At 42.3% G+C, this 71,886-nt stretch overlaps 3 protein-coding genes across 3 annotated transcripts in view; 2 read left to right on the plus strand and 1 right to left on the minus strand.

The window, feature by feature from the left end:
* Window positions 1–19,002: 19,002 nt before the first annotated feature.
* On the plus strand, window positions 19,003–40,282 carry LOC149305720 (alanine aminotransferase 2-like). Its single transcript, XM_089477027.1, has 11 exons — window positions 19,003–19,567; window positions 28,705–28,794; window positions 30,438–30,546; window positions 32,268–32,401; window positions 34,610–34,853; window positions 35,228–35,307; window positions 35,422–35,558; window positions 37,289–37,463; window positions 39,046–39,201; window positions 39,953–40,065; window positions 40,191–40,282. The coding sequence occupies exons 1-11, from the start codon at window positions 19,322–19,324 to the stop codon at window positions 40,279–40,281; spliced, it is 1,575 nt and encodes a 524-aa protein (XP_089333153.1). The 5' UTR covers window positions 19,003–19,321; the 3' UTR covers window position 40,282.
* Window positions 40,283–43,371: 3,089 nt separating this feature from the next.
* On the plus strand, window positions 43,372–51,989 carry LOC149305721 (borealin-2-like). The gene is made up of 11 exons (XM_089477028.1): window positions 43,372–43,458; window positions 44,975–45,116; window positions 45,719–45,847; window positions 46,404–46,453; window positions 47,214–47,274; window positions 47,899–47,975; window positions 48,540–48,607; window positions 48,840–48,947; window positions 49,945–50,074; window positions 50,664–50,750; window positions 51,547–51,989. The coding sequence occupies exons 2-11, from the start codon at window positions 44,981–44,983 to the stop codon at window positions 51,592–51,594; spliced, it is 894 nt and encodes a 297-aa protein (XP_089333154.1). The 5' UTR covers window positions 43,372–43,458; window positions 44,975–44,980; the 3' UTR covers window positions 51,595–51,989.
* Window positions 51,990–54,759: 2,770 nt separating this feature from the next.
* The window catches only part of DNAJA2 (DnaJ heat shock protein family (Hsp40) member A2), a 21,573-nt gene continuing 4,446 nt past the window's right edge, over window positions 54,760–71,886 (minus strand). Inside the window, exons 2-9 of the mRNA XM_089476804.1 lie at window positions 70,840–70,899; window positions 69,766–69,989; window positions 63,225–63,305; window positions 62,647–62,780; window positions 61,457–61,653; window positions 57,518–57,662; window positions 57,225–57,352; window positions 54,760–55,591 (exon numbers count right to left, since the gene is read on the minus strand). Coding sequence (XP_089332930.1) covers window positions 55,403–55,591; window positions 57,225–57,352; window positions 57,518–57,662; window positions 61,457–61,653; window positions 62,647–62,780; window positions 63,225–63,305; window positions 69,766–69,989; window positions 70,840–70,899 — 1,158 coding nt within the window. The 3' untranslated portion in view covers window positions 54,760–55,402. The remainder of the gene's footprint in view (window positions 55,592–57,224; window positions 57,353–57,517; window positions 57,663–61,456; window positions 61,654–62,646; window positions 62,781–63,224; window positions 63,306–69,765; window positions 69,990–70,839; window positions 70,900–71,886) is intronic.

Genomic DNA, 71,886 nt, shown 5'->3' on the forward strand with positions numbered 1-71,886 from the left:
GCTACAACATTTACGTTATTTGCAATTTTTATTTCATTTGATTGACATAATTGGTCATTGCAATATTCATTTGGGTTATTATTGGTTTCTTTGGTGGGTGCAACTTGTCTTTGTTATTTACATGGTTGTGGGACATTATTTTCATTTCTTAGTTACTAGTCGTTGGCTAGAACATTTACGTTATTTGCTTTTTTTACAAATTAATAAATAAAGTGCAATGAATTATGAATTATAATAAATTAAAATATTAATTGGACGGATGAAACACCAACGCGTTTCTGGGGCCACTTTGTCGAAGGCGTCGTCATAGGACCCAGCAACTGAATAACTCAAAAAATAAAGGTTGGCCCTCCAACTAATTGAATCCCTTTCTTTCATTCTTCAAAGGATTGCTGCCATATTTGTTGCATGGTTTACTTCGTGCTGGTTTCCATTTTTATTTTGTCATTTCCATACTTGGCACGACTGCCTTTTTTACTTATCATTTCTATATTTGCTGGGTGCAAATTGACTTAGAAGGCAGGAACAAGACTTTTGCTCTGACTTTGGTTGGAATTATTGGTTATTGGGTTGGGGGATACAACGTTTACCTTATTATTTCCTCGGTTGGATGGTGCAATATACATCTATTTTGTACCCCCCAACTAAGGAAATAATGCATTAAGAAGCTCTTCCATCAATTAACTACATAATAAAGAACATAAATGTGGAATCCACCAACAAAGTGAATAATAAATGAAATAAACCTTCGCCCAGCAACTAAATAATAAAATGAACATTGCAAGCACCAACACAGTAAATACCAAAAGAAATACTACATCTACTTAAGAAATAAAGAAAATAGATGTTACACCCACCAACTAAGGAAATAATGAGAAGAATCAGAATAAGAATCATTTAATTCAATGATAAATGAAATAAACATTTCTCTATTTGTTGCCTGCCCCAACAAACAAAATCATACATTACAAGAAACATTTCACCTGTAAATGACTTCCCTAGAGCAGCCTAGAATTGGAGGGACCCCAGAAATCCCATTGAGTCCAAAGCATTTCGGCCATCGCTTGCAGATGAATGAAAGACACAGAACGACAATAAAAACAAAGCAATTCATTTCACATCCACTGTGCTTTATTTCTTCCAAAGGTGTTGGGGTAAGTAACCATCATGTATGGAGATATACACACACATAAAGTGCAAAACTGGTCCAGAAGACTCCTATGATCATGCACAGTAAACATCCCATACATTGAAATTTCAACAGAGAAGGGAAGGAGACCCTTTTCTCCCAGGCAGCCATACAAAATGAAGGCACTCCATAAGACACAGTCACTATCTCATGTCCCTTTTAAAAAGTGTACAATAGATGCTACATGTTCTCTTTTAATTGTTAGTTCAGGCTGTTTTTCCACAGGAACCTAAGTTCAAAACACATTTCCTAATAGGGATACATTGGGGAACACATGCCAATAGGGAATCATAGGGAGACACCTGCCCATAGGGAAACACAGGGGAACATTGGCCCATAGGGAAACACAGGGTAACATTTGCCCATGAGGAAACATTGGGTCACACCTGCCCATACGGAAAGATGGGTGTACATTTGCCCATAAGGAAACATTGGGGAACGCCTGCGCATAAAGAAACATTGGAGAGTGCCTGCCCAAAGGGAAACATTGGGGAATGCCTGCCCCTAGGGAAAGATAGGGGAACACCTGCCCATAGGGAAAGATAGGGGAACACCTGCCCATAGGGAAAGATAGGGGAACAGCTGCCCATAATGAAAGATTGGTGAACATTTGCCCATAAGGAAACATTGGGGAACACCTGCCCATAGGGAAAGATAGGGGAACACCTGCCCATAAGGAAAGATTGGTGAACATTTGCCCATAAGGAAACATTGGGGAACACCTGCCCATAGGGAAAGATAGGGGAACACCTGCCCATAGGGAAAGATAGGGGAACACCTGCCCATAAGGAAACATTGGGGAATGCCTGCCCATAGGGAAAGATAGGGGAACACCTGCCCATAAGGAAAAATTGGTGAACACCTGCCCATAGGGAAACATTGGGGAACGCCTGCCCATAGGGAAAGATAGGGGAACATTTGCCCATAAGGAAACATTGGTGAACATCTGCCCATAGGGAAACATTGAGGAACGTTTCCCCATAAGGAAACACTGGTGAACATTTGCCCATAAGGAAACACTGGTGAACATTTGCCCATAATGAAACATTGGTGAACATTTGCCCATAGGGAAACATTGAGGAACGTTTGCCCATAGGGAAACATTGGGGAACATTTGCCCATACGGAAACATTGGGGACAACAATTGCCCATAGGGAAACATTGTGGAGGGCTTGACCATAGGGAAGCACACTGAAAGCTTTCAGCATTAGTTTGTGCCTTGACAAATATTGAAGTATTATTCATTTAGCATCCTTGCCCTTCAGCCAAAAAAGTCCTAAAGTTGGGGTTCCCTGCCCTTTGGCTTACAATCTATTGGGGGTGGGGGGGGGCCATGTCCAGCGGAGACCGTCTCTTCCTTCCTTCCTCCGTAGGGGATGTAGCCAGGGCCGCCTCTTCCTCCCTCCCTCTGGGCTGGACACTCCCTTCCTCGCCTGCTGCTGCTGCTGCTTCTCGGCCTGGATTCGCCTGACTCTCCCTCTGGACCTCCGAAGGGGCAGCCTTGGCACCTGGGACCTCGGTGGCGTTGGAAGAAAGAGAGGAATCAGAGGCGGCACAAGTGGCCCACCTCCAAACCCAGGGTCCAGGGTCCCAGGAGTGTCCGTGGGGCAGGCAGTGCTGGCTTTTGGAGGGGCTGCCGCTCTCCTCCTGGGCCTCAGCCGCCGTTCAGGGCTCTCTTTGGGAAAGAAAGGATAGGGCAGGGAGGTCCAGAGGGGGCCCAGGGGCAGCTGCAGGGGACAAGTGCTGGTGCTCTCTCATTTCAACCAAAACCCTGACAAAAACTACCATCAAAGACCACTGAGAAGAAGAATGAACCACACAAGATCGCTTTTTAGCTGCGGCGCTAAAGTGCCACGCTAAAAGGCCAACCCAACCACCGCTACGCAACAAGACTTCCCTAAACCACACTTCGAAAACCTTGCTATGCAACAACTTCATCTGCTCAGAGAGAGACAAAAGACAGGACGCAGCCTTTGTGTTAATGGTGGGGTTCCTTTTAGTGTTTCTGTTACTGTTAGTAGGGATGAGTGTTAGTATCTCAGCAGCAGACCAATTGAGACCAGCACCACCACTTGTCCCCTGCCCTTCCCAGCTGGGACCCAAAAGGAAAGCCTAAAGGATGGCTGGGAAGTCAGGCCCTCGAACGGCAGCCAGGAGGCAGCTGGGCGGTGGCTCCGGAGGAAGAGGGGCCACCAAAGTCAGCCAGCAAGGCCTCTGAGGAAAAAAACCTACCTGGAAGACGTCTTCGAAATCAGCGAGGCCCTACCTGCTTAAAGTCTGCTCTGAACCCAGATCCCTACCGGAAAGGAAGCGCCTTCAGAGGGATCCTCTGCAACTGGGAAACCTGACTAAAAACAAAGATGGACAACGAACGGTCAGTGAACCAAAGCAAAGCTCCTCTGAAGAAATCCTGCCAAGAAAACCCAAGTCCTTTCTGACTTACGGAGGGCCCAAGGCAAACCTATCGGCGGGTTTCCTAAGCCGCTTTCTTCAGAGGGAGGGCTGCCATTGCGATCCACTGAGGCTGAGACAGTGTCGCCTGCCCAGGATCAGCCCACAGCTTTCATGGCTGAGCCGGCATTTGAACCCTGGTCTCCATAGCCATACTCCAGCGTCCAAACCACAACTCCACACTGGCTTTTTAAGGTGAACTGCCATAAATTGAATGAGAGATACTCCAGCTATCCTGCTCCTCTGGACAATCATAACACCAGGCTCTCCCCAAACTATACATCCCAGCTTTCCACAGAAGGAACCATGGCAGTGAAAGTGAAATCAATAAGCTGACATATGTCTGTGCGTGTGCGCGCACACACATGCAGATGCGCTAGGCTTAGGGGCAAAAGACCCCCGTGAATATGGAAAACCCGCAAAAAATAAAAACGCCATGTTTTTACCTGAGAAGACGCCTCTCTAGAAATCTCTACGTCTTCCGGTGCAAATCTGCGCTCACCGTCCAACAGACATTGACCACAGAACTGCGCTGGAGGAGCTACAAAGGCCTAGCAGAGTGTCCTCTCTAGGAACCTATAGGTCCTCCAGGGCAACTCTGGGGTCAACGTCCAACAGACACTGACCACAGAACGGCACAGAAGAAGTTACAAAGGCCTACTAGAGTGTTCTATTAATCTCTACGTCCTCCAGTGCAACTCTATGGTCAACGTCCGACAGACACAGACCATAGAACTGCGCTGGAGGAGCTGCAAAGGCCTAGGAGAGTGTTCTCTCTAGGAACCTATACATTCTCCGTGGCAACTCTCAGGTCAACATCCGACAGACACTGACCATAGAACTGCGCTAGAGGACCTACAAAGGCCTAGTAGAGTGTCCTCTCTAGGAATCTCAAGCCCATCCAGGGCCACTCTGTGGCCAATGTCCGACAGACACTGACCATGGAACTACGCTGGAGGAGCTACAAAGGCGTAATAGAGTGTCCTCTCTAGGAATCTCTAGCCCCTCCAGGGCAACTGTGGCCAATGTCCGACAGACACTGACCATGGAACTACGCTGGAAGAGCTACAAAGGCCTAGTACAGTCTCCTCTCTAAGAATCTCTAGCCCCTCCAGGGCAACTCTGGGGTCAACATCCGGCAGACACTGACCATAGAACTGCCCTGGAGGAGCTACAAAGGCCTAGCAGTGTTCTCTCTAGAAATTTCTAGGTCCTCCAGCGCAACACTGGGTTCAGCGTCCAACAGACACTGACCATAGAACTGCGCTGGAGGAGCTACAAAGGCCTAGTAGAGTTCTCTCCAGGAACCTATAGGTTCTCCGTGGCAACTCTGTGGCCAACGTCCGACAGACACTGACCACAGAACTTCGCTGGAGGAGCTACAAAGGCCTAGTAGAGTATCCTCTCTATGAACCTATACGTTCCCCATGGCAGCTCTGTGGCCAACGTCCGACAGACACGGACCATAGAACTGCGCGGGAGGAGCTACAAAGGCCTAGTAGTGTTCTCTCTAGGAATCTCTAGGTCCTCCAGCGCAACTCTGGGGTCAACGTCCAACAGACACTGACCATAGAACTACGCTGGAGGAGCTACAGTGGCCTAGTAGAGTGTTCTCCCTAGAAACCTATAGGTTCTCCATGGCATCTCTGGGGTCAACGTCCGACAGACACTGACCATAGAACTGCGCTGGAGGAGCTACAAAGGCCTAGTACAGTGTCCTCTCTAGAAACCTCTAGGTCCTGCAGTGCGACTCTAGGTAAAGTTGACCACACAGTGGCACTGAGGAAAGCAGATATCCCTAGAGAACACATTAATCAAACCTATAAATGATCAAAGCTGCAAGTATGGACGGATGAGTGTACACACACACACACACGTACTTGCAATTGAGTAAAGGATCGAGTCCAGTGGAGACTGTCTCTTCCATCATCCATGGCTGGTTCTGATTGGTCGGGGTCGTCCTCCTACTCGGCTGGACCCTTCCTTGCCTTCTTCTCCGCCTGGATGGCGTGCAGCTCTCTCACGAGGCATAGGGACAAAGACAAGTGGAGAAAAACAAAGGTTCAGCGTACAGCTGTGGGGTGACACAGGGGTGCCCTGGCTGCATCTCCTGAGCCCCTAGCCTTAACTTTTATATTTGAATTTTCCTTTTCTATTGTACTGTTTTTAAATTTTGTAAGCCACCCTGATCATATCTATGGAAGGGCGGGGTAGAAATAAATGTATTATTATTATTATTATTATTAACATCTTGCTCGGTGGGTTCCTCCCGTTTCTACCAAGGCCCCTTGGGTGCCACTCTCACGGCCTCAGACATTACCCTGTCCTTACCTGCCTCCTCCTCCCATTAACTTTTGCCTGCTCTACAGAAGAACGCATTGCATTTAGCTCAGCCTCTATAAGCCAGCCCCCCCCCCCCCAGCTAAACCATGGCCCTCCCGACTGGCTTTTAAAACGAGGGAGGGCCATCCTCCTTCCTGAACGGCAGAGAAAGAACCCAGGCGGTGTTAAGCACCACGTTCAGAGAAGCCCGGTTCGGACTACTCCACAGAAACCCTTTCCTCACTGACCTCCTAACCTTCATCCCCAGCCAGTGCTCTTGGCCTAATTCTAACGACGATGGGACCCTGTCTACACTATGCGACGCACCAGGAAACCCGGAATCCCTCCCCGTATTTCTGCCCATGGATTCCGATTAGAGAACGCACCCCAGTCCAGCTGTTTCCCTTTCCCATCTCCGTTCTTCCCACTGTCTCTCTTCCAAAAGGTCCAGTTGCAGCTTGGAGAACGAATGGCCAGGGAGGGCAAAAGGCTCCGCTACCAGTTTGGGGGCGCTGGGGTCAGAGGGGAGCCCCAGAGGAAATCCTCCCCAACCCCTCCTGCTGCCATGCAGGTCCAGTCAGCAAAAACGCTCCTGGAAGGCTGGATTTTAAAGGGACTTCCTTCAAAGGAGGAGTCTGCAGTCCGGCTTCTGCCTCTTTCTCCTTCTGCCCAGAGAAAGCTTTGCCCGATGCGGACCACAGAGAGCCATTCCTGGCGGAGGATGCCAAGAGCCACGCTGGAGGGGAGCGAGGAAAGGCGCCCCTGCCGTCGCGGGGGACGCCACGGAGGCCGGCCGTCTTGGTCGCCAGAGGGGCCGGCCAGGGCTTACGGGATTAGAAGGGAGAGGGGTCTGGGAGGACCTTGGAGGCTGACTGCAAGACGCATCTTCCAGTTAATCCCAAAGGTGCCATCCTGGTTTCAAGGGGCTTGTCAGGTTTAAGCAGGGAAGCTATTTATCTGCGTGGGTTTTTTTAAAACAAACAAATTAAATACTAATAAATAAGAAAATAATAAACTAAAATAAAAAAATACACGGTGGCCCTGAAAACTATTTAATTCTGTTGTTTCATCTGGGGATTTTATTTTATTTTAGGGTTTTTAACATAAAAGTCTGGGAGCAAGATGGCGGGTCCCCACGGCGTCCCCCACGGCGCCAGGGGCGCGTCCCCCCGCTCTCCCTCCGGTGGGGCCCGAAGCATGCTCTGCCAGGGATGCCGCTCTGCCTTGGGCAAACGGTCAGAAAGGCTCTGCCCAGAAGGCCAAAGGGACTGAAGCCGCTGCAGCGCCCCAAAACGGAGGCGGAGAGTTTCGCCCCCCCGGGAGATTAGCCCTCCAAGCTGCAAGGGGACGTTTCGGAAGAGAAACAACGGGACGGCCGATTGGACAAAGAAACGGCTGAATTGAGCCACGCCCTCAGAATCTAAATCCATGGACAGACCTATGGGCAGAGACAACGGTTTCTCGGGGCGCCGCGTCTGCTCACAAAGGTCCCATGGCAGTTAGAAGTCAGGGTTTCTGGGCCATTGCTCTTCCCCTGCCCCGCCCTCTTCTCCGCTCGCGAATCCCATTGGCTCCGGCGGCTGCGCGTCACGCGGTAACAGCCACTCGGGAAGAAGCGCGGGAAAGCACAGCTGCCTTATCTCCAAGGCCCTACTCTCTGCCTTCCCTCACGACTGCACCTGCGCCATTCCCCCCCCCCCCTGACGAAGGAGCCCGCCTTTTTCTTCTTCTGCCCCGCAACAAGCTTCTCATTGGCCGCCCTTCCTGCCTGTCAAGAGCTTCTCAAGAGCTCGTCAATAGCGCCTGCCAATTTCCCCTCACAAAATGGCTGCCTTTGGGCTACCTGGGGCCTTCCGACAGGGCTGCAGCCATGGCACCCCTGCAAATGGCTTTCCTGCATTCCTTCTTGGGAGCTATAGTTCTAACAAAGCAGCAGGATCAAATGTACTCCTTGCACCATTGCAGCCATTGCTGGGCCACGTTCCACTAAGGGCCACAAGAATAAGGCCAAGGCCCTCTGGAGATGCCCATGACTGCTAGGCCTCCTGACCGCATTTCCCACCAGTTAAGAAACAGTTTGCCAAAAAGCATTTCAATCACATTCTCATTCCTATTCATCCCGTTCTTGGCTATGCTGGGAGCTGGTGGGAGTTGTAGTCCAAAATTAGGCAGGAATACATAGAATCCTGGACTAGGAAGGCAAGCCTCAAATGCGCTTCTGCCATACTGGGATACATAGCACCCTAGAACAAGGAGGGACCGCTCGGTCCTTCTAGTCCAAACTCTTTCTGCCAGGCTGGGATATATAGCACACTGAAATAGGAAATCACCCCTCAAAGGCCATCTAGTATGAACTCCTTCTGATATGCTGGGATACGTAGCACCCTGGGATTTTAAATGAACCCACAAAGGCCATCTAATAACAATAATAATATTTATTTGTTATCCACTTTTTCAAAAAAGAATCAAAGCACATTTCAACAGCATAAATAAAACGTCAAACAATTAAAAATCACAATTCAAAAACCCCAAAACCTCAACTCTCCACTCAATCATAAAAATAGTGGTCAACCCATAAAAAGAGATTCAACATTAAAAAAAAATAAAACTGTCCAATAGGAATACACTATTGTGTAAATTTTATATTTTATTTTATATTTTATATATCATATTTTATATTGTTTTAGTCTAAATTTTATTTTATAGTTTATATTTTATGTATTATATATTATATTGTTTTATTCTACATTTTATTGTATAGTTATATTTTATATATGATATTTTACATTGTTTTATTCTTAATTTTATTTTACAGTTAATATTTTATATATTATATTTTACATTCTTTTATTCTAAATTTTATTGTATAGTTTATATTTTATATATGATATTTTATATTGTTTTCTTCTACATTTTATTTTACAGTTAATATTTTATATATGATATTTTATATTATTTTATTCTAAATTTTATTTTATACTTAATATTTTATTTTATGTTTTATACATTAGATTTTATATTGTTTTATTTTAACATTAATTTTATTTGTAACTTTATTATTATTTATTACTTTATATTATATTATATATTTTATATTACTTTATTTTAAATTTTTCTTTATTTCTAACTTTATTTCTTATTAAACATTTGTTTAAAAAATTATACAAACAACAGAACAATGAAAGATGCTAAAACCCCACAAGAATCTGACAATTATGAATTTTATTGTAACTTTATTTTATTGATTATTATTTTTATTTTACATTTTATTCTATTTATTCTAGTTATTTTATATTTTATTTTCATTATATTTAATCTGATATTTATCTTTTATTTTCCTTCATGGCGTCATTCCTCACAGGAGACACAGGAGGGCGCAAGGTAGCTCCTCGGTCTCAAAGGGCCGGCCCTCTGAGGCGAATAGCTACAGCGTCTCCACGGATCTAGGACTTCCATTTCAGAAGGCCTACAACAGAGTCGCACACGGCTAGAGCGTCTCCATGGCGACGATCTAGCAGTTCACCTCAGAGGGCCTACCACAGAGTGTCGGACGCCTAGACAGTCTCCCTGGCGACGATCTAGGAGTTCGTCTCAGAGGGCCTACCACAGAGGCGCGGAGTGCTAGAGCGTTTCCATGGCGACGATCTAGGAGTTCATCTCAGAGGGCCTACCACAGAATGTCGGACGCCTAGAGCGTCTCCGTGGCGACGATCTAGGCGTTCGTCTCAGAAGGCCTACCACAGAGTCGCGCACGGCTAGACCGTTTCCATGGCGACGATCTAGGAGTTCGTCTCAGAGGGCCTATCATAGAGTCGGGCACGGCTAGAGCGTCTACATGTCGACGATCTAGGAGGTCATCTCAGATGGTCTACCACACAGGCGCGAAGGGGTAGAGCGTCTCCATGGTGACGATCTAGGAATTCATCTCAGAGGGCCTACCACAGAGTCAGGCAGGGCTAGAGCGTCTCCATGGCGATGATCTAGGAGTTCGTCTCAGAGGGCCTACCACAGAGTCAGGCAGGGCTAGAGCGTCTCCATTGCGACAATCTAGGAGTTCCTCCCAGAGGGCTTATCATAGAGTCACGTACACCTAGAGCGGACACCACGTCCTTGCCGCAGGCGCACTCCCGTATCTGGACGGTCTAGCCATCGGCGCTCGGAGGACCGCCCTCTAAGATCAGTTTCCTAGAGAGGCTCCATGGCGACGCTCTAGCCTTTCCCCACTCTTTGGCTGGCTCTCTAATTTATTCACTCCTAGAATGTCTCCGTAAGGGCTCTCTAGGCCTCTGCACTCGCAGGGCCGGCCTTTCCGGACTGCCGCTGCAGCCATTGCATTTAAAGGGCCAAGGGGCTCCCGACCGCCCTCCTGTGTCTCCACGGAGGCATGACACCCTGAAGCGAAATGACAGGCACCTTTTTCAAGGCCAGGGAAATTTCATGCTTATCTTCAAAGCGAACTTACTTAATGTGTATTTTATTTTGTATATAACATAATATGAAATATAAAATAAATGTTTGAAAATTAAAAGAAATTTTTAAAAAGGAAAAATCCACGAAGGAAAGACAAATACAATTTAAAAATACAAGATGATGTAAGTAAAATTGTTAAACTATAACATGCATTTGAATTTAATATGAAATCACAAATAACATAAAATGAAAGATAAAATTATTCACAGACAAGGTCCAGGTTACGATTTTAATTTCATATTTTAATTTATTAGGATTTTAATTTATGCGTTATTTTTTTCATTTTTTTCCCATTTAATTTTACAATTATAATTTAAAGGCTGATCCTCTGAGAAGGATTCCTCTTTAATCTCCAGCCCTGCTCCGTTTGCAGATGGTCAAAAATGAACAAATAAAATAAAATTAGAATTGAAAATAAAAATTAAATAATAATTAACAATAAAAACAATAAAAGATGTTTTTATCAGACCCATTAATGACAGAGGCCTGCAAGGGACCAATATGATAAAACAAATGTGGCACCCATGGAGTAACTGAATAAGGAAACAAACGTTGCACCCAACAACTAAGTGAATATAAATTAAATACATGTTCTGCCCACCATCAAAGTAACTAATAATAAAAAATTGCACTCACCGACTAAGTAAATAATAAATAAAATAAATGTGGCCTCTAGCAACCGAAGAGTAAATAAAATAAATGTTACACCCATCAAGTAAGTTATAAATACAATAAATAAATTACACCCACAAACTATGTAGATAAGTAAAATAAACATGGCACCTACTAACTAGGTAAATAATAGAGATTACAACCACCAACTAAGTAAATAACTTTTATTTTACTATTAACTCCCTGAGTGTCTAGCATTTATTTTATTGCTTAGTTACTGGGTGGATGCAACATTTATTTTATTTATTCTTTACTTAGTTGGTGGGCCAAGCTTTATTTTATTCTTTACTTAAATTGTTGGTGTCACATTTATTTTAATATTGACTTAGTGGTGGGTTTAATTTCTATTTAATTTATTGCTCCCATAGTTGGAGGACGTGCCTGTTTTACTTATTATTTCTATAGTCGGTGGGGGCAATATTTATTTCATGTATTATTTACTTAGATGCCATGACCAACATTTAGATTATTATTTACTAAGTTTTGGAGTGCAACATTTATTTCAGTTATTATTTTTATTTTATTTTGCATTTTGTTTAATTTTTTATTTTGATTCATGTATTTGCTTTCATACATTATTTAATTTCTACTTATTTATTGAATATTTTATATTATTATTATTATTATTATTATTTCATATCCTTTTATTTCGAGGTGTCATTCCTCTGTACGGACACCGAGGGGCGCCGGGGAGCTCCTAGGCCCTCTGCGAAGCCCTTTTACTTCCATTGGCTGCCGCCCCTTCCCTTAATCCTCCCGGTTCCTCCATTCGACAGAGTGATTTCCCTTCGGGGTGCAATGCCTCAGTGCGGACACAGGAGGGCGATAGATAGCAAGAAACGATGCGCTGCTTCCCAGTGACGTAACAAACATCAGAGAATTCAAATAGACCGTGAGAAGGGCCCCGCCCCTTCACCGACAGTGGCGCATGAAGCTAAAGCTCCGCCTTTGAAGCCTTAGGAAACCAGTTCGATCCCGGTGTGGGCTTTTACAAAAAGAAACCTGCTTAGAACATAGGAACTTTAATTGTTTAAAAATACTTTTTTTCATTTTATTTTTTAAATTATTTTATTTTATTTTTATTTTTTACATTTATTATATTTTTGTATCTTTTAATTTATTGAATGTTTAAATTTTTGTTTAATTTTAATTTAATTTTATTTAAATTTCACCTGTTAATTTTTTTAATTAAATATATTTTTATCCTTTATTTAAGTTTTTTAAAAGTGCATAATAAACCATAATAATAAACTAAATAATAATAACATAAAAATAAAAAAAAATCTGAACTAAAAGAAAATAAAACATGCATGATAATACTTCTTTTCAAATTAAACCTTTTTTCATCATTTATTTCATTTAGATTTTAAATCAACTTTCTGTATTCTAGCCTTACATTACATTTAATATCCCTGACCCCTGACCCTCAGAAATTTAATTTATATTTTATGTTATGTCATTAGATATTAAATTTAAAAAAAAATTCAATAATGTTACTTGCATTGTTTTATATATTTTTAAATTTTCTCTTCTATTTTGCTGTATTTCTTCCCTTTATAAAACAAATTTTAATTTTTAGATATTTATATTTTATATTTTATATCAGCCTTATAATTATACGATAAAATGAAATAAAAATGAAAAAAATATTTTAAAAGGGGGAAAAATTAAATGACACAACAATAGAAATATAAATATACATGTATATATATTATATAATATTTATATATTTGTATCATTGATAATATATTATCAAATATTTATATTTTATGTATTATATATATAATATATATATATAATATATAATATATATAATAAATGTAATATTTATATATAATATTTATATATTATGTATATATACACACACACACAAACACTCCAAGGAAAAGCGGTATAAAAATAAAGATTTATTATTATTATTATTATTATTATTATTATTCACATTCAATATAAATTATATTGTAATTTAGACAATTAAGTAACTCGGGCCCAAGCCAAGTAACTCGGGCCCAAGCCATGTAGGGCTATTTGGCAGCAAGTGAGGTCTTCTAATACTGGGGTTATATGATCTGCTCTTGCGGTCCCAGTGACTAATCTGGCTGCAGCATTTGGAACTAATCGAAGCTTCTGAACCTGCTACAAAGGTGGCCCCATGTAGAGCGCATTGCAGAAATCCAAGGGAGAGGTTACCAGTGCATGTGCTACTGTTTCAAGGTCCTTTCGGTCCAGGGAAGGACGCCGCTGGCGTATCAGCCGAAGCTGGTACCAAGCACTCCAGGCCATCACATCCACTTGAGATGATAACTGTAGGGATGAATCCAGGAGTACTCCCAAACTGCGGACTTTGTCCTTTAGTTCCCTAGGGAAAGTGTGACCCCGTCCAGGACTGGATGGCAAGTTTCCCTGCCTGGCCTTGGGGCACCTGTCACGAGTACCTCTGTTTTCTCTGGATTCACCTTGAGTATGTTTTCCCTCACCCAGCCCATTACTGACTCCAGACAGGCATCCAGAGGAGAGATGCCATCCTTGGTCACTGCATCAGTGGCTCTGGCTCTGTCTGGCTGGCTGTATCTGACTCTATCTGGTTCTGGCTCTGGCTCTGGCTCTGTGTGACTCTGCCTCTATCTGGGTCTTTCTTTCTCTGGCTATATCCGGCCCTATTTGGCTCTGCCTTTGTCTGGCTCTGGCTCTGTCTACCTCTGCTGGGTTAGGTTTAGGGTTACAGTTTAGGGCTCAGGGTCGGGCTTAGGGGTTAGGGTCAGAGTCAGGGGTTAGGTTTAGGGGTTAGGGTTAGGGTTAGGGGTTAAAGGTACGGGTAGGGGTGAGAGTGAGGATTAGAGTTACGGACCCCCTCCTTTCTTTCCCACAGGTGCCGGGGGACAGTGGGAAAATAGCGGGAGGAGGGGCCGGACAGAGCCAGATAGAGCCAGACAGAGCCAGAGAAAGATAGAGCCAGACAGAGCCAGATAGAGCCAGACAGAGCCAGATAGAGCCAGAGAAAGACAGAGCCAGACAGAGCCAGATAGAGCCAGAGAAAGACAGAGCCAGACAGAGCCAGATAGAGCCAGACAGAGCCAGATAGAGCCAGAGAAAGACAGAGCCAGATAGAGCCAGATAGAGCCAGACAGAGCCAGATAGAGCCAGAGAAAGACAGAGCCAGATAGAGCCAGACAGAGCCAGATAGAGCCAGAGAAAGATAGAGCCAGACAGAGCCAGATAGAGCCAGATAGAGCCAGAGAAAGATAGAGCCAGACAGAGCCAGATAGAGCCAGATACAGCCAGAGAAAGATAGAGCCAGACAGAGCCAGATAGAGCCAGATAGAGCCAGACAGAGCCAGATAGAGCCAGAGAAAGACAGAGCCAGACAGAGCCAGATAGAGCCAGAGAAAGACAGAGCCAGACAGAGCCAGATAGAGCCAGACAGAGCCAGATAGAGCCAGAGAAAGACAGAGCCAGATAGAGCCAGAGAAAGACAGAGCCAGACAGAGCCAGATAGAGCCAGAGAAAGACAGAGCCAGACAGAGCCAGATAGAGCCAGACAGAGCCAGATAGAGCCAGAGAAAGACAGAGCCAGATAGAGCCAGATAGAGCCAGACAGAGCCAGATAGAGCCAGAGAAAGACAGAGCCAGACAGAGCCAGATAGAGCCAGACAGAGCCAGATAGAGCCAGAGAAAGACAGAGCCAGATAGAGCCAGACAGAGCCAGATAGAGCCAGAGAAAGATAGAGCCAGAGAAAGATAGAGCCAGACAGAGCCAGACAGAGCCAGATAGAGCCAGATAGAGCCAGACAGAGCCAGATAGAGCCAGAGCCAGACAGAGCCAGAGAAAGATAGAGCCAGACAGAGCCAGACAGAGCCAGATAGAGCCAGAGAAAGATAGAGCCAGACAGAGCCAGACAGAGCCAGATAGAGCCAGACAGAGCCAGATAGAGCCAGAGAAAGACAGAGCCAGACAGACAGAGCCAGACAGAGCCAGATAGATTGGTCTGGAGCATTGGTGTGGAGAGAAGATCTTTAAACCCCTTTGAGACTAACTTAAAGAAAGAAGCTGGCAGCCTCAGGGGAAGGTAGTGAGCCAAAGGACAAACCAAGGGAAGAAGGCCTGCCATCCCCGGCTCATTCACTCTGGTCGGCAGCAGAGGCTGGGTCCAAGAGGACGAGGGAACAGGGAGCAGGGGCTGCTGTCCAGGCTGCTTTTGTCCTTGTCCTTGTTTGTCTTGCTGAGAAGGCAAGCAAACATACAAAGGATAAAGCAGGAGCAGTGAGTCTGGGATTAATGGCTGCCTGAAAACACCAACCGTGTTTTGGAAGCTGGAAAGCATAGCTAGGGATAGCTGTGTAAGTTAGCCAGACAGCAAAGGATAATAGCATACCAAATCCACAAAACCTCAGTCCAGTCAGTCCTCCATATCCACAGCTTCTTTATCCACAAATTCAAGCATCCGTGGCTTGAAATGATTAAAAAAGAAGATATATATTCCCCAAAGCCTTGATTTTATTATATAAGAGACACCATTTTACTCTGCCATTGTACTGTATGGGACTTGAGCATCCACAGATTTTGGTATCCCTGGGCCTGGGGAGGTCCTGGAGCCAAACCCTAGACTGGACACCCAAGGCCTGACTGGACCTTTCTGGACCTGGATCTCCAAGGGAAGCGGCCTCTTTTTGTATGACTGATGTTACTTTCTGGGCTTCAAGACTCTTAGCATTAAGATGCTTTGCATGGCTATCCTCCCATACCATCTTAACTGAGAACAACATCATTTTGACAAAATGCAGGCCTGTGACTTACGTTGTTGTATATTTTTCTCCCTGAATTCTTTTTAACATCTTTGCCTGATGCTATGAAGAACCCAGTGGAGCTTTGAAAGCTTGCAACATGGGTTTGGTGCATTTTGGTTGTCCCCTGAAGGTATCGCTGTTTTGTAGATTTTGGAAGTTATATAAAGCCACCTAGTCAGTTCATAACTGAGGTGACATGTAGTCTGCTTACTACAAAAAGGTGTTGCAACTCATATCTTTTAAAACACAGGCTATAATTATATACCCAGTTACTGACACAATTCATCTCCCTCTCCTTTTCCCTCGCCCCATTTCCCATTAGGTAAAATTAAATCATATCTCCAGGATAAATGACTCTCCCTTTAGACAGACTGGATGCAAGCCGTAGCATGCTATTTAAACATCCTTTCTGCTTGTCGTATGTATAAGAAATAACATCTTTGTTCTATACCAGCAGTGTAGCCAAAAAGGTTTCATCCAAACTCTGCACACATGAAAAGCATTGGTTCTTTAATAAAAATAGGATCCAGTGAGGAAGAACCCCTGGGGCTCTAGTTGCAAAAACACTGGAATGTTGCTTTTAAAAGAAGAAGTACATTTCTCACTGTCTACACCTTCCTTAAGTATTACTTTACCCTATTAAATGTATCCTAATTAAGAATGCTGCAATTCATATGTTGTCATCCTCCTCTAGGGAAACATACACAAATCAGAATTGAACATGCAAGCCAGCCTTGCACAACGCAATATATGTGTGTCAGAATGCCTTTACATCAGTAAAGTAAATACATCAGTAAATACAACCAGTCATTAAAGATACAGGAGCCCTATCCAGTTTTCACACTAGCAACCGGTGACATATCAATATGTGTCCCTGGAACAAATATAGAGGCAATGGGTGCATCTACGTACTGCAGAAATAATGCAGTTTCACACCACTTTAACTCCCATGGACCATTGCTATGGACTCCTGGGATTTGTTTTGTGAGATACAGTATTTAGCCTTCTCTGTCACAGAGCTCCAGTGCCACAACAAACTATAAACCACACAGTTCTACAGCATTGAGCCGTGGCGGTTGAAGCAGTGCCAAACTGCGTTATTTCTGCCGTGCGGATGCAGCCAATATCTCCCAACAGCAATGCGATTCTCTTTTTATGCTTTACACTTATTGTACTCCTTCTTTTGTGTCTTCGAATATATTATGGTCTATTCCTGCACATCACTCTCACTATTCTCTTTTTCGGAACAGATACACAGTGGAGTACACTGTGTGTTACCAAAACAACTTTTTAATGACACAAAAATTAAAGTGTTAAATATAAAGTGTCTCTTTAAATATTGAATAGTCTCTCTCTCTCTCTCTCTGTGTGTGTGTGTGTGTGTGTGTATATATATATATATATGCACTTGTTTGGATTGAACACTTTAAAGAGACACTCTGTATTCAACACTTTACTTTGTCTCAGTCATTAAAAGACATCTGCTTAAGCTTGGTAATAATAATAAGAATAATCATAATAATTTAATATAATTTAATAATAATGTGATTAAGTAATAATGCGTTTTCTCACATGGGAATTGGGATTTTGGAGGGGCGATGCTTATTAACAGTGCCCTGGCACATGAAAAGCATGTGCAAGCTTTCTTTTCCCAATGCTTTCCACTCGCTGTGGATCAGCTCATACAACGGTCATTCACATCAACCAAATAACAGCATCACTGTTTTGTTTTTGGGTTTCTTTGTTTTTTGCTTGTTTGACCTCACAACATACACATTTCCGCAGGTCGCTCAAACGTCTGCATTCGTTGAACAGACAGACAGTTATTTTCCACGTCCAAAAGAATAATGATCAAGATCAGTGGAAAAACACTGATGTTGAATAGGCCCAGTTCACTGCGTAAACGCTGCTGTTTTCTTATCGATGGGGTTAGCCCGCATTGAGTCATAAATGCTTCTTTCTTGTACAATTGAAGTGGTTGCTGCATTTCTTTGGCAACCTTAAATCTAGATTTTAAATGCAGTTCCTCAATGGAAAATCTCTCTGAAGTGAAGCATGATGGTCGAACCTTGGGTTCTCTGGCTATTGTTATTGTGCAGCTTCATGTTGACTCCAACATATGGCAACTCAATCCGAAGATGTTCCGAGCATGGTTTATTCAGAGGAGGTTTGCCGCCTTCCTCTTTGGCTGAGAGTGTGTGACTTGCCACAAAGGATCCAGTGTGTTTCTGTGGCTGAGCAGGGATTTGAATCCTGATCTCCCAGATTTCTAGCCATCCAAAATATCTAGAGAGCTCACCAATGCCTATCCTGAATCTTAAAGGCTGCTGCCACGCTGCAGAATTAATGCACTTTGACACCACCTTTAACTGTCACGGCTCAGTGCTAGGGAATCCTGGGATGTGTAGTTGTTTCACCAGGGCTTTCTGACAGAGAAGGCTAAGCATCTCCTCAAACTACAAATCCCAGTATTTGATAGCATTGAGCCATGGCACTTAAAGCGGTGTCAAACTTGCATTAATTCTGCAGTGCAGATGCAACCTAATTCACGGTTGCTTGGAAATGAGGCCCACTGTCTTCAGTCCCAGGAAAGGATTCCTTGCCATCTTGGTAGGATCCAAGCCTTCAGATGCTGTGCATCTTTACAGTCAAGGTTTTGCAAGGCAGCCAAAGGCATCTGCAGTACGTTTGTGTCTCGGGTTCTTGTTCTTTGTGCCTTCAAGTTGCCTGCCCACTTAGAGCAACCCCATTCACTTGAGACGGTTTAGGCAAAGCCTCCTCAGGGATGGTTTGGCCAGTTCTTTCCTCTGCAGTAGACTTTCCAAGACCAGACAGGACCTGGGGCCTTAGCTTCTTTCCCAGGTGCCTGGGGGGCCCTTGGGGTCTTTGCCAACTCCATGCCCCTTGCTGCTGCTGCTGCTGCTGCCATCCCACTTTTGCAAAACCCAAGGAAGGCCCATGAGGAGAGCCTCGCAGGCTCCAGCTGCGGAGAGAGAGGGAGGAGGGGATGCTGGGCGTGGCAATCCTCCCTGGCTCCCCTGGGGAGGGACTACAAGCCCCGGCAGGCACTGCGGCTGGCTCCTTTTGGCTGGTGCAATACCCGACGGCGCCTTCATTCATAAAGGAGAGCGGAGGAGGCAGAGAGACAGAGCCTCGCACCATCATCATCATCATCATCCCCATCCAGGAGCATTGAGGGCTACTGCAATGGGTCAGTGAGGGGGGCGGCTGCTGCTGCTGCTGCTGCTTGGGTCGCCCTGGATCTCCTCCTCCTCCTCCTCCTCCTCCTCCCTGCAAGATCTGGAGCAGCATCAGCCAGCCAAGAGGGGCTGGGCTCCATGAGGGCCCCTGGGCAGCGCAGTCTTTGGAGACCCTGAGCCCCAGAGAGACCCTCCTGGATTTGGAGCCCTTCGGAGGAGGAGGCAGAGCAGCATGCACCGCTGCTTCCCGGGGCTGGCCAGGGAGGCCTGGGTCCGGAGGGGGGCCACCTTGGCCCCGGGCCCCAAGGCCTCCTCGCTGGCCCCGAAGGAGAAGCAGCAGCAGCAGCAGCAGCCGAGGGGCCGCGGGGAGAGGATCCTCACCTTGGAGTCCATGAACCCGCAGGTCAAGGCGGTGGAGTACGCGGTCAGGGGCCCCATCGTCCTCAAAGCCGGAGAGATCGAGAAGGAGCTCCGCAAGGTAAGGCCAGCCTCATCCCCATCATCCCCATCCCCATCATCCCCATCCCCTGGGTGGGCCAGATCATAAGCCTGAGGGCAGGGAACCCTCTTATTCAAGAGATTGTATGGACAGCTTAAGAATAATAATAATAATAATAATCAGGAGAGAAGGGGGAGGATGGGAGCTGCACTCTCGGAGATCTGCCTGCCCTGAGTCTCCAATAGCTTCCTAGAGGCATCAATGATACCCAGACTCTGGTCTTCCAGACCTTTTGGACTCCAATGCCCAGAATCCCAGGCTATTTAAGTGGAGGCTTCTGGGAACTGAAGTCCAAAACACCTGGAGGACCAGAGTTTGGGAATCACTGGAGAGGTTTGAACCCATGGGAACCTGGGATGTGCAGTTTTCCAAGGTCTGGAGCCCTCTCTGCCAAAGAGCGATGCCTCCCACAGCTACAGATCCCAGGAAGGTGTAGGATGTGGTCAAGGTGCATCATTGCTTCGATGGAGATAGATGCCCCTTCGGACTCTGGAAAGCCCCTTTGGAAGAAAAACGCCCAGAGAAAGCCAGCAAAGCACATGGATGTCCAATGCATCATGGCCTCATCCCAGGTTGAAACGAAAGTGGTTCTTTCTCTCGAAGGTGCTGCAAGGCTCCCTGGATTTCCTTGGAAACAAACCCCACTCTTTTCAATAGGGCTACTCCCTCAGTGGCCAATAAGTCCCAGATCCAACAACCTTAGTAGCATCCAAGGCTCCGGGTGCCATGGTTTTGGCAGTCCATCTTCTGCACATACTGAATAAATGGCCTTTAGTGCAACTCTTTTCTTATCATTCCATGTTTAAAATGGTCACTTTTGTCAGTTTTTAGTTGCACCGTACTTTTAGACTGAGTCCCAATTCTGGAGGGAAAAGCGCAATGCAAATGAATGTGGTTTGTTGCTCTGTGGCTACAAGTTGTTTCCAACTTATGGCTACGTGAAGGCAAGCCTCTCGTAGGGTTTTCTTAGCAAGTGTCTTTAGACAGGGTCATCCTTTGAGGCTGAGAGAGTGTGACTTGGCCAGGATCACCCAGTGGGCTTCCATGGCTAAATCAGGATACAAATCCTGGTCTTGAGAGTCCTAGTCCAATGCTGGCTCTCTATGCCAATAAATATAATAGCAATAACAACACTTCTCTGAAGATGCCCATAGCCACAAATGCTGGCGAAACGGCAGGAATAAACTCATCTAGAACAAGGCCCCAGAGCCCGAAAAACCCACACAAGACTATGGATGCCGGCCATGAAAGCCTTTGACTTCACAATAACAACACTCATATTTATGCCTTATGGAGGGATGTAAGTGAGCTCCAAGACCAAGGGGAAAAGGCGTGAACCACGTCTACAAGTGAATGAAACAAGTTGTGACACAGGAATGGAACACAAGACAACCCCAAACCCTTTGCCCCAGTATGTTGCTGCTGATGGGGACCCAGAAGGCGCTCCAGAAAGGCTGCACTGGAGCCTTAATGGGGAGCAGCCAGGGCAAAGGGCTGGCACTATATAGCCTCCTTCTTTCCTCCATCCTCTGCCTCCTGGCTGCCAATGGTTGCCAGGGCCACTCCTCCGGGCCACTCCTCTGCCTCTGTGGCTCGGGATTGGGGCAGGCGAGGGGCCCGACGCAGGAGGCCAGCATGCAACCAAGGCTGGCTGCTTGCACCCACCATCCCCAGCAGAATGGGGCCCTTATCACACAAGCAGAATTTGAAGTTATCCCAGGGGTTTTGTATGCTCAAGCGGAGGATCGAGCCATGGTCTCTCGAGTCGTAGTCCAACGTTCAAACCACACTGGCTCTCTTTGTTTTCTTACCACACTGAAAACGTCAGTTGCCCCTTTGAAATAGGCTTGGAGGAGACATGGCAGGAACTTTTATATTGCACTCAAGAAAGCATAAGGAACAGTCTCTGTAGGTTTTTAAAAACTGGGAAGTTAGTAGGGTAATCCTCAGACATCATGATATAACCTTTTGCATTTTCCTCCACTGCAATACTGTTGCTTGACAACTGTCACGGTCTCTTGACATACACACAAAAAGAAACAGCCACCTCCCTCCTTCTCTGTCATTCAGTTGCATAAGAACATGGTCATATACTTCATAAGATAATATTTACTTTTCTCCCGTATCCTCTGCTCTCTGATGAAATCAAGGATCCCATTTCCTTATGTAACAAGGTAATGGATAATCCTTTTTTAAAAGCCTGTTCCAATAACATTTAAATCTTATTAATCTTTAAAGTGCCATTTCTCTTTTGGTCTTAAATTTTTGCTCATTGCCGAGGCTAAGTTTCAAAGATTCGTCATCATTAACTTGGAAGTTAAGCTTTATCATTAACTTGGAAGACGCTTCTCCATAAGGAATATTTTCACCTAACCCTCAGGTTTCGATCTTTTTCTCAAGGAACATACTTTTCAATGAGATGGGGCATCTCCAAGCCCTCCTGTCCTCCTCTGCTCTGCTTAGGTCTTGTAGATTTCAGGCCTATGACTTCCCTGATTGAGTCTTCCCATCTGGCATCAGGCTTTCTTTCTTTTTATACCCTCTACCTTTCCTGGCATTATTGTCTTTTCTAATGAGTTGTGCCTTCTGGTGATGTGGCCAAAGTACGAGAGCTTCAGAAGAATCCATGGATACAGAGGGCCAACTGTATTTCATCACGAACAAAGGGATAAAGGCTTTGCTGGCAGCAGGATTCTGGGAGTTGTCATCCCAAAGATGTTGTAAAGCTCTTCCTGTTTCCTGTAAGAGAAGCAGGCAAGCTTAGGAAGCGTAAGGCAGATTGTGTGATAACACACAGTTCTCCAGCCCTTTCATGGCTTTGTGGAAAGGCACAAGGGATGGACAACAAGCTTCCAGAGGCCCTCTCACACCACACATTTACAGAGCTCTGATTCCACTTTAGCTGCCATGGTACTGTCTCATCAAATCCTGGGATGTACAGTTTAGGGAGGGTTATTTAGGATTCTCAGCCTGAAAACTCTTGGACCTCTCCAAACTTACAAACACCAGGAGTCCATAGGATGTTGCTGTGGCAGATAAAATGGAAGCATAGTCCTATAACTTTGTAGTGTGAAAATGACCCTATATTCTCCAGGTAGAGCTGCCAGCTTAGTGAAGTGGTTTGAGTCTTGGACTCTGACTTTGGAGACCAGGGCTTGAATCCTGTCTCACCCATATCAACCCACTGGTTTACATGGCTAAACCACTGAGGATGGCAGTGGCAAAACCTCTGTGAAGACACTTGCCAAAGAAACCCAACCATGATAGGGTCTCCATAAGTTGGAAACAACTTGAGGCACACAAGTGACTTCTGAAACTCTGGGTTGGTAACATTAGCAGTGCAGTGATAAGTGGGTTTCCTCTGCCCATTTTGCCTAGGACCTGCCCCCAAGGTGGCTGCCTCAGTTTGCCTAATGGCAAGACCGGCCCTGGCCCTTTTCTTGGATGTATCAGATCTCTTTGGAGCAAGGCATGACCTTTGAGCTGGGCAGTCTTAAGACTCTGGTCACTGGTGTATCCACAACCTCCCAGCCTGCCAGTCCTGTTTCAGACGGTGTTTACTTTAGTTCTCTTGTGTTTACCTAGGCTTCGAGCCCATGGGTGTTGCTGCATGTGGACACACAATTAAAATGGAGTAAGGAAAAAAAAGTATTTCTAATTTCCTTGCCTTTAGAAAATGCAGCAGAAGTTTTTAGGATAAGTGTAGTGTGACATTTACTTAACTGATTTACAGCATGATTTAAACAATTTCTGTGAAAGACTCAACATAATGATTTAGATCTCAGTTTACACTCAACATTTTTTAGTTTTGTTGTTGATGTGTGCCCCCAAGTAATTTTTGACTTATGGCGACCCTATCATGGGGTTTTCTTGGCAAGTCTTTTCAGAAGGGGTTTGCCATTGCCATCCTCGGAGACTGAGAGAGTGTGCCTTGCCCACAGGCAACCAGTGGGTTTTTATGCTTGAGCAGGAAATTGAATTCCAATCTCTAGAGTTGTAGTCTTTAGTAGATATACATTATTGTATAGTCTAAACTTAATACATATTCAGAAATGCAGGTTTTATTAGAAAGAATGTACCTAGCAATTCTGAATTGTGTTAACGTTAACTTTCAATTAATTAAACTTGCATTCATAGCCATACTCCTTCTCCATGTTCAGATCTACTCCCTCTTCCCAAATTCTCTGCCCATTGATCTTCTGTCTTTGTACTTAGAGAGAGAGAATGAGACAATGCTCTTCATGTTCACTTCCTCTTGAGTAGCACTGATCAGGTTATCTACCATCTCAATCAACTGCTTTTATCATAGTCATAGAATGTAACTTGCAGTTTACTATTCACGATAATTCATAACCTAGGCTCCTAGACTATTCATAACCTAGGTTCCTTTTTAGTGATTCATTTTAAGAAAAAAATTAATTAAGTTTTAAAAAAATTAAACTCTGGGTTTTTAATTAAAAAACAAACAAACTACCAATCCTAGTAAAAGAGGAGGATGTGGCAGAAAGGTGAGTGAGTTTGATCTCCAAAAGCATGATGCAAGCCCTGTTCGTAGGGGTGGGGAGCAGATAAACGTACTTCGTCACTGTTCTGTTCAGGTTGTTTGTCCAGCTGTGTCCTAAAGTAAAATTTTGTGTGGCACATTTTGTCAACGTTGCAGGTTTTTCCTTATCTGTGATCCAGCTAGAGGAATGCTCTCTTATCCAGTGTGCGTAAGCATGTGGCTATTTACAAACTCAGAAGGGAGTCATTCATACCGTGAAAATAACTACCGTTTGCTAAAGGGTAAAGCTGCTTGAGTATATGTTCTAGACAGGGATCTTACCTTCACATTTGCAATGTGGCACCCTCCGAATCTCAACATGGCAACTAGGGATGATGGGAGGTATAGCCCAATATATTTGGAGAGGACTAGCTTGTTGGAGCAGAGAAACCAACTGCACAAGGAGGTACATGAGCGTTCATCCCTGTGTCCTCTCCAAGTGGCCTTCTAATATTTCACAGATATGAACACAAGCAACATCAGAGTGTGGTCAAGATGGCAAACTTATTAATGAGAAAGAACAGTTACATTAAGAGAGGCTGCATCAGTTTGCTTTTGGCTTATCTGATTGGAAAGGGCACGATTTGATCCTTCCTCTCCACTCCCCTCCTGAATTAATTGATTACAAACTACTTTTGTCCTTTGAACCCATTTTGCGAGATTGTGCTCCCTACTCTCCTTTATCCCCACTGATTGAATTTAATGTGAATTACTTTAACAACTTGAACTCAGTTTGCAGCAGCTGAAATATGCTGACAGTGAAGGGAGAAAGGGGAGGTGGAGAGAGAAATGGGGATATTTTAAAAACCATTGAAAAAGAAGGACAACAGAGTATTAATTGGGGACTCCCTCTGCTAAAGTGGGGCACACTATAGGACTGACTGAGATAAAGAAGAGGGGATTGTGAGCTCTGTCAAGGTGGTACTTCTGGGAAATCTCTGTGCTCATAGTTCTTTAATCATAAATACATGGATTTTTAATTTTATTTTTGCAGCTGGCATTGCTTGGTAAACTTTAAGCTTCTTGGAAAAAGGAAGAAGCAAACTTGGTATCTTCCTACCTATGATACACAATGACATCTCTTTAGCATTACATAACATGCAAACTGGAAAGCTGTATCAGAACTACAATAACAACCTAGAATTCTCTGGCTGTTTTATTCAGCCAAAAGGTATAATTTGCACTTGCATTTTTCTTAAGTTATCGTGGTTTGTACTATACCAAAGCTTATTACCTCTTGGCTGGATCTTGTTAGGACATTCCTTCCAGTAATGTCGCCTAGTTTTAGAGAGCTCAAGGATGCATCAAAACAATCTAGTGCCATTTGAGGTTAATATCTAGGACTGTCTATCAACCCTCTTCAACTCCAGCTCTTGTCAGCTTGAATTACACAAGTTGTACCAGCACAGACTTCAGACCATGTAACACACAAGTCAGTTGCATTTTCAGTGAGCCTGTTTGATAACAGGAGGAGGCTGCAAACCTATACACCCTTTCCTGGAAGCCAAGATGATCAAACTGAGACTGTCATACCTTGATTCCATCATGAGAAGGCATGACTCATTGGAAAAGACAATCATGCTAGGAAAGGTGGAGGCCAGTAGAAAGATAGGAAGACACTACACTAGATGGATAGACTCAATTAGGGAGGTCATTGGCCTAAATCTGCAGGACCTGAGCAGAGCAGTGGGGGTAAGTGGTCTTTGAGATGTTTCATCCACAAGATCACCATGAGTTCGGGTCAACTCAAGGGCAGTTAACATCAATACAGGAATACAACTTTAGGTTGTGACCTCTCACACTTGGCTGAGAGGCTGAGAGCAAGTCTCACTAAACTGAATGGGGCTTACATTTTAATAAACATGTATAAGGTTGCATTCCCAGGCTTTTCAAAGATCAAGAGCTGGTCATCTGTCAATCCTATGTATATTTAACTCAAAAGGAAATCTTGCAGAACTCCTATGGGGTTATCTCCATGGGGAAGTGTGCAAGGGATTGCAGCAGTTCTACACATCATTATCTGAAAATGTGGTTTTTACTGCTGAATGTGTTTTGCAATAAAGATAAATGGTTGCTTTGGCATGCAGAATCTACCCAGCATGCTCCCTGAGGAAATTCTGCCTACCTTGTCTTGTAATCTAGCTATCTCCCTCCCCTTCCATGCCAGATAAGTGTAGAAGGGCTGGTTGCTATTTCCTTAGGGCAAGGTTGGGAATAATATGCTCTCCACGCATTTTAGTGCTGCGGCTCCCATCAGCTTTAGTCAGAAGAGCCAATGGTGGGAGATGCTAGGTATTATTTGTCACACCACACAATGGCCACATCTGTCTTGGGGAAAGGGGCCTTGCATTTAAATACTCCAATATTCTTCTCTTCTGGGATTACTATTTTGTACAGTTGGCCCTCTACATTTGCAGCTTTGACTTTTGTTGATTTGATTATTTATGGTTTTGATTAATATGTTCTCTCTAGGAATCTCTAGGTCCTCCAGCGCAACTCTGCCATACGCTGACCATAGAGTTGTGCTGGGGAACTTAGACGTTCCTAGAGAAACCATTTCCTTGGGCATTTGTAGGTCCTCCAGCATGGTCCTATGATCAACTTCTGGCAGATGTTGACCACAGAGTTGCACTGGAGGACCTGGAGATTCCCAGAGAGGTGTTCTCTTAGGTAAAAAGAATAGTGTTTTTTTATTTGCTGTTTTTCCACATTCGCAGGGGCCCTTTGCCCTTAACCACAACAAATGTGGACGAACCACTGTATTGGTTTTCTTGGCTGAATTTGTACACCTTTAGCAACTGTCATATTAGCAGAATTATTTTTCTTGTCCTATCCAGAAGTTTTGTGAAGAGATTCTCCAGGAGAAAAGCTTGTGTCCCTGTTGTACACTCCACTCAGAAGTAACCAGTAAGCCAAAATGCAATGAAGTTATTCCAAAAGCAATAAAATAAGTGGGGAATGACTTTCTTTTCCCGGTATAAAGAGTCATGTTTTCTCATTAATTTTAAGGGCATTGTCAAAATCCCTTTCCAATTCTAAAATCCCTTTCCAATCCACCATTTTCTATCAGTGCTAATGAAGAAATGGTAACCAATAGAAATAATGCATTGTATTTAATCTGTTCTGTAGCACGCAACAGGAACAAATTCTATAGGGGAAAATATTCTTTCCAGGATCTGGCTCCACTATATACTGTAGCTGCAGCATTCTTTATATCAAGGAAAAGAGACCACCATTCTTGAGTTCTCTGTGTCAATGAAATTAGATCTCTGAATATTTTGACATCTGCACTCCGTTTTTAGGCAGCCTTCATGCTTTGCCCAGTCCTTTAACTAGGACAGGAAGGGGGTCTCACTTCACTGCACCACATGAGATCTTTCACCTCGTATCCATGGCAGCCCTTGGTTGCCTTTTAGCAACTGCTCAACATGTTTCTTTGAAAATACAACGTCAACATTCTTATAATTCTGACCTTTGTAACTCATGATGGGAGATCAAGAACAAATTAGACATTTGGATAATAAATGTCTGCCCAAACCCTGTGAAGGGGCATCTTTTAGATTTCCCTGTGCTTAACAAAATATTTTTTTAGCATGATTCTTATTGTTAATAAAAAGTGAACTAGACTGCAAGTCAACAGCAAGCAAATGTTTGTTCTCTTTGTGAGGTTAGCGCTCATCAGAAAGATAACTCCTTGTACAGTTCAAGCAGATCCACTGGAGTCGTAAATTGCAAAGACTAAGGGGCACATGCTGTGCCCTCCTGAGTGTTTGGTAATATTGTTATTATCAGCGTTCCCTGGAAATCTCCATTGTGCTGAGCACAGAATGAAACTAAAAGAGGTTATAGGCACCAAAGAAGTTGTAACATCGACATGTTGGGGCAGATATATAGTTAAACAGTGCTCAGCAATGGATGAGAAGCAATAAATGTGAGAAATACTCCCTCTTTTTCTTTATGTTTTCTGCAAATTGTTCAGCTTTCTAGTAAATTGTGGTTCAGACGTTATAGCAATAGCAAGTACGTTTCTATACCGCTTATCTGCACTCTCTAAGCAGTTTTCAAAGTATAAGCTAATTGCCCCCAACAACCTGGGTACTCATTTTAGCGACTTCTGAAAGGATGCAAGGCTGAGTTGGCCCTGAGCCCCTGCTTGACTTGTCCAAGATCACACAGTGGGTTTCTATGGCCCAGTGGGGATTCAAATTTGTTCTCCAGAGTCATAGTTCAAACCACTACGCCATGCTGGCCTTGTTTACAAATAGAATCTAAATAGAAGCCCCTGCTGCACGTTCCTTTTTGTAAAAAGGTATACGGAAAGCATGCATCTTGGTTTAAAAGAGAAGTGACCTTTCTTGCTGCCATCACCTCTGTCATAGCAATTCAGCAATAGCAGGGAGTGTACATGCACACAAAAGCAATTGTTCCCACAGCCCATGGGCTGTGGGATGCCTGTCTCTCTTGTAAATGATAACACAACATCTACAACAAAATGTTACAACCTCATTTGTCCTGCCTGTGTATAAACTGAAGTTTACTACTTGTTTACTACTGGTATGCTTTTTCCTTTTAGGGAATCAAAAAGCCTTTCACAGAGGTCATCAAGGCCAATATTGGGGATGCCCACGCAATGGGACAGCAGCCCATCACCTTCCTTCGCCAGGTAAGGTGGTTCTTGAGCCACTGTAAATTTTCTTCCCCAGTGTTCCATTTATCTGCTAAGACAGAGGTGGGCAAAATGCGTCCTTCCAGATATTTTTGGAAGGCAACTTCCAGAACTTTGAGCCAGTGTTGGAAACTGCCAGGAGTAGTATCTCAGTAATATGCATTTTATCCAGGTGCAGAACAGGTGCTGCCAGAGCAAGGCAAGACATCCACATGGGAGGAAATGCAGCATTTCTGTAGTTTAGGAGTTTCAGCAAGATTACCAGTTCTAACTTAAGTAGCTACACTAAACTCCTTGGATATCCCAGATGGCTTATACTGATCAGGAAGCCTGGAGGAGGAGGAGGAGGGTAGCTGCAGGGACATTTCTTGGTATTGGCTGCCCCGGCAGCAACACAGCCCTTCCTTCCTCAGGTGGAAATCCTGCTGAGTTCACCTGCCTGCCCACCCTCTTTGCCAGGCACCCCATTCGGGCAGCGTTGTTCCTTCCATAGAGGGGCCTCCTTCTTTTACTTTTCTGAGCCACCCCTCAGCCATCCTCCATGGAAAGTCCTCTGAATGAAAAGTGGCTGGAAAACTCCTCTTTATTCACGGGACAATGACAGGATTATCACAATGTCATGCAACATCATCTGATAACCTCTGCACAATTGCGCAAAACCGACGGGAGCATCCCACTTTGCTCCCATCACTTTTGCCTGTCAGAAAATCACCTTGGGCTTGCTAGCAGGAATTGTTGTTGTTGTGTGCCTTCAAGTTGTTTTGACTCATGGTGACCCTAAGAAGAACCTATCATGCAGGAACTTTACTGACGCATAAGGCTGTATTCAGTTATAAAGCTTTGATATCACTTTAGCTCACATAGTTCCATCCAATGAAATCCTGGGATTTGGAGTTTGGTAGAGACTTGTAATGCTCTCTTGGAGAGCTGTAGTGCTGTGGTTCCGGAGAGTATACGAAAGAATTATAATATGAAAAGGGATCCTATAACACCTTTGGGACTAACTATGCGAAAGAACTTATGGCATAAGCTTTCGTAGACTTGGTCTACTTTCTCAGAATTCTAAGTAACTCTTGCAACTACAAATCCCAGGATACAGTAGGATACAGCCAGGGCAGTTAAAGTGCTATCAGACTGCTGTAACTGTGAACTGTGGATACAGCTTGAGACAGACAAAGTCTGAGTGGTGCCTGGATGGAAGACTGCTGGCTACCCTCTATATGCCACTGTGGCCTTCATAAAAGAAAAGAATGGGACACAAATGTAATAAAATGACTGTAATTACTGCAGATTAAGCAAAACATAAAAGGAAGGCCAGAGATTGCTGTAACTGCAATGGTGCTTGCAGTTAGTGCAAAATCCTTGGGAACAATAGCAAGATATGGTACACATTGATCAGCTTCCACCAATCAATCTGAAGTTATCAGGCTCCTGAGATAATGCTATTTAGTCACACACAAGCCCCTCTAGATTTTACTGATTTTGCAAAAATTAAGCAGTACCCATCCTCTAAAGGCATAATGTCTTTGGATTAATGGAGAACAGTTGGAAACTCTGCTTAACCACAGTGTTACATATTAAAATGTTAATACCCATAGGTAATGTGTAGTAGTAACCTATTTTTTTTCTGGGTGACATAGGTCGTTGCACTTTGTACATACCCAGACCTCTTGGATAGCCCAAACTTCCCAGAAGACTCCAAGAAGAGGGCAAGACGGATATTACAGGGTTGTGGAGGAAACAGCTTAGGTACCCTTCCAATATTGATTTATTATATATGCTGCTGAGATGATTTGAATTTTGGAGGACTGTATGCTAGCACACATTCATATAACCTTATTTCTGTGGGCTCTTAAAGATGATCAATGGAATATCATGATACTTTTATTTGTTTATTTTAATAATGGATGTGCTTTTTGCCACCTACACCTCTGCTATCATGTACAAATAACCTGTTTACATTGCTTTGGCTACTCTGGTATCACACTTCAGCTCAGATACCTATGCTGCAGTTTGTCTATTTTTAACCCCAATCCTTGGCCTGTCTGCTAGGATGTTTGTTGCACTGACAAATAATCCCAGAGATGTGTGTGTACATAAAATGGTAACCTAATACAACCCAGGACTAGAATTTCCCACACTCCACCTTGTTGGAGAAACATTTCAAGTCTCCTGTTCTATACATAGTGCCTTTGCTTTAGGGTTATTGCCAAGAACTGCAGAACCTGACAGCCTTGGTTAACTCTCTCTCCCTGCCTAGGAAGAAAATAATGTGACATTTCTAAAGGCATAATTAAAGTAAGAGAATGGCTTCCTCCCCAGACCTCTGTTTTTTGTTTTTGTGATTAAAGTTCCTTTGACATTAGTCTGGACTTGTAAAAATCTACAAGAGGAAGCATAATAGCACTTAATTGATTAGCACTTCATTCAACGCTGCTGCAGGTTTTCTTTTTTGGCATTTTAAGCCAAAAACTACAATCCACTTGTTTATAGCTTTAGGGTAGAGGATGCCACCTTCTAGGTCAGTGATTCCCAAACTTCGGTCCTCCAGATATTTTGGACTTCAACTCCCAGAAGCTCAAGCCACACAACAACAACAACAACAACAACTCTCAAAATCTTTTTTCTGCATTGCCTGCTAGGATGTGACTTGTGAAACTCCCATATGATACTCATAGGGAAAGGCATTTGAATTCCACTTAAACATTGTTTCTCTTGTCAGTTCCAGTTCAGAGTCAACTAAGTACTCACTGTTCCATTTCCCGTAAAAGGGGGGTCTTTTATATAAGACTATATGTGCTTATAAAACCGAGGGAGGGCCTACAATGTCCTTAGAGATTAGCTGTGAGGTTGTCAGACCTGGGGCTGATAGGCACTGAAAAGACAAGCGCACAGTTAATTCAGACAGCTGCAGGGTCTTTCTTGGCTTGACTGCTGGATGGAGAAAATTATTTGTACCCCATTTAGTCTGCCTCCCTCAATTGTATGTTGTTAATTGACCTGATGAGAAAATTTGACATTCAGGCATAACCGAAACAGCAATTGTGACAGTTCTTCCAGGGAAGATACACAAATGGATGACAGCTGTGTGTTTAAGATGGCTTCAAAACTGTGGCTGGTACTAAACACATAATAATTAATCCCCAAAGGCTGTTTTAGGTTTTGGACTGGAAACCTTAGGGCTTGGGATAATTCTGAACTGGCAACTCTAGAAAAATATTGGTGACAGAGTCTAGAGCTACTGTTAGAAAGAACAAGGGGAGCAGCTTCTGGGGGGTTATTTTGCCTGAGTTGTGGTTACTTCAGTCTTGTTGCCAGCATTAAAATCAACTCCCGATCTTGTCAACATCTGCATATGGAACATGAGTGGGATGGGCAGGTGTCACCATGTTATTCACACAGCTAAGTGTCACAAGCTGCCATGACTGGGGGTTGGCGTTTTCTGACAGCATTTTCTTTTTCTCTTACAGGTTCTTACAGTGCCAGCCAAGGGGTGAACTGTATCCGTGAAGATGTTGCAGCTTACATCGAACGACGAGATGGAGGGGTTCCAGCTGATCCAGATAACATCTACCTGACAACTGGAGCTAGTGATGGCATTGCTGTAGGTTTTGCTTTTAGGGTGGGCCTAATGTGTAGGAACAAATTGCAGCATCCATTACCCTTGTTTTCCCAAAGAAAGTATCTTCCAGATGTTTCAGACTACACCTCTCAGCATTCCTGACTATTGGCTATCATAGTTGGGGCAGATGGGAGGTAAAATGCAAAATATCTAAGGGAACCATATCAAGGAATATTGTGTTATGCTCTGGAGACTGCAAAGTTGTGTTTACACAAGAATGTTGATAGTTCTCCATAATGCAAGACTTTCCACCCATAACAGCACAAATCTGGGCTCTGTTTTCTTGGCTGTGCCCTTGGTTTTGTGGCCATTTCACATCTCTCCACTTTAGATTTCTCCTTTCCATCTTGAAACCTCCCAAACAGATCTGCAAAGTGAAAAGATAGCTTGCACTTAGCAAACCTAGCATAAGGATGAGGAGAGGAGGATGTGGACTCTTGGCCTTCTCAATAGTATCAAGCCAAAGCAAACTTCTGCAACTTCTCCTAACTGTATGTTCTTCTTCATTAATATCTTTTGCCATCTTGACTACACATTGATGTTGCTTGGCCATGCATGCCCTAGTTTTCATTGGAGAAATGTTAGAGGATATGGGAATGCAGAACTTCCATCTTTTCCTTTGCTTGAGGCAGCAACATGTCTTGCGATGGCCCCAGGTAGAGCTATGTAGAAGTATAGAGATTTGGCGATGGGTGGGATCTATGCCTCTGAAGCACTGAATGAATGACCACAGTTCCCTTCTAAGGGCATTTCTTACATTGAGCAATTTGATCTGACAACTACTCGCTTGAAAATTAGAAACAAGAAATGGAGAAAAACTGGTTATGTTCAACCTACTAGGAAGAAACAAAACCTCTACAATTGTGTAAGCCTCAGTTAAACCTGCTTAAAATCCCCTTACCTCTTTCCCTCCCTTTAATGTTGAGCAACCCATTAGATCAGGGGTGAGAATTCATGTTGCCCAATGGATATTGAATTGCAAGTTCCAGGTGCCTTAGCCAGCATAGTGTTGAGGAATGCTGAGTGCTGCAGTCCAAGCCTAATGGAAGGCAGCATGATTTCCAGCCTCTACAATAGATGCAGCAGAGCCAGTACAACCTTCAGTGGGAAATCCATCTCTGCTTTGATGTTCACAAGCATGTTGTGTTGTGAAGTCTGTTGCTTCATACTGAGCCCGCCAATATTTGTCTTGGTGTCCCTAAGCACCCTTTTCATTTAAATCTATTTGGCATTTCCTATACTTAAATTTTCTTTTGCTGTACTTGCAAAAATAAATAAACAAATCCCACCATAAACTTAATTAAAATTTCATCACCTGGCACAGTTTGGTAGTGAAGGAATCTTATATCTGCAGTTCTATTGATTGGTCCATTGTTTTCTCGGTCTTTCGGTTGCATTGTTCTTTATGACTGGATGCATAAGCAATGAACAGCGGAGGCTAAACATTGCCAGAAACTGCATACGTAACTGCACTTCTTCTTATATTTATAATGGGGGGGGGGGGGGGGGGGGACGGAATCACTTCATTAGATTCTTGGACAATAAAAGGCAGCAATTAATCACATTCATCCATAGCAATCAGATGCACCGGAGCTCTTTTAAAACTTTTGGAAAATCTGGCCAGCTCAATAATTGGAATGTAAGTCCCATTGAAGAAAACGGCATCGTAAAATGGTGTCTCCATATACAGATGGCAAAATCAAGGTTTCCTTTTGGGTAATTATATATTTTAAAAATATTTTCAAGCCATGGATGGTTGAATCCATGGATAAAGTGTCTGTGGATACAGAAGGCTGACTGTACTCTTTTTTCCCAATTGTCTTTTAAAGAGTGGGATGAAGTCATATTGTAATATACAGTTTGCAGGTTAAACATTCATGGATTTGATTATTCATGGATTACTGCATTTGCCCCTGCCACCGAAAAAGAAAAGTTCTGTCTTGGCATTTATCAGTCCTCCAGATGTTGACCACAGAACAATACTGGAGGAACTACAGATGCCTAGAAAAGTGTTTCTTCAGGTTACAAAAAAAGATAGTGGGCCTATATTCTTTTTATTGTCGGGGAGAGGGGTACACCCCAAACCTCTGCAAGTGTTGAGAGCCCTTACTATGTTTTGAGCAGAGGAACAGATCAAAAACTTGTTAAATAACAAATTGCCTTTTCTCTCCCCCTGGCACCCAACCACAGACTATTCTCAAGATCCTTGTTTCAGGAGGAGGAAGATCCCGAACTGGCGTGATGATCCCAATTCCCCAATACCCCTTGTATTCAGCTGCCATTTCGGAACTGGATGCCATTCAAGTGAACTATTACCTGGATGAAGAGAACTGCTGGGCCCTTGATGTGAATGAGCTGCGCCGTTCCTTGGATGAAGCCAAAGCATATTGCAATCCCAAGGTGCTTTGCATCATCAATCCAGGAAATCCCACAGGTATGCAGAAATCCTATTTCTCAACTTCTTTCCCTCTTGTTTCTTGCAACCCCCTACCATGCAGGAATACACCATCAAAGCACTACCAACAGAGGACCATCCAGCCTCTGTTTAAAAATCTCCAAAGAAGGAGGCTCCATGACACTCGGAGGCAGCGTCTTTCACTGTCAAACAGCTCTTACCATCAAGATGTTCTTCCTAATGTTTAGGTGGAATCTCTTTACTTATTTTTCAGCCATTTCCCTGTTGCAAAGGGGCTTATTTTGCTCCCCAATTTTATGGGTTCTGCAATTGAAACTGATCAATTTTAATAAACAAGAGGTTTTCTGTTCCCCCCATCTCTTCTCCCCATCAACAACTACCCTCAAATTTAGGTCAGGTTCAGAGCAGAAAATGCATTGAAGATGTAATACATTTTGCCTGGGAAGAGAAACTATTTCTTCTGGCTGATGAGGTAAGAAAATCACCCCACTATCAGAGGCTGTATATTTTCCTTCCATCTTTTGCTTTACGCACAAGCTTGCTGTTCGTTGTTCATAAGCAATTCTTGGATTTTCTGATGGTATAGGTTTATCAAGATAACGTCTACTCAGAGAGCTGTCAATTTCACTCATTCAAAAAGATGCTTTACGAGATGGGGCCAGATTATTGCAATACCGTGGAACTCGCTTCCTTCCATTCCACATCCAAAGGATATATGGGCGAGTAAGTACTTTGAATTTTTCTCATTTCTTTTACCCTTTAATGTATCAAACTGCCCAGAACAACACAATGCTCATTCTGTTATGTCAAGGAAAATGAATACAGCCATACCATCCTTTAAGATGCTCATTTTAGAGTGCTCTGCTAATACAGTGTACCAAAACCCATGAATGCTCAGGTGCCATTAAATGAAAAATCAATGTTTGGTTTTTTAGAATTTTTTCCAAAATATGTTTTCAAAGCCATGGATAGTTGTATTTGTGAATAAAGAATATGTGGATAAGTAGGGCCAACTGTACTGTACTTTTCAATGTATAGCACCATTTAGTTATCCACACTCAGTTTGTTTACAGGATTTGTGCACTTGGTGCCTCAATGTCATATTCTTGCAGTTTTAAAAATGTATTATTTTTATTTTTGCATCATTTTTAAGGCCTTGTGGGTGGGTGTGTTGTGTGCCTTCGAGTCATTTTTTACTTATGGTGACTCAGACTAAAGTAACCCTATCATGGCGTTTTCTTGGCAAGATTTGTTTGGAGGAGGTTTGCCATGGCCTTCCCCTGTGGCTGAGAGCCTGTGACTTGCCCAAGGTCACCCAGTGGGTTTCATGGCTGAGCTGGGACTCAAACCTGGTCTCCAGAGTCATAATCCAATACTCAAACCACTATGTCATACTGGGAAACAGTGGTGTGGATATGGTTTTAGGCTTTTCTATTCACTGGCAAGTGGGAGAAAGGCTGTGATTTGCTTTAAGGTGATATTAGCTTTACGATGGTGGTCTGGCACCTAACCTGTCATATGAATGAGATATGCCTGTATACCACAGACGTCTTACTGTGTCACAGCCAAATGAGGCTTTTTTGGCTGTGTTGCACTGAGGGGGAACTATTCTGTTATGGCCCCCGTCATGTGGAATGGTGTCACTGTAGAAACTAGATCAGCTCCCAAGGTTTGGCATTCCCACCGATAGCACTGAACACTAACCTGTTCCCACAGACATTTTCCTGATTGATCATTTGTGTCTCCTTATTTTTTTTAATTGTATAGTTTTGCAGATTTTCTTTTATCTGCATTTAAAAAAAACATTTTACCGTTTTAACAAGTGTTTTATTGTATTTGTTGGGTTTTTTTTTAACAAAAAGGATAGATCGATGCTCAAAGTGAATAGATTATAGCTTTCCACAAGACTTACAATCATCACAGAGTTGGGGACATTTTGAGAAAAAAGGGACAACAGTGACAGCAGCTGTTGTTATTATACAAGAGCAACATTGTATTATCATATTGTTATACAGCAGTTTTATAATTGCTGTATATATATATACTGTATGTGTGTCTGTGTGTGTACTCACACACACACACACACACACACACACACATATACATATAATTGTTCTCATTGATGTTTTGCTACACTGCTAAGCCAGACTGTTTTTAAGTTGCCAATTTATTCTTTTTAATAAGTAAATACTTATTGGTTGGACTATATTCCTCTAACTATAGCTCTCATCCCTCTCTGACCATTGGCCATGTTAACTGGAGTTCATGGGAGCTGTAGTTCATTGCATTTGGAGAGCATTGGGAGTTGCACTCCATTATATGACTGTAGTGCAGAAAGCTCTACTGATGGGTTGGTTATTTCACCATCATCATTGCAGGGTTCTGACCATATTCCTTGTTATCTCTTTACTTCCTCCTCTTTCTTTTTATATCTACTACCCCATGATTCTCAGGTGTGGTTACAGAGGGGGCTACATGGAGGTGGTTAACTTGCACCCTGATATTAAAGGGCAACTTGTTAAACTTTTGTCAGTCCGTCTATGTCCTCCAGTTTCGGGCCAAGCAGCTATGGACATTGTGGTGAACCCTCCTGTACCTGGTGAAGAATCATATGCACAGTTCATTAAGGTGGGTTGTGGTAAGAGTATACAGCTGGCCCTCCACATTTGTGGCTCTGACTTTTGTGGATTTGATTACTTGCGGTTTTCATTAATATGTTCTCTCTATGTCCTTCAGTGCAACTTTGTCAGAGGTTGACCATAGATTGTGCTGGAGAACATATATGTTACTAGAGAAACCACTTCTCTAGGCATTTCTAGGTCCTCCAACATGATTCTGTGATCAACCTCTGACAAATGTTGACCATAGAGGACCTAGAGATTCCTAGAGATGTGTTCTCTTATGTAAAAAAGAATAGGTTTTTTAATTGCGGTTTTTCCACATTCATGGGGGTCCTTCACCCCTAACCCCAGGGAATGTGGGGGGACCACTGTACAGTGCTCCCTCTGTTCTCGTGGTCTTCAGATCTGCATCCCTCGCTTATGTGAAAGGGATGAACAGAGGGAGAATGAATGGGCTGTGTGCCTGCAGCTCACACCCCCACACCTATATTCAAGCCAGTGGGGATTGAATATAGGCGAAACTCTGTTTTTGTGAGGGAGTCCAGAACGAATCCCCCGTAAAAAAGGGAGGGTGGCTGTATTTAAGAGAGAGAGAGAAAGAATGAGTGAGAAGTGGTGTGGAAGAAAGGGGTCTGCTTTTCTTGCATTTACAAAGCATGGGCCTTTTAAATAGACATGTTGTTGTTGTGTGCCTTCAAGTCATTTCTAATTTATGGCGACCCTAACATGGAATTTCCTTGGCAAGATTTGTTCAGAGGAGGTTTGCCCTTGCCATCCTCTGAGGCTGAGAGCATATGATCATTGACTGGGTTTTTATGGTGAAACCAGGAGTCGAATCTTGGTCTCTCTTGCTTGTGTGTTCATCCTCCTTAACCTTTGCCATGTTGACCACACTCTGATGTTGAATGGCCACAGGTATCCCAGTTTTCATCTGTGAAATGTTGGAAAGTATGTGCTTGTGCTGTTTTGCAGCTCCCATTTTATTCCTTAAAGGAGCTTTGGTACTTTGAACTCAGTTTGCAGCAATTGAAGTAAGCCTAAGCCAAAAGGAGGGAATGAGGAGGAAAGAGAAACTGGGACATTTTAAAAGCAGATGATGGCGGGTTACAGACTGCCATTAGAGACGTCCTGAGGATGTCCCAGTTTGAAAAAGGGGCGTCTCTTCTAGACGCCCCTACTCCTATTACAGACTTAGTCCATACAAAATGGCGGAGCCCTGTTCATACGGGCACCGCCACTTTGACGTAGCGGACGCTCTGCGTCCGCACGTGGTACCCCAGAAGTGACGCCGTGAGTGTGCGACTAGCGCCTCACGACGTCTTTTCCAGGGCCCAGGAAGGAGCGCGATTTCTGCGCTCCTTCCTCGGAGCGTCCGGGAGCTGCGCGGTTTGGCCACTGTGGCTCCCAGACGCTGCAAGCGGCGGCGGCAGGAGACCGCCGCAATCCAACGGTATGTAACCCGCCGATAAAGTGGGATGACAGGGGATTAATTGGGACTGTTCCAGCCAAATCTGCTTCCATAGAGTTTTGTATCACATGGTTCATTTATTTCCTGGGTGATGTTCATTGCATTCTTTCCCTGAAAATAGGAAAAGGAGTCCGTTTTGAACAACCTTGCAATAAAGGCCAAACTAACAGAAGACATGTTCAATCAAGTACCAGGGATTCACTGCAATCCACTTCAAGGAGCCATGTATGCTTTCCCACGAATCTTTATTCCTTCCAAGGCTATAGAGGCAGCCAAGGTGAGCCTTCCTTCCTGTTGCTTTACTTTAAGCAACTCTGATTTAGGGCAGAGGTAGGCAAGCACCAACCTTATGGAATCTACTTGGCTTTTCCAAGAACCCCGAGATCCATCAAACACAAGCTGGGAGAGGCTGCCAAAGTTTGCTTTTGCCTGAGTCTATTGGGAAGGGCAAGATTCTGTCCTCTTCTCTCCTACTTTTGCCCTTTGAACTCAGCTTGCAGCAACTGAGGTAAGCCAAGGACAGAGAGGGAATGTGGGAGTAGGAGAGAGAAAATGGGACATTTTAAAAGCTGCTGGAAAACTGGGAGGGCAGAAGATTAATTGGAAATGTCCCTGTCAAATCAAGACAGTTGGAGGGTATGCCAGTGCAATGCTTGAAGTATTAACCATTTAGGCTCAGGAAATGAACATGCCTTTAGCAGTTGTGGAGGACCTCTGGCTTGTTGTTATTGTGTGCCTTCAAGTCATTTCTGACTTAACTGCAACCCTGAAGTGAACCTATCATTGGGTTTTCTTGGCACGATTTGTTCAGAGGCGGTTTGCCATTGCTTTCCTCTGAGGCCGAGAGCATGTGACTAACCCAAGGTCACCTAGTGCGTTTCCATGGTCAAGCTGGAAATCGAGCTCTGGTCTCCAGAATTAGCCAGATGTATAATTTAAATACATGGAAACAAATGTATTTGTAGGAAGCAACATGTAACTCACTTTGCATCATCATTTCAAATTACTCCATTGTTTTATCTCCTTAGGCTCATAAAATGGCTCCTGACATGTTCTACTGTATGAAACTTCTGGAAGAAACAGGCATCTGTGTTGTTCCGGGAAGTGGATTTGGTCAAAGAGAAGGAACTTACCACTTTAGGTAGGCAAACATATATTTGGTAGCTAAATCTGTGTGCACCAGTGACAATCTGAATTTTCTGCCATGTCTGCCTTAGATGACAATCTCCATGTACTAAGTTTTAAAATACTTTCTTTTTCCCCCAGGATGACTATTCTGCCTCCAGTAGAGAAGTTAAAAATATTGCTGGAGAAAGTGAAAGACTTCCACATAAAGTTTCTGGAAGAATACTCTTGAGCAAAACAGACTTTCCTTTTTTTCTTCTTCTTCCCAGGACCTGTGAATCTGGAAAGCAAAACAAAAGCTGTGAGCAGGGATGGGGGGATATGGTCGGGTTTTTTGGTCTTCTTTAATCCAACCCGCAACGGAATTTCTACAGCCCAGCTGTGACATTTTGAGTACACCCAGCCCAAATGTCTACTTTGCAAACTTCGTTTATGCTTTAATTTTATGGAAAGGGATGGAAATAAGGGCAGAAATGTTACAAAAAGAGTACAATTTTGTGCCTTGACCAGAAATTATATAGCTGGCTTTCCGGACAAGATAAGGTGGTTCTTAATAAGAATTGCTGACGGTGTTACTACTAGAAAATAGTGACATTACGATAGTTGACTTAGATATAAAAGCAAAATTTGACTTGACATAGCTGGAAGCTCAGTGTGAATAAAAAGCACTGAAAAAATAAACTGGCAAAACGTCTCTTTCTACCTAACCTGTTTTTAAAACCTGTGCGGTTGTAGTCTTTGGGGAAGTGTGATTTCTGTGTGCTCTTGTGCAACTTCCATTAACTTTGGTGAGACAGCATGGGAGATGTTGCTGTTGAGTGTGCCCCAGGTGTTCAAACTTGGATTTTGAGTACTACACCAGACAGTGGTCAGAAACTATGGCCTAAATCCTGTTATGAGGAGACCCATGGAATCTATGGGGTTTACTTCTGTGTAACCTCACCATGCAGCAATTGAATCAGTAGGTGGACTCTAGTTAAGATGAACCAACAGGATTCCACGTTGTGTGTTGCAGTTTTCTGCTTCAAGATTTAAGAGGTGGAGGAACATTTGTCCCTCTAGATGTTGTCTTATCCCGTCTCCCATGAGTCCCAGCTGCCATGGTCAAGGAAAATGGGAACTGTAGTTCAACACCTTCTGGAAGATCACAGGTTTTCTGTCCTTGATTTTAGAAATGGTCAAAATTGTGCTCCGGCATCCCTAATAATGGTTGACGCCAAACTAGCCCAACATGTCAATTGAAGCATCAGAGTCTTTGCATAGGAAAAATAAATGGTGCCAATTAATTTTCTGTGCAGGAAAGATATAATTAGAAGTGGTTTGTCCTACTTAAACCCTGTTTTCCTACCTGTATGGCAAGGACTGCTTTAGGAATGAGATCTCAAGTAACATAGCAAAGCAAAGGACCTTTTCGCGGGAAAATCAAACTCCATGATGATCACACATCTACCTAAGTCATGGGTTAATGGAATTTCTGATATGGAAAAGCAAAAACACAGGACAAGATAGTGAGTAAGCTTTTCAGGTGGCTAAACAGAGTTGATGACAGTTCCTCCATGACTCACTTTACTATCAGGCAGTAGGAACTCTGCCATCTTGGTCCAACTAAGATAAACTTCATAGTATGGTGAAGGGACAGTATTGACTCACTGACAGTATCTTGGCATGTATTCGGACTATACAATTATACAGTGCTTGGATACCAGTTTAATATCCATGCTCTATATTATGAGATCCTAGGATCTGTAGTTCCATTAAGTACTTAGAGTTCTCTGCCAGAATGTTATAAACCAGGGGGAGTGACCTAGAGATCTTAAGTCCCAAATCTCATGATTCCATCGGATGGAGCCATGGAAATTAAAGTGCAATCAAACTGCTATAATGGTGCCATGTAGATACACTTTCAGGCATATAAATACTTCTGTCTTGATATTTTGGTACTTGACCAAAGTTCCCATGAACAGATTAAGATGAATGAAAGTAGTCTGGAGATTATTGCCCAGATCACCCTCACTTGCCTAGGAATATGATCCTATACAAAATTGAGGCATAAGACCCACCAAACTCACTGGGGCTTGCTTCTAAATAGACATGGAGACAACTGCACTGTACATTCCTGAGCTGAATTTAAAAGCCAAATGAACAGTATCTTGTCGATGGCATTAATTCTTAGTGAGCATGTTTTCTTGTATATGTTGACCCCTGGGAGCAGTAGGAACAGACTTTGGCCTAAATTCTGTTAATAGTCTCAGCTACAGTAGACTCAGGCTGCATCCACACTGCAGAAATAATCCAGTCTGACACCACTTTAACTACCATGGCTCAATGCTGTGGAATTCTGGGAATTGTACTTTTGTGAGACATTTAGCCTTCTCTGTCAGAGAGCTCTGGTGCCACACCAAACTCCAATTCCTACCATTTAACCATGTCAGTTAAAGTGGTGTCAAACTAGATTACTTCTGCAGTGCAGATGCAACCTCAGTGAACCAATGGGGTTAACCCAAGTGTTGCTTTACTATTCAACAAATGAGGCTGCTGACAGTATTCAAGCCTTTATATTTTTGTTTCCTGATCCTGCCGTCTTAATAGTACAACACAGGGATATGAGTATAGGAATGCATGACCCTGAATGTACAGATAGCTCCACAGTTGGCATGATTTCTTAATCAATGATTAACAGAAGCAGAGACGATCTAAGTTATAGTAACCTAAATAAGCAAAGCTGTAGTAACTTCTACTCTTGGAGTATTTCAGTCAAAATGTAGATCTCAAAGCAATTGCACTTTTTCTCAAATGTTAAGCTCGCTGCTTCGGAGAAGTTGCCGTTATGGAACCCGTAGTGCTCTAATCCTGGTAGTTGCGATATATTTTTAAAATATTTTTGTAAGTGACTTTTTTTCATGGGTTGGGGAAAGGGGGGCGGGAAGGATATTTGTAGTCTTACTAAACCAATGGGTTTTATATTTACCTTGTGTTTCCACCCAGTGTTCCTAAAAAATACAAAGATAGCAAGGTTTACATGTTTCTAAATAACATTTTTGCATACTTTTAAAGGTATGATTCTTTCCTCCCCATTTCTGTCTTTTAAGAATGGAGGCAGCAGTCCTTAGAGTTTACTTTTAAGTCAAGGATACTGACTTTCATTGTCTAAAATATATATATCTTACGGTGCCTTTTAATTTCTGATACTGGAAGAGAGAATGTAAAGGGTACTTTTTTTCTTGGCGTGTACACTGGAAAATACTGTAGATGAGCTAAAGTTTAACTCGGTTGTGCTTGATATAAGGCTGCCGACATGAGAAGCCTATTTTGGAGATGGTTTCAGTGGACATACCCCCCAAATAACTGCAACCTAAGAAACCTGTGATGGGGGTGAGGAGTTACAACGCTGAGTCTTGTTTTGTTTTATGTAAGTCCTTGAACAATAAAGCAACCTAACATTGTGATGCATGCTGGTAGGTTTGCATTTCCTACAGGTGCTCCTCCTTACTGTACTTGGATGACTTTTTAAGTGTACCTACCACTTCAAGAAATAAACAAGCTGTTGGAACTTCTTTGATGGTGTGAAGTCTTCTGAGAACTCACAATGCAGCAGACACCATGCCAATTGGTCACACCTGGAAGGGGGACACAAAGTAGGTTTAGATGAAGAAGGGCAACCTCTGGCCAACCAGAGAAAGGACTGCAGCTCCCATTATTCTTCACTATTGGCTATGGTGGCTAAGGCTGATGGCTGTTGAAGTCCCAACCTACATATGGAGGCCCCTAATATATGCTTGTAGATCCTTGGGTGAGCCACGTTCTGTGAGGGAAGGGGACAGCTGAGAGCCTTAATGTAGGGACAGGGATACAACACCCTTCAGATGTTAGACTCCAATACTCATCTTTCCTCACCATTGGCCAGATTGGTTCAAGAAGAATTGTACTCCCAACACCTGAAGGGTTGCATGTTATCCACCTTTGTCTTAAGGACAGCCAGTGTGGTGTGGGAGTTAGAGTATTAGATTTAGGGTGCATCTACACTGTAGCAATAATGCAGTTTGACACCACTTTAGCTGTCATGGAGCCATCCTATAGAATCCTGGAATTTATAGTTTTGGGAGGCACCATCACTCTTGGGAATAGAAGGCTAAAGACCCCAACAAAACTGCAAATCCTAGGATTCCATAGGAGGGAGCTATTTCTACAGTGTAGATTCTCAGCTTGGTAATGAAACCCACTGGGTGACCCTGGGCAAGTCACACTCTCTCAAACCTCCTCTGAACAAATCCTGCCAAGAAAACCCATGATAGGGTCGCCGTAAATTGGAAATGACTTGAAGCCGCACAACAGAAATAGTGTAGTTAGACACTGCTTTAACTGCCATGTCTCCATGTTCTAGAATTTTGGGATTGTCATTTTGTAAGAAATTCAGCCTTCTTTGTCAGAGAGCTATTGTGCCACAACAAACTACAAATCCCATCCCAGGATGGAGCAGTGGCAGTGAAAACAGTGTCAAGCTTCATTTAGAGCAGCTGCAGCTTGGAAACCCATATTTTAGCCTCCACACAGCTGTGAAACACGCAGCCAGCGGTCTCTTCAACCTGATCCCCATCACAGGGTTGTTGGGAAGAAAAGCACAAACCTTGAGCCCATTGCAGGAAAGACTAATTCGTGCATGAACTGAAGCACAGAAAGAAAACAACTGGATGGACCTGATTCTTGATTCTCAAGAGTGTCTCCTCTACCTCTATTCATCCAGAGAGCTGGTTTCAAAGATGGATTGCAGCTTCACATAAAAGGCCTGAGCAACCCTCCTTCCAGTCCAACTCCTGCAGACTTTTGTTTGCCGGTTCTGCAATAATCCACTCCATTTTATACCCATTCTCTCTTGCCTGCATTTGAATTTCTGGCAAACTTGTATTTTTATTTTCTGGTGGGCTCAGATTGTCATGGAGCTCAGAAAGCATTTGGAAGAGGCGACCAAGCGCGAGAGTGACTCCGGAGTGGGAACGGAGCGAGGCCTTTTGAGCAAAGAGCAGAGGGACCAGCGGATCAGCCTCTTTCTACGGGATTTTGATCATCAGGGTGAGATTTGGGGGCTGGGAGAGTAATGTGATTTTACACAAAGGCATATTGTAGAAATTATGCAATTTGGCGCACGTTTAAGTGCAATAACTCCATCCCATGGGGTCCTAGGATTTGTAGTTTTACAAGCTCTTTAGCCTTCTCTGCCTAAGAGTGCTGGTTCATCAGAAAACTACAAATCCCGCAATTCTGTAATATGGTGTCATGGCAGTTAAAGTGGTGTGAAATCACATTTCTTCCTACAGTGTAGATGTACTCACAATCAAAAGTGTGGTGCTACAATTGTATATCTAAATCTTGGAAAAGGATGTATTCTGGGACAGGGGAAAGAAGGAAGTAACTAAAGTTGCTCTGCTTCTTGGGCTTCTGCCATCAAAATTGGCAAAAAGATACTTGTTAGAGTACAACTCCCAGAATCCCCAGGATAGTCCATAAAAAGCACTTTAGATTTAGTATTCTCCAGGATTCTGGGAGTGAAGAGTCCCAAAAAGTAGCTTTTTCTCAACTCTAACTTCTGGGAACAGTTTCTCCTGTTTTAGTTCATTGACTTCTTTTTATCTTCTGCTTCTGTTACTTCACTTTCTTTGTTGCCTTTGTCCAAGCCAAGGAAAACCTTCAAGAGATGAAGAAAGAACTGGCTTCACTTCTTCACATGGCTGAGAAGGCCTTTTGGGTGGAGTCGCTGGCATTGCCTGTGGTCATGCGCAAAATGAGGCGGAAAGACTTGATCAGTAAGGCCTGAGTTCAAATTGTGGCCCCTTCACCTTCCCTTAGCCACTGGAAACCTTTCCCCTAAACCAGAGCAGCAGAACCTTTATAAGTTATCCTTAGGATTGCAACTCCCAGAATCCCCACTGGCTATGCTGGCTAGGAGATTCTGGGAGCTTCAGTTGAGAAAAGGCACATCTCCAAGCTCCTGTGGAGGGAGATGGACCTCAGTGTTGGAGAATGTGTTTCATTTTTCTCTAAGACCTCCAGACAGATATACAGTCGGCCCTTGGCCACCCTGACCCTGGTGCGGCTTTCCTCTGAGTAAGCATGCAAAGGAGTGCAATCTTGGGGAGGAGAGATGGAGTTCTTTTTCATTGTGGCGGCTGATTTATTTAAAAATTGAATTGGAAAACCTTTGCTCATTTGCTGCAAATTTCCCAAAAGATGAACCAGTAGTTCACAGTCCTATTTTCTGCTCATCCTTGCTTTCAGGGATGTGTGGTCCTTAGGATGCAAAACATTACTATTATTAAGCTACCAACTTTTTCATCCCATTTTTCTGTTTCTCTGTCATAGACCTGAAAGAGGAGGAAGCAGCTGCTGCAGTTGCTGCTAACCTTGAGGCAGTAAGTATCTAACTATTAGAGATGTCACTGTGGAAAGGCTTTAATTTTTGGGGTGTGTGTGTGTATGAGGATTCCTGCTTTCTTTTCGTATCATTTGTTTATAGCACTAATGCTCTGCTCTATGGCAGGAAATGTTGTTAAAATCTATAATTTGTTTTTTAAGATGTGGCAATTTCTCCTATCAGGTTTACAATCTGATCAGAACACAGCACAAAAGGAAAGGGATATTGGGAAAGGAAAGGAAAGGAAAGGAAAGGAAAGGAGGTAGAAGTTAATTATATTACCAGCTTCTTCAGTCTATTGCAACATCTACTGAAAGACAATAGACAATCTTGTACTTTTTATCTTAAATGTTTTGTGCATTTTTAAAAAGCTTTTTGTTATGGCCTTTGGATAGCACAATAAGTGATGATTCTCTTATTCATCACCAATATGTTGTTCCAGGTTGGCCCTACCATTGGGCAAGATGGGGCAGCTGCATGAGCAACTTTTGGGGTCTCCTAAAAGGGCAGCAAATCATTGGTGGTCTAATGTGAAGTTGAAGGCTTTGGTGGTCCAGTTTGCTGGTCCTTACAGCCAGGCATACGGAGTTGTTTGTGGGCTTTTCTGTTTTGTGCACTTGCTGGCTTTGGATATTATGCATGCTATGTTGATGGGAAAGGGGAGTTTCTGCTCTGGCTCAAACAAAGGATCAAAATATCTTGGGCTGGCTCTGATAATACTCTTCTTCCTTCTCCCTACTCCTGCATCCTGTTTCCAGAATGAATGCTGTGTCAGGAAACTGTCAAATCCCAAGCTTGTGAGGACAAACAGCAAACGAGGTAAGTTGGTATCCAAAGCTAGAGGAAATTTTGGCTGTTCATTTGACCACCATTGTGTAAAAGAAACCCTTCTCTAGATTTTGCCCCCACCAGACCTCACCTGGAATATTGTGTCCAGTTCTGGGCACCACAATTCAAAAAGCACATTGAGAAACTGGAGCGTGTCCAAAGGAGGGTGACTAAAATGGTGAAGGGTCTGGAAACCATGCCCCATGAGGAACGTCTTAGGGAGTTGGGGATGTTTAGCCGGAGGAAGAGAATGTTAAGAGGTGATTTGACAGCCCCATTTAAATACTTAAAGGGATGTCATATTGAGGAGGGAACAAGCTTGTTTTCTGCTGCTCCAGAGAACAGGACCTGGAACAATGGATGCATGCTCCAAGAAAAGCAATAAACATTAGGAGGAACTTCCTGACAGAAAGGGCTGTTCAACAGTGGAACACACTTCCTCAGAGTGTAGTGGAGTCTCCTTCCTTGGAGGTCTTTAAACAGAGGCTGGATGGCCATCTGTCGGGGATGCTTTGATTGAGAGTTCCTGCATGGCAAGGGGTTGGACTGGATGTTCCTTGTGGTCTCCTCCAATTCTATTATTCTATGATTCTACGACTAACATGCCCTTTCTAGTGAAGGTTACTACCATTGTGGAATACAAAGATGAGAAAGGTGAAACTGGAGCACAAGGAAAGAAAACAACTCAGAAGGTAAGTATAGAAAGATTATGGCCTCTGACATGGTTTCCTCTTCAGATGTTTTGGGCTACAGCTGCCAGATTCTTAACCTGTGAGCCATGCTAGTTGAAGCTGATTTCCAGAGGAGTTAATGGAATGAAATGAAGTCAATGAACTGAAGCTCACAGAAGAAAAGATGAGAATGTATGTTGGTGGAAGCTGGTTCATCAACTGGCTTTAGGTTTGTTCACCATAGGGACTTCAGTGAAGGATGAAATTTGCAGTGCGAGGATGCTAACTGCTCCATCTCTTTTATTGGAGGACCGGATTGTCTCCATGACATGGTAACCTGTATGTCTAGGTGACCTACAGGTTAGACTACAGTTATTAAAAATTGTAGGGGGTTGGACCATTGAAATCAGTAATTAACATACATTGTATATTTATCCTGTGCCATTTCTATGTAAGACAAGCACTGTTTTATTTCCCTCGGGTTTCTTATTCCTTTATCCAGTTGGTTTTATGTTGCAGCTTTGCTTTCCATTAAGCCCCAGCCCACCCCCAGGACCTGCTGAAATGTGCCTAATTTTTCTGCAGGTATTTAAAACCAATTCCTTGGCTTCCTTGACTTCTGTCATAAAGGGCAAGCAAAGCAATGTATCCAGGTAAGAATAACAACCTCCTTGTGGTTGTTCCCCAGTTGGCAGACCTCAGCTTAATAGGATGATTCCTGTAAAGTACGGATGGGGAATTGTTGGGTGTTCAGATAATTTGGATTAGAATTACCTAGCCCCTTACCATTCATCACTCTGGGTGGAGTTTCTGGAGTTGTAGAAGCAAGGATGAAATAAAACATGCTCAAACCAACCAATTTCATTGGCTTTTGCATCCCATCAGGTCTGCTTCTGCATACTATACTCCAAAGGCAAGAAATATTGAGCGATCTGCTTCTTTACGTGAACAGTCAGTATCTGCCCCCAAATGCACCTCAATGGGCTCTAAAAGGTAAGTCCTACTATCCTTTCAGAATATAACCTAATCAGGGCATGGGGCAATCCTGTCATTTAACAAATTTTTCTGTAACGATGAGTTGGTTTCAGAAATAACAGACAAGAATGCTGTTAGTGAGAGAGACTTGGGCCGGTTACAAACTGGCACTTGGGACGTCCTGCGGACGTCCCATTTTAAAAAAGGGGCGTCTCTTCTAGATGCCCCTGGGTCTAATACGGACTCTGTCCGTACAATATGGCGCCCGCCGTTCCACACGGCCGGCGCCATGTTTACGTATCGGACGCTGTGCGTCCGAACGTGTTGCGGCGCCTGTGACGTCGCGAATGCACCCCTGGCGCCTCGCGACGTCACAGAGGCGCCGCAGAAAGAAGCTCCATTTTGGAGCTTCTTTTTTGCTCCGTAAGGGAGCCGCGCAGTGTGGCTGCGACGGCTCCCTTACGGAGCAAGCAGTGGCGGCGGCGGCAGACCGTCTCAAAGCAGCGGTCTATAACCCGCCTTAGAATCATAGAATCAAAGAATCGTAGAGTTGGAAGAGACCACAAGGGCCATCCAGTCCAACCCCTACTTTAATATTGGTATTTTGTATGTTGTTAACTATACTGTACATTGCCATGGATTCCTTAGCCACAGAGTCAAGCATCCACTGCTTGAAAATATTTTTAAAATACATATATTACAAAAAGCACACCTTGATTTACCATTTTATATGAGGGACACCATTTTACTATCCATTGTATTTAATGGGACTTGAATGTCCATGGATTTTGGTGTCCACTGGGGGGTTCTTGGAACCAGACTCCAGTAAATACTAAGTGCCCCACTGTAGTTGTTTTAATTTGTAAGATGCCTTGGGTCCGGGCGTTGCAGAAAAGGTAGCATATAGATAAAAATGATTATGATTAGGATGGTGATGGTGATTAATATTATTTACTAACAACAACAACTGGGACTGTTCAGTACTCCATTGAAATCAAATCATTCCCCTTCCTAGGGCTCCACACAGGGGGCTCTCACAAAATGTGTCTGCTTCAGAGAAGACTCCGGCTGCAACTCTGCGGAGCTCCTCAATGCCCCATGAAAGATCTGTCCCCTTTGTCAACATACCTCTGGCTGATGGGCAGGTATGATACCATCCGCAGGTGGCTATAATGGAGCTGCGGTCTGCTTGATGATTAGATATTCTGGTATTTAATACTATTTCAATCTTAATTGTGTGTGTGTATTACTGTATTCTCTGCCTTTTTGTAAAGTGCTTTGAATCACAGTCTGGAAGTAAGGAAGGATGTAAATAAAATAATGGCTGGATGGATATGAAGATTTACAGGTACAAATCTAATCAGCACTTGAAAAATAACAAACAAACTGTACAGGTTTCCAGTCCTTGTGGAGAAGTAATGGAGTGAGGAGGCATCTTTTACCTATGCAAAAGTAGTCTTGCTGTGGCAGGCCTCCTTGTGGCTCTCCAGCAAACGGTATTTAGTGGCAGAAGAATGCCTTTGAATCCCTGGGGGATCAGTACATGTGTAACAGGCTTTTTTATATATTTAAAATATAAAAATAGGGAGAGGGAATGGAGTTTTCTGTTTGATAGAGCTTTATGCTCCACCAGATCAATTTAGGATCTTGCCCACTGCATGGTTGAAATGAGATAGAGATCAATACACTACCCTCCCTGCAGCATCCAAACAACACTTTTCTGCTCTTGTTCAGACTCTCTGCTCAGCTGGCGATGATCTCCAGAACATCAATGTGGAGTTATTAAATGATGACACTGTCCAACATATCCACACTCTAGTGGTAAGTAGGCAAAGCAAATTGATTTTGAACCTCTCGACAAAGGGAGGAGCGTACATGTTGGAAGTATCCCTTTTGGGAACATACTGTTCAGTCTTCCCTTTTCAACAATGCCCAATGAGACTTGGAAGTCTCCTCCTTGAGTCCACACCAAGGGTGGCAAACACAAAGCACCTCACCCATTTTGTGTCATTGATAATCTTCAGTTAGCTCTGTCGTCAACAAAAACTTTGGCTGAGGAAAAAGGCCTCATGGAACCTCTTGGTTGTTGGCCACCAAATTCATAGAATAGACTTGGAAGAGACCTGAAGGGCCCTCCTAGTCCAGTCCCCTGCCATGCAGGAACTCAAAATCAAAGCACCCTGAGCAGATGGGCATTCAGCCTTTGTTTTAAAACCTCCAAAAAAGGAGACTCCACCACTTTTCGAGGGAGTGTGTTCCACTGTCAAACAGCTCTTACTGTCAGGAAGTTTCTCCTAATGTTTAGGTGGAATCTCTTGCAGCTTATAGTAACATTTAGGTTGTTTTCATAGTTACAGACTGCTGTGACCTCATTAAATGGAGGTGGTGCACTGTTGTGGTGGCTCACGCTATAACTCATCCTCTGTTGAAGTTGTTCAGGCGGTGATAAGATGGAGGGTATTTTGAGTCACAGTTATATATAGACGGCAACTTTTAAAATAGTAACTAACTAGGTTTTGGGGTCTTAGGGCTGTAGACATAACCAGTTATTCCAAAAAAAGTAACTTTCCACGCTCTATTGTCTATACAATCTACTGTTTATCTTTTTCTTCCACAGAGCCAGTTGACAGTCCTCTGTGGAAAAGCGACAGTCAAATCAAGTTGATGGACATGACATCCCTCACCAAGTTCTTGCATCTAAATATCTTACCTTGTGTTCCTTATGGTGGTATTGCCTCTAAAGTGAGGGGCAACTTATTTTAAACAATTCTTACACAGTATATTAAAGGCCACGTTTGTCCTATAAATAAACATTTGTTTTAAGATGTTAACTTCTCCGTTGAAATGAAAAAGTAAAAGCTGAAAATTACAAAAAGAGATTTCTTTTTTTATATTTAGATGATGTTTTCTAGGCAATCAGCTTGCAAATGTTTATATGGCCATGCAGTAGTCTCCTTGTGTAGGGATGATGTGAATTTGTTTAAATTCAGCACATGGATGTGCAATGGAGAAGCAGGGTACCTCTCCAGCTATTTCTGACCTTGTCAAATTGAATACAGCTTTACCTATAAATCCAATTGATTTTAATGGTTCTCTTCTACAATGGATCTTCCCCACTGGCTAGAATTGTGTTGGTGGTGACATATACATGTAAACCCTTATTACACTGGTGTACATACCTCAAAGAGCTGGCATGGTGTAATGGTTTGCGCAGTGAACTATGACTCTGGAGGCCTGGGTTCAAATCCCTGCTCAGCCATGGAAACCAACAGGGTGATCTTGGGCAAGGCTAACCCCTCAGAACACATTTTGTAATGATAACCCCATGATAGGGTCGCCATAGCTTGGAAGTGATTTGACAACACATACAAAACACAGTATTTGGGGAAGTGGTATCCATACCTTGTTCACATAATGGCTGAGATTCTAGATCAAGCTGACAAATTATTATTCTGCCTGGGAGCTCCAAGTCTTCTCTAGGCTGTTAAAAGGATGTGGAGGGTGCGCATTGGCAGGTGATGGGTAGAATGCACATGTAACCAAGCCAGTGTATAATCTCTGCCATTTTGTGTGTACAACCTCTGTCCATCTAAGCTCACTCTACTAATAGAATTTCTGAGCATAGCTACTTGCATCAACTGTACAAACATGTTACAAGCTTCACTGTGGGTCTTGGTTTTTCAGTTCTTGGCCAGGGATCTGACTCTAAGCATAACTCCTTGATGACAGCAGAAACCATTCTCTCCACTGCATTAGCTAAGGATGTCCTCAGACAACCCTGTTAAGTCAGAATGACTGACTGGAGGGAGAGAAATGTGTAAGCTACTGTGCGCCGGCCGGTTGCCAAGAACTTTATGGAAGCTCTGCTGTAAGCTTTGCAACAGCAGTGTGTACATGGAGCCTCTAGTTGCTACATTTAAAATGTTATCATGGTCTTGTGTCTTTTGTGGCATCTAGACAGCACTGTGGTCCTCCTTACATTTACAAGAGGGTACAATACTAAAGGTAGAGTTGGTGGAACTTTTCACACAATAGTTTGAAGTATGGTTCCCATAATTTCTGACCACTTACCATATGGGCTGAGGCACCCCCCCCCAAAGAGTTTTGTGCAAGACAATATACAGTAGTTGATAAGTAACACATTTACTTTTTGTGGGAATATTTGATACTATGGAGAACTAGGAGGCAAATTGGTCTTCTCTGCTTCACTGATGTTGAAGGTTTTCCACTGTTTCTTAATAAACTGGCAAATCCAAGAGATTCCTTACAGTTCATGACATTGTAGCTTCACGATTAAATAATTACTGAGTGACTGTGCTTTGCATAAACTGTATATAATTTTATGTCATCTGAATTATACATTTTATGTTCATAGTGACTTTCCATGTGTAAATGGTGCTAATATCACTTTTTCAATTTTCCTCAAAATTTCCATTTTTCCCAAAGCACCCCTCCAAGTTTTCCCCCCATGCCTTCAGAATTGAGATTTTTTTTACATGTTTATAATTGTACGTCTGTCTTCACTATAAAATGAGACAATGGAGTTTTATGTATTAATATGCTGATGACACACAACTCCTCCTCATCCAAGGAAACTGTCTCAGCACTGAACCACTGTCTGCTGTTTGTAATGGAGTGGATAAAAGCAAACAAATTGAAATATAATCCAAGCAAGACAGAGGTGTTCTTGGCTAGTTGGAAAGCAGATGAAGCAACAGACTATGATAAGATTATGCTCTCCCTAAAATTTTAGGCTCACATCTTGGGTGTACTCTTTGACTTAGATCTCAGCCTGGATACCCAGGGTTCAATGGGAGCCAGGGTCAGATTTGCAGTCAAGGTAAGTGCACCAGCTGCACCTGTTACTTGAAAAGTCAGATCCGGCTATGGTAACCCATGGCTCAATTACATTTCATTTGGACTACTGTAATGCATTCTACATGAAGCTGTATTTAGAAACTATTTGGAAATATCAGTGGGTACCAAATGCTGCAGCCAGAATGCTGACTGGGCCAGTCAATGAGAATATATAACTCTTTTTGAAACAGCTTCATTACCGTAGTTACCAGTTTGTTTCTGGTCACAATTAGAAATACTAGCTGTAGCCTATAAAGACCTATATGACTTAAGTCCAGACTATCAAATGATTGTATTTCCCTATGCAAACCTACTGCGGTTGCCAATTAGTTTCTGGGCAAGACACAAAATGTTGGTTATTACCTTTAAAGCCCTACATGGTTTGGGTCCAGGTTACCTATGGGATTGCTTCTTCCCATATAATGACCCTGTAGGACATTTACTCCGGTCAGCCAGGACTAAGTTAGCAACTGTTAGCCAGAAAACCTTTTTTCCCCAGCTGCCCCTGGACTGTGGAACAACCTGCCAGAAGACATTCAACAGCTAAATATGCTGTCTGAATTTAAAACAGCATTGAAGACCAGTCTCTGTTCCAGCAGGCTTATCCAGAAGAAACATTTTAAATTGTCAATTTTAAATTATGAATTAATATCCTCAGAGCCTTTTCTCACTTCTGCCACCAAGACAGCCCCATCTGGTAAGGATATGAGACAGCTTTAGTGGTTGCTCCCAGCCTCTGGAAATCCCTTCCATGGGAATGTTCCCTCCCTCTTCTCTGTTCACTAATAGGCAGAGTCCTTTTTTTTCAAGCAGGCTTTTAATCATTTTTAATGCCTAATTGCTTCCAATTTTTCTCTTTAGACTGTGAGCCACTTTGGGTCCCACAATAAGACATAGGCGGCATAAAAATAAAGTATTTTCAGCTCCAGATTAATGTTAGGTATGAATTTATGAAGAAGGACATTACAAGGAGTATCATTATACACCAAGTTTTTATTCAGTTTCCAAAACCTTTCACAAGATAGTAAAAACTTTTACAACCACTTCTGATTTTTGTTTTTAATCTTCCATGGTTCCCCATCAGTTCTATCTCATTCTTGTGCCAAACCCATTTACTTACCATGCATCTAAAGTGATAGATACAGGCTATGAAATTCTTTATTCTATTTATAGCAGCTTATGCAGGTGCAGCCAAAAACCAAGCCTTGGGAGTTTTACACAAAACTTTACAATGTAGAATTTGAATTTAAAATATAGAACTTAAAATCTACACAAAACTGGTAAAAATCAAGCACAGGTACAAGGACTGAAACTTAACCCAAGTGAAAAGGAGTCTCATCTTCCATTGAAGTGCCTTTATTCTGCTACAGAACAGTCAGTCAGTCAAAAAAAAAAAATGAAGATGTAAGCTTTTTTGTGGTTAGTTTAAATTATACACTCTGTATATACTTATGGACCAATTTAAAAGTTACACATACAGCAACAGATGTCCGTTGGGCTCATGTGGATTGCTTGTACAATCCAACTGGATTGCTCAAAACAAGTCAGGCAAAATCTGGAGAGAAAAATCCATGTGTAACTTCCCCCTCCCCTCCCCAACACCCCAGACAAAACTTTTACTGATGGGCACACTGTACCCCAGGTCCATGATGGCCACTTTCATCATCAGAACTATCATTGTAAGCTTCACGCCTCTGGCCACCAGTTGAACCACGAGTGGTATCAAATTCCTGGAGATCTACCTCCTCTGCTTCACTAATTATGTTGGGGACATCTGGTCTGGCAGGCAGCAGATCTTCAAGTTCCTACAAAATACACATGGTAGAAACAGGGATGAAAAAGTGAGAATTTACTGACTCACAGCTTTCTACTCTACTTGGCCAGCACATTTCCTTTTGACTCCCCTTATCTCATCAAACAATTGAGCTTTATGCATGCTGTGTTCTCTTCTAATAATGACAAGACATGTTTTGGAGTGTGGCAGAAGGTGGATTAATTTGGTTTATTTCATTTATATGCCTTCTATCTCCAAAGGAGTTGCTGAGCAGGGAGGAATGCTTCACCTCCCTCATGCACCATCTCCTTTGAAACTCACCTATTGCATGACATGGCCATGTAGCAGTTAGTGCGGGGCGGGGGGGGGGGGGGGCACTGGAGAAGCACTTGGCTACATCCTTACAGCAGGGTTACAGCTTCATCCACTGGGACCTCCCAAGGATCTGCATAAGATCCTGGGATTTGTTTTTGTCAATGTATTTCTGGTTACAAGGATACAGGCAGACAATTTGTTGTTTCTGCTGTGTGCTTTCAAGTTGTTTCCAACTTATAGTGACCCTATCACTCGGTTTTCTGGGGTGAGTGTGTCTGCCTTGCCCAAGGCCACCCAGTGGGTTTCTATGGCTGAGCAGGGAATCAAACCCTGGTCTCCAGAGTTGCAGTCAAATGTTCAAACTGCTAAAGCATGGTGGACATTCCACCAGATACTAAATGACCTTGAGCAGGTGGGGAGAGAGAAGAGAACATGGGATCAGAACAGAGGTCCATTTAATGGGTAGTCTGTTTCTTACAGTGGGCACCAGATGCCAGTTGTTTTTCAATGCATATCATTCAGTCTAAGCTCCTCTAATGCCACTGTATTATGTGGCAGTGTATTTCACAAGCTATGCTCTGCAAATAGGTGTTTCTTTTGACTGTGATAAATTAAATGCCAATTGCTCTCTCCACATCGGTAGCACTTCATATTGCCTTACAATTTGCTTCCAAAGCATGGAGCATTGCTAGCCCAAACTGTAGCCCTCAAGTATTTTTAAAATCTTACTAATAAGTCAAACCCACCATGTTTTAACATTTCTGTACAAGTGTGAATCACTGATACCTGAGATTAATTTGCTGTCATGATCTAACTTTAATGAGCAAAGATATGATTGCAGCCTACTTATGTAAATATTCAACCACAGACTAAAATTTGCGTAATATATTAACAAATGTGATGGAGATATAAAAACCTTGGGATGTTTAGCCTGGAGAAGAGAAGATTAAGAAGTGATATGATAGTCCTGTTTAAATATGTGAAGGAATGTCATATTGAGGAGGGAGCTAGCTTGTTTTCTGTTGCACTAAAGAACAGGACCTGGAACAATGGATGCAAGCTATAGGAAAAGAGATTCCACCTCAACATTGGGAAGAATGTCCTGACAGCAAGAGCTGTTTGACAATGGAACACACTCCCTCAGAGTGTGATGGAGTCTCCTTCCTTGGAGGTCTTTAAACAGAGGCTGGATGGCCATCTGAAGTGTATGCTTTGATCTAGAATTCCTGCATGGCAGGGGGTTGGACTGGGTGGCCTTTGTGGTCTCTTCCAACTCTATGATTCTTTGATTCTGCTACTGAGATGCATATAAGGATCAGAATTTTAGGCAGCTATCTCAGGATACTTACTGTAAGCTTTTCTGGGCTAATCCAGTTATTTTCAGGAAACTGCACATCAAACTTTATGTAAAGATCTCCCTTTTCAAAGGGATTGCGGTACTGAGGCATCCCTTCCCCTCGTACAACACGGACACAGCCTAATATAAGAGAAAAAGACACTGGATAATTATTACAAGGCACTCTGGTTCCCCTCTGTACAAAACCAAACATACTGTAGAAATATCACAATCCAAAGATGAGATTAACACAGTCTCTGAAACTCCCCCCCTCCCCAGCTCCCAAAACCAACTATCAGGTTATACCTGGTTCAATTACTTTTCCTGGGGGATATTTCACCACAATCTGACGTGCATCAAGGTGCTTAAATGTGAACTGAAAGCCACACAGTGCTTCAACAAGTCCTATCTTGTGTGTCATGTGCAAATCATTTCCATCTCTCTGGAACACCTTGGAAAAGGGAGAAGAAAAACAGATTTAGCAACAATGGGGACAGACCTAGAGGAAGGTGACTACCATAGACAAAACATATTTCAAGACAGACAGTAAGGTCAGCTTTAGCATATTTTCAGTTTTAACCCATCAGTTTGTGCTAGTCTCCCAGTTCTAACTGTTCAAACACATGAACATAAACCCCCAGGAAAGCTGGTTTACAAGAAGGACAAATGGGCCAACACAATAGGTATTAGAACACAATTGTATCTGTAAAGTCACATATTACCATATATACTCGACTATAATTCAACCTCATCTATAAGTCAAGGGCAGGGGTTGTTTTTTTTTGAGGGGGGGGGGTTTATGGATTTTGATATGACCCATGGATAAGTCGAGGCTAAACCTAGCGGCGTGTAATGAAGGATGTAAAGAATAAAGCAAAGGAAAACAATGCCAAAGAACGTACAAAATTACAACAGGCCTAACTATTTGAACTCATATTAAAGGCTGGATGGATGAGAGAGTAGAAGGGCGTCAGTGCTTCCAAATCAGATTAAACTCTTGCATTTCACCAGGGGTTGGAGATTCTGTCTGTCTATCCATCCATCCATCCATCCATGGATAAGTTGACTCAGGTTTCTGAGGTCAAATGTTTAACCTAAATTTCTAGACCTATACATGAGTACATACAGTTTTGAAAAGGTTACATGTTAATCACATCAACTTTTCTGAGAAATGTAGTTAGGAAAATTTATCATCAGACTGCCTGCAACGTTTGAAAAGCCACCAACACTTGCACACTTGCATTTTTAATATAGGCTTAAGATGTAGGGAAGTGGCTAGAAGACTGTTGGACATGTGTCTATACTCTGAGGTAATATGGACTGTTGAATTTGTTCTGAACAAAAAAACAAAGTAGCTGACCCCTGATTGGCCACAGGCACTGTTTATTGGTTAATTATTGTTACTGTTTTTAAGTATGTTTTAACTGGAATTGGTTTAATGTATTTTAAGAGAGGGGTGGGATTGGGGGCTACGTTATGGAATGTATATTTTAATGTTGCAAGCCGCCCCAGTTGTGTTGTGCAGAGGGGCGGGATACAAATAAATTATTATTATTATTATGTATAAATACACATAGCCATATTTATGTACACTAATTTAATTACCCTCTCATTCCCTTTTCCCATGGTTAAAATCGCATATCATTCTAACGCCAGCTGAGTTCTACCACACCTCATGCATTAACCTGAGAGGAAGAGGAGGCAGAGATACATGATCCTACATAAGCTAACTCAAACATGAAATCCAACAAGACTTACTCCAGTGTAATACCTTATAGATTCATGGTCATGGCCCAGCACATGTACCCAAGTCTCAACTACTAAAGACTAGAAGGGCAGGAAAGAGTGCTCCAGAAATTTCTAATCCCTCCTGAATCAAGTCAGTATCACAGTCCTATAATTACATACACCACTGGACTCAACAGGAAGTATAGCACTGAGAAGGACTGGGCAGTACAGGAATATCTCAGTCAACCAATCTTACAGAAAGTTCATTTTAATAAAGTTTTTTTTTTACACTTGCCCATCTCTTTTTTTCTTGGCCTTTTATTAGCTGTTACTGTTGTTTACTAGCAGCATTGGCATTTGGAGAATGGTGAAGGCAAGCTAGAGAAACAGATTCTTTAGTGTCAGGCACAATGTGTACAGTGAGTAATGTAATAAGGCTTGTACGTCATGTGTACACTTGTATACCATGTGTACAGTAAGCAATGCAATAAGACCTGTTGCAAAAAGTGCAGGATTCTACCCTGGCCAATTCTAATACAGCAGTGTGTGTCTGCCTTCAACAGGCAAGGTAAACAGCAGCTGCCTGCAGAATCCTTACTGAATATGCATAGCCAGCAAAAGAGAGAGAAAAGGGAAAGAGGATTAGTCTGTCTCACCAGCTATTCCCAATATGTTTAAAAAAACACACCCATGGATCTATATATATATATATATATATATGACCATTATTATATTATAAGAATACTGTAAGAAAAACTGACCCTGGTGAAAACAAGCAATAATCTTTTTATGCATTTTTAAGAAGCATTCAAGTGGTTGGTAGGAAGTCCAACATGTTTTTCTTTATCTATGTGAGAATCACTTGACCAGGTTCTTTCACTTCAAATGTGTGTACTGCTAGTTTTTGATAAAAAGTTTGTTAAAACGTGTTCAGCTGCTCTTCTTGTTGTGGTGTAGGAGCATAATCCTATTCTTTTGCTGTTATTTCTACCTTTAGTCCCAAATTTTCTGTTGAAGTAGTAAAGCCCAAGAACATACCTACTTCATTAACTGAAATATACTTGTATATGCCCTTTTGCATCAGGCATGAAACCTATTAGCAAAGGAGGAGAAATGTAAAAGTGCTTAAGCCTCTTACAGTAGGTGCTGTCCTTTAGTTGGGGTTGCAAGCTCTTTTATATAGGGAGTTCACTTTTCTGCTTATGTGACACTGTAACCAGACACATACTGAGGACTTAATACTAACAAAAACACCTTAAATTCATATCTAGATTATGCTCACAAAGCTCTTTGCACTTACATAAATGCATTTAAATAATGGAAAAGGTGTTGGGAATCCCAAACACAATAGTTTTGGAGCAAGCCCTCTGAATTCAGTGAAATATGCAGGAAAATATTTAATGTCTAGCTTTGAATTTTCAAATTGTTTAGTTTTAGATGTTAAACAATCAGAGCCATGTGTATTTCAATGGCTTAAATTAGAAGTGGAAAAGTGTAAGAAACTGCTAGTTTCTCTAATTTCCAAAGGATGATTAAAATTGAAAGGTTTCTATGTATTCTTCCTCTAGTGCAGTGTTTCCCAAACTTTGGTCCTCCAGATGTATGAGACTTCATCTTCCAGAATTCCTGACTGTTGACCAAGTTGGTTGGGTCTTCTGGGAGCTGAAGTCCAGAACACCTGGAGGACCAAATTTTGGAAATCATTGCTCTAATGGATGAATTTATGTATTTAAAATGTAGAAACCCATATACACAGTGAAAAAGTACTTAATATGTACTGATCCTATACACAGATTAAGAACATGAGACCTAGTTTACAACCTAAAATGCACACCACACAAAGGGACAAAGGCACTTTCGCAACCAATAACAACTGTAAATCAGCATTGGATTTTGGATCTGGGGTACGCAGGGGGCCACTGAGAGAAAAATAAAAATCTTTGCACTAAAAAAAAAATACACCCAGAATTATTCAGGAACAACTAGGATAATCCTCCTCTTCATCTGAAGGCAGTGCCAAGATTCCTTTCCTGTTGGGTCCACGTCTCTAACAAGACAACGAAAGCCACCATACTCTAAAGTTACACAGCAGTTCTGAGAAACTCGAATTAATGAAGTTCAAATAACGGCTAGTTTCCAGAAAAGCAGATGACGAAGTTCTGCTTCCCACTACTGCCAAGCTCGATGGAAGCACAACTACGCTGCTTCTCTAAATATTACAAAGAGAGGCCCTTCTGCACGTAGAACTTCTCTTGTACCCATTAAAGCGCTCTGATTCCATGCTAGAACACTGCTGTGTGCAAAAAATGATAATCCAAGGAAGATGTTCTGTATATGCAACCTGTAGAACAAGCAAAAGTACAAGAACTGCCTGTACTCTTGCTCAAGCATCTGTAGGACAGCTCTAGCAATTATTTTCCTTTCATCACTATCTATTCATTTAATGAAGCATCACAATCCCAAGCACTCTCCTGGTCTTCCAACAAAAGGCAGTTTTGCCCTTTCAGCAATATTTACCTCGTGCTCCTTTTCTTGAAGCAGGAGAACTATGTCACCTGGCTCCACACCTGGGGCTTGATCGGCTTCTCCAGTAAAAGTGATTCTCTGTCCGTGCTTCATGCCTTTGTCTACATGAACTTCAAGAATCTTTACTTCTTTTATCACCTTCTTCCCTTCACATTTTTTACAGCGATCTTTTTCATTGATTACTTCCCCTAAAAAGAAAAAGCATGATACAATCTCTCAATCTGCCTTCCTTACCAAGCAGCAGGATGCTATTGTCCACCATCACAGAATTTCAGAATCCTACTGAGACTAATTTTCCATATCATTTAATGGCAGCATGTCATCACTGTCCAGTTTATGCAAATCAGTGTCTTCCCATTCAAATGGTTTACATTTTACATAGTAAGAGAAATGGAAGACAAACTGCTATTTCATATATCTGCACTGTATCTGTGTGCACTGCACATGTGCCTTCAAGTCACCTTTTGACTTATGGCAATCCCATGAATTTCAAAGGGTTTTCTTAGGCAAGGAACGCTTGAGATTGGCTTTGCCAGTTCCTCTAAAAGACAGACTTCAGAACCTGATATTTCTTGGCAGTCCCCCATCCAACTCCCACCAGGGCTGACCTTGCTTAGCCTCCAAGATCAGACAGAAACTGGTGCCTTTACGATATTGTATTTCACCAGAAAAGAACAAATTCTTATTTTAAAAGAGCATTTTGTCTGCTGCTCTCCCATGGCTCTATTGCATCTTGTTTTGCTAAGAGGAATGCACAAACCAACTGAGAGAAATACAAATGCCTCTGCTTATGGAATAGCTATTTCAGCGATTTTGGAAAGATGGTTTTGCTATACTCTTACGTTATCACAGCAGCATATACCCCAAACTCCCATAATGTAGAAATAAAGCTTAAAAGTGCTGCCACAACCTGATTGAATTACTCAAGGAGCTTTTGAGGTAACCATGTGCTAGTCATATGTACAATTATATATTCTTCATAATGTCATATGCAAAGCATGATACTAACTTGTCAAGGCAAAACACACTCATCGCACAAAACTGCACCCTATTTCTGAAGCAGATGTCATTAAAAAAACATTATGATGGATGCTTACTTGACAAACTGGGGATTCAGCCTATCAAAATACTTGGGGGAACTCCTCTCTTTGCCAACATTCGCAGAAGAACTGGTGACTTACCTTCTCCATTGCAGTCAGAACAGACAGACTGCATCTGTTGAACCATCCCAGGAGCCAGCTGTCTGATCATAATACGCACACCTCTGCCCCGACAAGCTGTACACTTCTGAACTGCTCCAGATTTACCACCTTGACTAAATCAAAAATTGGTAAACATTTATTAGAAATCTAAACAGCATTTTTAAAAATATATATATTATGAGTCCAACTAGTGGGTTGAGAACATCCAGATTATAACAACTCCTAAAAGCTAAGCACTCCAGGCCCGATCTTGTCCAGGATTGGAGACCACTTGGAGATGCAGATTAAAATGTAAATTATCAAGGTTGAAGAGTGCTGTTACCAAAACAAAACAAAACAAAACAACACAACCCTGGGCTGTCAAAATCACACACACTTTCTTATTTCAAAGCAGGCTGAACCTAAAAAAACCAAAGCCTGTGAAATGAATTCTAGGTGGACTTTTGTATTAGCATTATTCTGCCACAGAACATTTTTTTCTTAAAGAACTGATCATCTTTTTTCAAGGGTCAAGTAATTAATCTTTAACAACAGTTGACTTCAGCAACACAACTTACCCGTTACAGGCGCTACAAAGAACATTCTTGCTAAGTTGTAGTTTGGTAGTCTTTCCATTATATAGATCTTCTAAAGAAACTCTAAAGAGAAAAATGTGCTTGTTTTTAGTCTTGCTGTAAGTACAGGGAAGGACTATGAGATATGCTAAACCAAGAGGCAAAATTGTGTCTCAATGAATGAAAAACCAATGTGTCAAATTCTAGCATTACTGTTTCTGAGCAATTCAGGAAATCCAAGAGCAACTGTCACTGGATAAGCTATGCACTATCTTGCTGCCATCACAGGGTGGTTTTGCAATCTTACTAAAAGATCAGATGCACATAAGGAATTTTTAAAAATTATTTATTAATTTTTAACCTTAGCAATCTAATTTACAATCAAAATAAAAATGATATACATTCAGTATGTAAAAAACAAAAGAAGACAAAAAGAGAACAGGAAAGAGAGAGAAAGACATAACTAAAACACAGTAGTGAAAAGAAAAAAAATATTTTCTAGCATTACAGATATAGCTAAATAATCTTACTAGAATTACTAATAGCTATAAGTATAACATTGTTAAATTTCTTATTGCTGAAAACATCCATAAACAATTTCCAATCTTTCAGAAATTTTTCAATTGGCTTATCCTTTGGAACACATATTAATTTGGTCATTTGGGGTAACACAGGTTGGGGCCACAGCAACCGCCACTCTCCTAACCTGGCTTTTCACCAGCACAAAAAGAAGTGGCAAAATGCCACTCCTTTTTGAGCCAGCCAAAAGCCGGCTTTTCCACCACCACCCAGCCTTGCAGTGCTCCTACGGCGTCTAGACACCACGCTGCTGGAGCACTGCAAAGCTGCCCACCGTACGGTCAGGTGGGTGGTGTGACGCCACCCCCCAAGCTTCACCCCTCAGCAACCTTAACCATTTCTATTCATCCATCGTCAATACTTCTCTGCATTTCCAAGCTTGAGCAAACAATAGTCTTGCTGCTGTTATGCACTGAAAATGTCATCCATATTTATTATCCAATTCTTTAGCCACTGTCACAGCAGAAACGTTTGCTTTCTGGTAACATTACAAAATCTACCTTTAAAATACTTTGGATTAACATATAAAGCTTAGACCAATAACCTTTCACGTTTTTTTCCCAAATCCACTACATATTTAAAAAGGAGCCCTGTTTATGTTGACATAAACATTGGTTTGAGAGACTCTTTGACATTTTTAACAGCTTACTTGGGGTTTCGTACCTTCTAATAATAATTTTATAATACACACAAAATTCTGAGCCTACCATAGGAAGTATTTTTTTACAGGTTCATCTTCTGTATCTAGTTTTAAAAGCCAATGATACAATTTTTAAATTCCATGTTCATAATTTTTACAACACTCTAAATAAAATTCATTTTCTCCTATCTCTACTGCTGCATTTCTCTTAAATCTGTCTTTATGTTCATAGAATCATAGAGTTGGCAGAGACCACAAGGACCATCAGACCAACCCTCTGCCATGCAGGAATACACAACCTCAAAGCACTCCAGCAAATGGCCATCCAGCCTGTTTAACAGCCTCCAGCTCTGGTCAAAAACCTCCAAATAAGGACTCTACCACACTCTGAGGCAGCATATTCCACTGCTGAACTGCTCTCACCTTCAGGAAGTTCTTCCTGATGTTTAAGTGGAATTTCTTTTCCTGTAGTCTGAGTCCATTGGTCCAGGTCCTAGCCTCTGGAGCAGCAGAAAACAAGCTTGCTCTATCTTCCACATGACATTCTTTCAAATATTTAAACATCCAAATGGCTTGTCATGTCACCTCTTAACCTGCTCTTCCCCAGGCTAAACATGCCAAGCTCCCTAAACCAATCTTCATAGGTCATGGTTTCCAGATATTGCACCATTTTGGTCACCCTCCTCTGGACACACTCCAGCTTGCAAATGTCTTGAACTGTGGTGCCCAAAACTGGACACAGTATTCCAGGTAAGGACTGACCAAAGGAGATGAGTGGCACTTTTACTTCCCTCATCTAGACACCATATCCCTACTGATGCAACCTGTTGCATCACACTGCTGACTCATGTTTAGCTTGTGGTCCACTATGTATGACTTCTAGGTCCTTTTGCATGTACTGTTGTCATGCTAATTACTACCCATCCTATATCTGTGCATTTCATTTTTTTCTACCTAAGCATAGCACCTTGCATTTGTCCCTGTTGATATTCATTTTGTTACTGCTAACCCAGCTGTCTAATCTGTTAAGGTCATTTTGAATTCCCACCCTGTCCTCCGCATTATTGGCTACCTCTCCTAATTTGGTGTCATCTACAAAGCATGCCAACTAGTATATATTCTATTTTCTTATACAATGGGACATTGATATCTGCTAGGGTTTGGTTCCAGGATCCCTCATGAATGCCCAAATTCATGGATGAACAAATTCCATTAAATGCAGCAACATAGAAAAGTGGTGTCCCTTATATAAAATGGCAAATCAAGGTTTGCTTTTTGGATTTTATATTTTTAAAGAATATTTTCAAGCCATGGATGGTTGAATCCATAGGTAACAGGTCCTTGGATATGGAAGACTGACTGTGTGAGTGTATTGAAGACAAAAATCATATTTGGGATATTTAAGGAAATATTAATTATCTACCCCTTTCTGGGGCAAATTTATTCTACATTAAATGAAACTGTTTTCACATTCATTTAAGCTGTTTTATTATAATATTATTCAATTTTTCTTAACTTCTTAACTGCTCCCAGTCTTTTGGATGTCTCCTTCTAGGGCCTTCTCCAACTTTTTGAACAAAACTCTTGCTCTCTCCAAGGATTTTATTGTAACGAATAAGTGTGGTGTAGCGGTTTGAGTGTTGAACTACTATTCTGGAGACCAGAGTTTGATTCTCTGATCAGCCATGAAAACTACTGGGTGACCATGGACAAGTTGCATGCCCTCTGCCTCAGGAACAGGCAATGGCAAACCTTCTCTGAACAAATCTTGCCAAGAAAACACTATGATAGATTCGTCTTGGGGTCACCGTAAGTCAGAAATGAAGGCACATAACAACAATAATCAGTGGTTACCAAGCCCTCTGGGACTATCCAGAGAAAAGCGCTCCCCCATTGCAGCCAATGGGGTTTCAGCGTACACAGTTTTCCCCATATGCGGAGGGATCTGGAACGGATCCCTGCGTATGGAGAGGTCCCAATGTAATTCCCATCAAATTATCAGAGATCTCGTGTTCATGTTTATAAGTACAGTGGACCCTTGTTATCCGCTGAGGCTTGGTTCCAGGATCCCCTGTGAATAACAAAATCCATGGATGCTCAAATCCCATAAAATACAGTGGCGTAGTAAAACGGTGCCCTTTATATCAAACAGCAAAATCAAGGCTTGGTTTTTGGAATTTATGTATGTTAAAAAAAATTCAAACCGTGGATGCTTGAATCTGTGGATACGGAAGGCTGACTAGTACCTGTGGGATTTTGAACTGATGCCATGATCTCATTGAATTGTTTTTCAGCAAGCTCTTTAAACGTGTCCTGTAATGTCTGTAATGTCCTATTCTAAGTTCCCATTACTTTCTGCAACGTGTTTGTTCAGCACAAAAATCTGGTTAAACATCTCACCACCATCACCAAATCACCAAATGATCAGGGAGTTTCTTGTTCCCTGTTCAACATGGGCCATCCAGAGTCCTCTGATAATATTGTAAATCCTTGTTTAGAGATCCTTCTGTCTAGTCAACCCGCTTTAATATTTTATGATTCTTCAACTTTGCAGTGAGGAACATTGTAATTTCTAGGGCTTGAATCTCGACCAGAGAGCTCCCCAACCCATTCCTGAGTCAGAAGGTTATCCAGAAGACTGTGATTCTGCCCTTGTGCATTTTTCCATACCTTGTAAGCATAAAGGTAATACTACATCCTACAAAGATAGAGTGACACACCAATTGTGCTGCTAACAGTTGCCCATCTTGGTTAGAGTCCTAGGGGCACATATGTAAATTAAGCATGGCAATATGTGAATATATCCTTTCCATCACAATAGCTCAGGGAAGTTTATATGGATCTCCATTCACTACATCCTCATAATAGCCTCTCAGTGTAAGGTTCTCATGTTGCTTGAAGTTAACACATCTATTCCTGGTGCTGATTCCAAAAAGAACAGAGTAAAGCCGAAGTATGGCAGTACTTCCCATAGTCTGGATGGAGTAAAGCTTGCATTCTGGAACCTCTGTTTGCTCTTTCCCACATATATTTGGAACGTGTCCCAACTTGTCTATTTTTCCTTGTAAAGTGAAGCTAAGCAACTTGAAGTTCAATAATTTTAATCACACTGACTGGGAAGAACAATAGCCTAAGGTTTCCTATGATCTACTTATTAAGCAGTTAATAAGTGGGTTTGCTGCAGTGACTAGTTTCCCTCCCTCCCTCCTAAACTTATCGAGTCACTTGAAGCATGAGTTAGGCTCCAATATTCCATTCTTTGATAACAGGAGCTACTACTTTGCTCACTTGGTGATATTAAAAGTGCACCAATAAACATTTGTTGACTCTAAGCTGAAAGGTTAAGGTTTCCCCCCCCCCTATTTTTTAGTTCAATATTACAAAATTATAGGTGTTAGCACTGTTCAATCTATCCTCCTCCCCAAAGTAACAAATAAAACAAAACAACCATTAAACAACCATTAAAATAAAATTGCACATCATACAAGTTACATCAATAAACCTTATAACTTAAAAGTTGCAAATTATTTAAGGCATATCTAAAATATGTATGTGCCATTAAGTCACCTGTTAACTTATGGCAACACCATGAATTTTATAGGGGTTTCTTATGCAAGAAATACTCAAGAGGTGGTTTTGCCTTCCTCTGAAATATAGTCTATAGCACCTGGTACTTATTGGTGGCCTTCCATCCAAATATAACCAGGGCTGACCCTGCTTAGCTTCCAAGATCTGATGGGATCTCATGCCTTTAAGATATTTATATTGCTATAGTGTACAATAGTATTAAAATATTAGAAGTAAACTAAAATCATAAGTAAATGACATGATCAAACTGACTATTCAAGCTAGAAATTATGGTTCGTAAAAGCAGCAGCAAGGCACGATAGGTTTAGGTGAGGGAAATTCCCTTGTGTGTTTTTGCAGCCAGAAAGAGAAACCTGGCCACTGTCTCTGTTATTGATTTGTCTGCATCCACTAACAGGTAGGCTAAATACTACTGTGATTGCCCACTTGGAAATTTCAAGAGTAGCTACTAATCTGAATCAATCATATTTATCAAAATAATAATAATAATAATAATAATAATAATACTAAGGGGAAAGAACAAATGATCCAAAGATTCTAAAATCCTCTCTCTTAACAGAGAAAGTTGTTCACTGTCAGGGATAGCCCTGAATCTGCCATCCAGTATAGTGGACATTAAGCAAATGAACTTAGTTTAGAAAAAATCTAGAATGATGCCCTGGGGAGGCAAAGGAGAAAGCCAGATAGAAAGGTGAACAAACCTTCCAGATCATCATCATAGAACAGATGTTGTTGTGTGCCTTTGTTTCTGACTTATGGCAAATCTAAGGTGAACCTATCACAAGATTTTCTTGGCAAGACTTGTTCAGAGGTTTGCCTTTGCCATCCTCTGAGGCTGAGACAGTGTGAGATGCCCAAGGTCACCCAATGAGTTTCCACACTCGAGCGAGGATTCAAACCCTGGTCTCCAGAGTCTGACACTCAAATCACTACACCATGATGGCTCTAGTTATCGAATACTGAATCTCAAAATCTTTTATCTGAGGAACAGACAGCCCACAGCAAGCAGAAACCGAAAATTTTATTATTAAGATTTCTGTGCCATGAACTAACATAATTCTGTTGAAGGAGGTATAGCAGTTCAAAAATGTTATCAGCAAATATTAGCTTCTGTCAAAATCTAGAGGCCACATTACCCTCAAAACTGCAACAACCAAAGCCTAGGCACAGTACGGGTACAGATAACACATTTGGTCACACCAAAAAGCAAGCATAAAAAGGAGCAACCTGACTGATGCTGCAATCAAAACCCGTTCTCCATATAGGAATGCTTTAAATAGCTGCACCAAGTTGCAGAAGAGCAAACGGTATAACTAAAAGAGAGCAGAAGGTACAACTGTTCCTCTTTGGTAAACCAAAAATGAAGTACATTTAATGCTGTCTAAATCAGACCAAACAGCAAGGGATTTGTACGGTGCCCATGGTAAAGAATGAGTCACCTGAATTTCCCTACAGAGACCCCTATATATGGCTGCATTCATACTTTAGTACGTGCTATTTATTGGTGTTGAGTCAGGTGTACCACTAGTTTTATACAGATTTAGAAGCAAAGATTTTGTCCACAGTTTAACCTTCTCAAAAATAGCTGGATGACAGTTATTTCTGAATTTAGTAGCTTCAGCTAGTTCTCAAGCACACTTCAATAGTTTCAGTTTGTTCTAAGAGAAAAAAAAGTAAACTAATAGGACAATTAAGTATTCAAGAGTCTTCCCCAGAAAGAATTAATTAGGTACTTACTTAAGTGGATGCATCATATCTTCTCCTCTTCTCCTTCCATTTCGACTTCTACTCTGATTACCCATGAAACTGAACAGTCCCCCACCAAATATGTGGGAGAAAATATCGTCCATTCCTCCACTTCCACCACTTCCTTCTCGGAGACCTTGTTCTCCATATCGGTCATACAATTCGCGTTTCTCAGGATTTGAAAGAACTTCATAGGCAAAACTTATTTCTTTGAACTAAATAGTGAGAGAAAAAGAAAACAAAAAAACTATTTCTGGTATGTCTAATGAAACAGATATGAAAGGAAAGTCAGATTTTGTGATAGGCATCTATCTTTATTACAGGTATTATTTTATAGGTGGATACATGCCAGTTCAGCCAAGTCTCTAGGTACAACTAGATAAGTTGCCTTTGGGCATCCATCTCTTCCAGGAAGAGCTATCTTCTACCAGCAAAGAGGATGCTGGTTCAACCTGCTCTATACAGATGATCCATACCTTTAACACCTCAGCCATCTTAATAGCTGACATTCACAATTTCCCCCCATTACTCATCACTGATATGCAACATGCATGCTTCCAAATCAAACCACGTACAACTGACAGCTTCAATTATCACTGTCTGCATTTCCATTTCTTGAAAGGGCTTTGGAGACACAGAAATTACCCTGTTTTACTTCACATCATTTCTGAAATACTGGTGCTTCATAGTGCCTGATCTTACAACTAGGTACATGTTTGAATAAGCAAATTTTGCCACTTCAAGATGAAATCACATTCTGCCCCACTAATATACAGTGGACCCTTGGTATCCACTGTTGTTTTTTTCAGGACCCCCTGTGGATACCAAGATCAGTGGATGCTCAAGTCCCATTACATACAATAGGATAGTAAAATGGTGTCCTTCATATACAATGGCAAAATCAAGGTTTGCATTTTGGATTATTTTTATTTATTTATTTTTTAAATATCTGAATCCATGGATGCAACATCTGAAGATATAGAAGGTTGTCTTTAATTTCTTCATCAGCATGACCACTTCTTTCCTGCAAATTCCTTTCCCACAAATGTATAAGATGAGGCTTACCTTGTCACCTGCATTTGGATTCTTATCAGGGTGGTATTCCTTGGCAAGCTTCCGGTAAGCCTACAGGAGAAAAGAAGTCAATATAATCAATTAAGAAATAATAATGCGGCGTCATGGACACACACACACACACACGAAAATGGAAACTGCCAAAATTCAAGCCCAATTGGCTTGAATGGCAGGCCCCATTTTATCCCCCTTCATTTTCTGCTCGTTCATAAGTGAGGGACGCGGATCCCAAGTCCACAAAAACGGAAGGGCAACTGTATTGACTTCTAGGTACAACTAGACCTTCCATTTGACAGGTAGGAATGAAAATGCATGGATTACAATTTATATGTCTGAACAACAGACTTTTGTTGTTTCAGATCTACAAGCCCTGATCTGCAACAGGGCCCTTACTTGTAGTTGTTTTGATGTGTGTGTCCCCTGCCCTAAATCTATCATGAGCAAATACAGAGGAAGGAACCTGGGCAGGTGCAGGCTGTCATGCTGAAATTACCTTCATAACAGAATTATTACTAATAAAGGAACTCTGCCCTTTAGCTTTAAATTCTCTCTTAAGCTTCTCACCTTTAACTCTCCTTCTAAAAACAACATGGTGGTTATATTGCAGGATGAGCAAATTGCTGCCCCTGGGTTGGCTGCATGTGGCCTCAATCCCACCTCTCAAATAACCCTATATTTTACAAAATTGGTATGATTTTCAGGCAATGTTTGCCCCCAAAGTTTTGTCCATCCCCATTGTACTGGGATGTAACTATGGTGGGCAGATGCAAAGCAGAAGACTTATGCATCTTTGCGTAGAAGAGAAAATTTCACCTGGTGAAATTTTCCTGTTCATACAAATATTGAAGGTGGAAGAACCCTGTCATCTTTTGCATCCTGACATGCTTACTAATTTACCCCTTAGCAACTGAATGCTAATGTTTTAAAAGTTAAACATGCAATCTTCTGCCATCTATCACAGCCAATTATAAAAATGATTCATAACACTGGCAACATCAAGACTGGGTTCCTGCAATGTGGAGTTAACTTTGGTCCTGG

This window comes from Sceloporus occidentalis, unplaced genomic scaffold, assembly GCF_023333645.1.
Source record: "Sceloporus occidentalis isolate IW3139 unplaced genomic scaffold, rSceOcc1.0.p SCAF_10, whole genome shotgun sequence".
Classification (NCBI taxonomy): Eukaryota; Metazoa; Chordata; class Lepidosauria; order Squamata; family Phrynosomatidae; genus Sceloporus; species Sceloporus occidentalis.

Coding starts and splice junctions, on each gene's coding strand:
- LOC149305720 (XM_089477027.1), top strand. CDS start 19,322: ATGCACCGCTGCTTCCCGGGGCTGGCCAGGGAGGCCTGGGTCCGGAGG. Junction 34,854..35,227: donor CAATCCAGGAAATCCCACAG/GTATGCAGAAAT, acceptor CCTCAAATTTAG/GTCAGGTTCAGAGCAGAAAA. Junction 39,202..39,952: donor AGGCTATAGAGGCAGCCAAG/GTGAGCCTTCCT, acceptor TTATCTCCTTAG/GCTCATAAAATGGCTCCTGA.
- LOC149305721 (XM_089477028.1), top strand. CDS start 44,981: ATGGAGCTCAGAAAGCATTTGGAAGAGGCGACCAAGCGCGAGAGTGAC. Junction 45,117..45,718: donor ACGGGATTTTGATCATCAGG/GTGAGATTTGGG, acceptor CCTTTGTCCAAG/CCAAGGAAAACCTTCAAGAG. Junction 50,751..51,546: donor AACATATCCACACTCTAGTG/GTAAGTAGGCAA, acceptor TTTCTTCCACAG/AGCCAGTTGACAGTCCTCTG.